Source organism: Cottoperca gobio, chromosome 10 (assembly GCF_900634415.1).
Source record: "Cottoperca gobio chromosome 10, fCotGob3.1, whole genome shotgun sequence".
NCBI lineage: Eukaryota > Metazoa > Chordata > Actinopteri > Perciformes > Bovichtidae > Cottoperca > Cottoperca gobio.
This window is the reverse complement of record NC_041364.1, coordinates 26,393,721-26,465,809: the sequence shown is the minus strand read 5'-3', so window position 1 is coordinate 26,465,809 and position 72,089 is coordinate 26,393,721. Positions and strand designations below refer to the sequence as shown.

The following is a 72,089-nucleotide window of genomic DNA, read 5'->3' as shown; positions in this document are numbered from 1 at the left end:
AATCGAGCGCTACTCGAAAACCTTATTTCTTAACCTTATTTCTTACACCGGTGTAACTTTTTAAAACCTTTTCTGTGCACAGTTTCATATGGTATTTTTCAAAACTTTGTCACCATCACTTCATCAATATGCAAACAGCATGGATAGTATATTTTATGAGACAGCGTTCAGAGTGTGTTCTTTGACATTTACAAGTACTATTGTTCTACAATAAACTATTGCAATTTCGTTTGTAACAGGTTTGCTCACCTTATCGTTTGTCAGGCCTGTAGTAAATGTCATTGAACGCACTCCTCTGGCTTCTCATCCAGTCGCCCTCGTGTCCAGAACTTTCAGATCATCACATCGGGGTCACCAGGTTTTGTTGGGTTTTGAGGCCCAAAGGGCGCTGAGATAGTCTTTCAATTGAATCCAGTAAACTTCTAGTTGATCAAGATACTTATTTATTTAAAGTGATGATGACAGCAATGTCAAAAAATACCCTCAGCCGAGGACACTTTCACACACCAAGTCCACAGTCCGAATCAATAAAGAGCCAGTTAGCTGTCTGTTGGTACAAGTGAAAGTGTTACAAAAACATCATAATCATTTTGCTATATTCTCTACAGAAGGGTGTCGTCGTCCCTCATTGGTCCATGTTGGCGCGGTTATGCCCCTTGGTGGGCCGTCTTGTAGGTGGCGAGATGGAGGTGGACCTGAAACTCTTTGAAGAGAACCTACAGTGCTTCATTCATAACTAATATAGTGCTCATTATACATTTGTGCAGAAATACATGTTGTGCAATAATACATTTAGATTGAGGTGGACGAGTGCATGTGATAATCATTAAATGTGACACAATACATAATACATTTTGATTGAGGTGTACGAGTACATGTGATAATCATTACATGTGACACAATACAATCAGGAGTTTATTTACTTCACACTACTAATTATTGATGCGTGAGAAGCATACATAGCAATCGCACAGCTTCAACGGACAGATGGAAATGGAATGCCAAGAGCACATCCCGACCGAGTATAACAATCCTATGCTTCACTCTTTTCCAGCCACTGTCCCAGGTGTGGGCTGTTCACTGGGTCCTAATAGTAATTAAGTAAAAGTGATGTCTTACACTAAAAAGTGGCCTTTTATGTGTTTTTTGGATATTCAAACCTGCTAAGTTTTGAATTTAATATTCACCTAATATTAATATGATGTATAAATGACACATAAATGGCCATTTTAATTAAATGTATCATGTGTTGTAAGATATATTAATATGTCAAAAAGGGTTTTAAACTTGGTGATCACAGCCATAGTCATGTGACAGGAGAGCACATGGCTGCAGCACAAAGACAGCTCCATGAAGGGAACTGATATATTATATATATATATATAAATATTTGGTAAATCGAAAATATATTTATTGGCTGTCATTTCCAAATAGCTCACATATCCTTTAATTGTAAAAATAATAACAAAAACAACATTTGGTATTGTCTATTTTGTGTTTATTGAATGCTAGCTCTAAAGAAGATGTTAGCATGCTAACATCATGATATTTTCTTCGACAAAACGTTTCACGTTTCATTTCCACAACAGTCATTTCCACAACAGTCATTTCCATCACTTTGATTATTGTGATGGAAAAGACAATTTGAGTGTTATGGCTTATATCAGTGAAAATAATGTATATCAAATTAAATGTCAGTGGGGTAGCTGTTAGAGTGAGGTCCAAAAATGTATCTGCAATTACTATTCACCAAAGAGAATGAATCCGGACCTTCTTTGTTTTGAGTGCAACATTTGCAACTTGCTTGTAGGTTTCAGCACTTTTCAGCAATTTTATGCCATATGATTTTATCTGCTTAAAGGTTAAAGTTTAGATGATTAAGTTTTTCCCTTAATTTTTTTTATTGTTTTTGTGTCAGGAACAATAAAACTGAACATTGTTTAAAAAAATATTTTGTGACCTGTCATTTCCAACACTTGCAGTCATTTCCATCACACAATGTCATCCCCATCACAACACATATTTTAACCAAAAAGGCATACAAATTGACATAATCACATTAAAAATGTGTAGTTTGGAAAATTGTGCAGTTATAAGTACTATTAATTTAAAAAAAAATGAAAACACAAGGTATATAAAATCTTTTTTCTTTTAAAACAACTTTTTGTGCTGTGACGGAAATGACGATTTCCTCTGAATGTTTTAATAAAATCACAAAAGTTGTATATTATTTAAAGAAATTCAGCATAGCCACTATCAGGACGTTTTAATACACAGGATGTAGAAATATAAACATATTGAAACATTTCTCTAAATATATTACATTTTTTCTAAAAAGTTCCAGACCAAAATGGGCCGTAGTTGAAGAATCACCCACAAGCGAATGCAGAGGTGCAGTCACATTGTATGCCGCCATCCAAACAGCCACTTTCCATAAATTGTTTACCTAAAGATAGATCCCCTAGATCAGTGGTCCCCAACCGTGGGTCATTTGGTACCGGGCCGCTCAGAAAGAATGAATAAAAAAATATTTTATTGATTATCAGTCTGAAATATGTTTTATTTTGAAAAATGACCGGATACATCCGTATATGCGTCTGTGTCTCTTGACATATGTCAAGACCATAGGTCAGTCATGTGATACTTTACTTAAAAAATGAAGCCCATAAGCTAGCAAAAATTTGTGGAAAACAAACGTCTGTAAAGAGCTTTTTTGGAAAAGGGAAAAGACCCAATGAGGAGACAAAAGAAGAAAAGCCTACGACTTCCAAGAAAAAGAAGGCTTCATTTAAAAGACAATATCAGGAGTCACTTCAAATACGAGTTTATTGCTACAGGTGATTCTCATGCGCCGCTCTGCATAATACACAGGCTCGCCAATGAGGCAACGAAGCCTTCAAAACTGCTTCGGCACATGAAGACCAAGCACCCTGAATTAAAAGACAAGCCCTTGGAGTTTTGTGAAAGAAAAAAACATGAACAAGAAAGACAGAAGCAATGGAGCTGGGGGAGTTGTGAGTGGCTCAACTGGGAATCAGACAGCTACACAGAATCAGGTAATCAGTGACACAATATAAGCATGGTGGTAAGCTGATTCTGGCTCTCTTGCAGTAGGCTGGGTCCTGGAAGGTCTGTTTGCCTGATTACGTCAGACCTCAGAAGCTAAGCACGACTGGGCCGTGTCAATACTGAGAATAAATTGTTTCAGACTGCCTGAAAAGTCTGAGTCTGTTTTCCAATAAACTGTTTGTTTTTCTCATCCCTCCTCTCCTTCTGTCATTTTTACCTGACTGTGGACAGGAGACCTCCACAGGGACATTCAGCTTCTAGTCTATCCTTAACACTTTGTTTAGCTGGTGGGTGATTTTAGAAGATATTTATATCACTAACTGGAGGCATATGTACAAAGTTAATTTACATATTTAATGATCATGATGGTGGTATTAGATGGTCTTGTTGTACTGTTACTCTACTTAACAATTAAATTATCATTATAATTGACTCATCCCTTCCTTTTCCTACTTGTGTGGCGCAGTGTGTACATATGGAGGAAGAACTTAGGAGTTGATTTAAGAACGGCTCGTTTATTAGCATAGTTAGCTACCGCATTACTTTTTTGAAACATAATTATTATCACCTGTGTGCAGCCAATCAGCATGTTGAACAGGATGTTTTGGGTACAGGCCAGAGAATTAGCTTATAGTATCTGAAAGAATTCATTTATTCCTTTAGAAATGCTATTACTTTGTTTTTGCTGTGATTCAAACATGACTTGTTTTTCTCAAATTGTTCTGGGTGTTTTGTCTTTATCAGCTTTATTTTGGAATTTTTCTCAACAACAGGGCATTTGCAAGTTTTAGCACACACATTGGCACTCTCAGCACAAAGCTTCATCTACTTATGACTTTGTGGAAAGATATTAGAATATTTTATTCAAGTAACAGCCAAACTAATCGGGTAATGGCAAGAAGTAGATCAATTAAATCTACTCTGAGTAAAAGTAACTTAGTTTTTAAGGGCAGCGTACATTTATGATAATAATAAATGTCCCAACTAACAACAATAACAACAATACTCTTATTTCTTTAAGACTAACTTTTGCAGCCTGTGCTGATTATCATTTACAAGTATACAACCAACTTTCTCAGTTTAGGCAATAGTGAAGATAATAAGTACACTTAAGATCTCTTGGAATCATGCCAACAACATCAATTTGCAAAGGAAATTATTTTCCAGCAGAATACTGGAACCAAAGGAGCTGATGGAGACCGAAGTGGGTTTATACAATCTTGATCAAGGAGAATAGATAAGGAACAGTACAAGCGAATACAGAGATGCAGTCACGTTGTATGCCACCATCCATTCTGGCGAGCAGCCACTTTCTCTCAACATAATAAACACGTCTCGAAATATGTTCCCGTATTAGGGTTTGAGCATATCGACATGTGTATACTAAGAACAGTTACGTAAACTGGTCCAGTTATAGGACTAGTTCCACAATTCCTTAACACTATGCAAATGGAGATAACGGTGCACATTATTACTCTTCATTAAAGTCCAGTGGCTGTTCTACTTCAGTATATGAACAGTGACTGATTCTACTTGTCATTATGTTCACATTAAAAATAATTAAGGTGTCTTATATATGTATACCATGATAGAAGATTGTATTCATATTGCCCAACCCTATATTGACAAAGTAAATGCATAAATACAATAAAAAGACGTAAAAAGACCATAGATGGTTTAATGGTTAAAAGCTGCATTAATCTATTTTTGACCAGCCAACAGATACATAGACAGCTAAATATTAGCAACTGATTAAGTTTTCTAATATTGTGTTACAGTGTTTAACTGACACTGTTTTCATTACTGATATAACTGATGGCCAGAGCTACAAACACATAGCAGGAATATTCTGCTCTGTTGTTGGAATCCTCACAATATGAAAATTAAATAAAATGTATTTATATAGCCCAATATCACAAATTATACATTTGTCTTTACAGACTGTACAGGATACACCCTCTGTCCTTAGACCCTCGCACTGCACAAGGAAAAACTCCCCAAAAAAAGAACCCCACAATTAAAGGGGGAAAATTAAAGAAACCTCAGGGAGAGACTGAGGAGGGATAATAATAATAATAATAATAATAATAATAATAATAATAATAATAATAATAATAATAATAATAATAATAATAATAATAATAATAATACATTAGATTTGTATAGCACTTTTCTAGAAACTCAAAGAGGCTTGACAGAGCTTTTAAAAAAAAAAAGGGGGGGGGAATCCCTCTCCCAGGACGGACAGACGTGCAATAGATGTCGTGTTTACAGAATAAACAACATAGTGAAAGTACAACATCCATTTGACAGAAATTATGTTGTGATCAAATGTTTAAAAAAAGGATGAATCCAGGAGGATGTAATAAAAAAGGCTTCCCGGTGTCTCCAAAAAAAATATTAACGTGGGCGTCAGGCAGGACCTGGGCAGCAGGCACATCCAGGATTCATGATCCAGACATACATCTTAACATTGGGAACATGCTGGAGATTGAGGTATTGGACTCAATTTCCCATGATCCTTTGTGTCTAGACCCTCCTTCACCTTTTTGAACGTAGGTGTGAAAACTCAGCTGATAAAACCAAAACACAGCCTCGTGTTCACTCTCGGCTGCCAAGTTATTCATTTAATTATTAATCGGATATCCTAATTCATTATTTTAGGAGACAATTTTATGAGAATACGTTAACTGGCTATAATTTTCCTCTGATTTAGACCTTCTGATGGGGGGGTGGTGTCCTCATTGAGGTGACTTGGTGTACATGAAGTAATAATATTAATAAATACATTAAATATAATAATTAATTCCTTCTGATATCCATTTGAATGCATTTTTTAGGTAATGCACCTACTTCATTGTAGTGCCAATCATTATTATAATTTTAATAATATTAATATTAATTATCATTCATATTTTTGAATAACCAGACTTGCTCATACCAGAACACCATACATAATAGTAACACTGGAGTGAGGCGTACCAGTGTTCCAACACTGTGAACAATCAATGTTCCTTTGTTGGGAAGCCACTGCAATCTTCAGTGGTGAACATGTACTTTCATGCTCCCTTTTAGAGTGTATCAGGAGAAAAGGGAGAATCAATTATCTCCCATATTGATCAGATACTTCCGTCAATTGTAAAGCTTCCGGATGTATGGTGTTGACTCTTTAATTGAAACATTTGCTGTGTGTTGAACGCAGGTCCTCTGGCAGCTGTTGTATAGGGCCTGCTTTGCATTTTCTCTCTGCTTATTGACGTCTTGTCACCCTACAGCAGCAAGTTGAATGCTAAGAGGATTAAGAAGTTGCAGTGAGGAGGAGGAGACAGAGGAAAGGAGAGGCACCTGGTGTGCTTACAGGCTGCACATCAGCTTACAGCTGTGATAGACACATCTACAGTAGAGGGCTGATTGAAGGGATGCTAAGCCAGCTCTTTGATCCTCATACAAGTCATGGAGGGAAACCTTCCTCCGAATTACGCATCTGAAGGAAATCAATAGGGCATGGTACATGGATGATTATGCTTGGCTTATCTTAAACCATCTTAATGGGTGAACCTACAGAGAACTGTCACCTGAATCTGCAGCTCCTCTTAGCTTTACAGAGCTTTATAGTGACTTTCAGTTAATTGTTTCACCTGCAAATGTACTGTTTTGGTTCACTCTCATAGTGTTGTTTTCAGAAACAAATCTGTAAAAAGTCACTTATTTAATCATAAATATACATTGCAATAGAACATTACTAAATATTTGAAATAAAGTTGTAAGTGGCCTATATTTTGCAATTAGTTCAAAACAGATTACTCATTATTTTAGTCTGCAACACTAATGTCCATCTAGTTTTACAATAGAAATTAATGATCTTGATATGAAAGGGTGAAATTATGTATTTTGTTTCTGATGCAAAACAACATTTCTGGACATGAAGCGTGTTATTGGTCGGCACATACCATACACATAATATTAGATGCCTCGCTGTGTTCCTTCGGAGGCCTGAGAGCAAACTCTTCAAAAATATGTGCATTGAAAAAGAAAATTCATAATGCAGGTGATACTTCCTGGTAATAAAGTGTGTGCAGTGGAGGTGGTAGTAACTCCTGACCCTATTAAATTAATTAAGCCCCAGCTTATCATAATGGAGGGATGGAGAGAGAGAGAGGGAGAGAGAGAGAGAGAGAGAGAGAGAGAGAAAGAGAAAAAAATGAGTCTGGTGGAGTCTGGTAGCACTCCCTCTGAAAGCCTCTCGCTGATGAGGCTGGAGGCTAGGCACACCGAACAAACGCATAACTTATTAAATTAGTGTCGGTCTCCACGGGATACACAATAATTGTCCTCCATGTCATTAAATTTAGCCTGCTTTTGGCTGCACTTCACAGGCTTCTTCAGCCAGCCATGTACAAGGGTCCACAGCTCCTGATATCTGCATGCACTGGCCTTCTGTGTCTGTGTGTGTTCAAGCATAATGTACTGTCTCAAAGCTAAGGTGAACACCAAAATAAAGGATACATCATGTGTATTACAACTTGGGAATTATACTGGTAGTTTTGTCCATCATTATTTATTTTAGTAATAACATTGTACTCACAAAGTAAATGTCTATGTTTATGCATGGTATATAATGTAAATGGATAGGTAGGTGTATCTATTTGGATGGCTGTGGCTCAGGGAGTAGCAGGGGTTGACCACTTATTGCATGGTTGGGGGGTTCAATCCCCAGCTTCTCCTGTGCAATTGTCCACTACATCTTGTTAAAAGTTGCATAGCAGCTCTGCCAACATCGAATGAAGGCGAACAGTAAAAATTATTACCCAAAATCAGGTGCACTGACTTTCATTTTTACCTCCAAAGAAAGTGGTTTCGATTACATAATTAAACTGTTGGATTGTTTACAACCTTTACAACATTTGACAGCTCATGTTTCGTGGGTTTCCAACAGTGTTAGGGAGCAACTGTGTTAATACATTTCTGGTTCTTTGATTAAAGGAAAAGCCCCTTACTCTTCCAAATCTAAGGGGTGTACTACGAAGCATATTCAACTTAACCAGGCTTTCGTTGCGTTAGCCTGCTCAACAAAACCTAAAACTCCAGTCAGAGATAACGGGTATCACAACACTGGTTATCAGCTGTCTTTGCTAACCAGGTTTTCTCCATCAGGCTCTGTGTGTGTCCATAAAAGGGGGCGTTTGGTGTCATCTGCATACTACAGTCAAGACAAACATGTTGTTATAATGGATAGCTATAAATAATATAAAAAAACTAGCAAAAAAAAACAAATAAGACAAGAGAGGAATTCTGGCAGAAAACTGCTAATCGTGTAAATTTGTAAGTGAATATATTTATTTTACCACTCACTGCCAGCTCAATGCTTACAGTTTATTTTTCACGTAACCACATCACATTCTACAGAAAGTGAAATAAAAAAGCATTACTCACATTTTGTACATCACCATCAGATTGCATTTAGTTGCCATGGCAAATAACATACAGTTTGTGCAATTGTAATAGCAAGTTTTTTTTTGTGACGTTAATAACAGATCTTTGTACTTATAACATAATTACGACAGCTGGGAATCTGTATCGCTCAAAGCAAATACCATCAGAAAAAGCCGTCAGAACTGTTCGGCCTCGAATCACTCTCTTCCTCCAAGGAGAACCAAAACTCCACATAACCTTTTCCGGCTCAGGTTAGGTGGCCAGACCTTTGATCTACACCCAAACTGCAATTTAGGTAATACAAAATTATTTGTTTTGTTCTGTAAAATGCCATCCATGGTGAATATTTTCAGAAACTCTGTTTTCAGTTTTGACATTTAGAATGGGAAAGATGATCTTTTGTCTTGTAACGTCAGAGTGAGATGGCGGACGTGGACGTGTTGCTTCTAAGCTTACTTACTCCAAATGGAATGGGCAAATTTCTGCATCCTGAGGTTGGGTGGGAGGCAATACTCACTGCAATTACGGTTGGTCAGAACTACTGGTGTACTGGGTAGACAGCAGTAAGGCTCATCCAGCCACACCATAACAAAGTTAGACCAAACACAGGTCAGATTTATGCTTTATTGTTTTCAAACCGTATGCTTTAGTTTTACAAGAGAAAAGACATCAAGATCAAAGACTAACTCATTTGATAAATGTATGTCTTGTTAACTTCCCCGCTTCCATACACTTTTCTATGGAACCATAGGCTGTCTCTCACAAAGTCCCAAACAGGCTCATCAGACACTTAAGAACACTTATATTTTTTGACCACAGCAGTTAAGAAGTTGTTCTTAAATGTAAACATTGGTTGTTATGGTGCCATCATCTGGACAATTATGTAATATCTGTTGCCTAGGCGACGGGGGTCTTGACAGTGTTGTAGTCACTTGTATGTGTGCATCAGCTCAGCTCCCTCTGTTTGCAATGCAAAGCAGACACTGTAATCAAACAACAATTTTCCTCTTTTCTTGTCATCATATCATCATCCTTGTTTGCAGTGCTATCGATAGAGCACGGCATGACAACAGCTCTCTCTGTAGAATGGCTAAATGTCAAGACAGAGAAAAACACTGGAACAACTACTCGGGTAGAGAGAGAGCAAACTATGAGATGATGAAAACGGGAATGAATGATGGCATGAAACAGAAAAGTGAGAGGATTGATAAAGAATGCCCAGTGCGAGGTGTGGCGACCTATACACAATAAAGAAGTTGGACAAGGAAGAGGGAGAAGAAGACGAGACAATTAAAGCTCCTAAGTGATGTGCAGCTTAGCGACAGGACGGTTCGATGTTTCCATCCAAATAAACAAACAAATGAGAAGAAGATGAGGAAAGTCTCAGGGAGAGTCGGGGGAGCAGATAATGAGGGCTCGCCTGTAAACAATAAAACACTTTATGAATTTGATCCGTGACATACGCATAGGGGATACAGACACATTCTGTTAATCACTATGGCTAATTAGCCGCAATGCAACAATAATTAATTTAAAAAGTGATATTTAAATTAATTATTGATTACATTAATTAAGTTAGAGGGGGTAAGGGGTGGGGTGTGTGGGGGTAATTAAGATAAATGTTAAATGTGTTGGTAATTAGGTTAGGATTGGAGCGAGGTTATGATGATAATGATGTAAAGACAGGATGCCAGCAGACTGTCATGTGGCTGTTCAATTCATCAGTGGGAGAAAGATGGATAGGTAGACATGGGAATAAAGACAATAATGCTTACAGAAGCATTATTCAGAGACTTCTTGCTGATCAGCTGTAGGCTGTGTGCAGTGTTTCTTTAGTCTTCTTACTAAATAGTGCTTATTGACTGGTTTAACCCCATCCCAGCCCCGCTTACCTCCGCTTTGATTAACGACTGAATCAGTGGTTAACACTGCTCTGCTGCTGGATGGACACAGACGAGATGCTGCTACAATGAGAGCAGACACAAGACTTTACCTTCTCTCTACATCAAGGACGGAGAAATCTGAACAGCTTGAGGCCACATTCTTGCACAATTACAGCTAGTCTGAATTAACAGCCGGGGACAACTGCCCTACCTCCCCAATACAACTTTATTGTCCCAAAGGGAATTTATTTGTCTTTGGTCCATCTGACTCACAAACCACATAACATCAAATCAAATCACAAATATTTATATAGTCCAATATCACAAATGACACATTTGTCTCAGTGGGCTTTACAGACTGTACAGGATACGACACCCTCTGTCACTGAGAGTGGGGATTCACAAAATGTTGCCAAACATGCAAAATAAGACCCGAGGAGAGTCCAACTGGCTCTGTGGCTCTCTCAGTAGTTTACTGGCCAGACTAATGAACTGGCTCTTGTGTTCACTGTTAACATGCAGTGATACTGTAGGATAGACACTTTCAATGAGAGATTTATAGATTACTACCACAAATATTTAGTCATTTGAGCAGACAAATACAACCATACTATTCTTAAAAACACAATCCTCTTTAACAGAGACACAACGTTTACGATCTAAGAATATTGTAGACAATGAAATGTGATGTCATGGGAAGTCATGTGTGACTAATAGGTTACTGTGTTGAAAGGCTCATCAGACGTCATAATAATTATTGATCTTGGAAACAGAAGTGAACAAATGACGTAACATTACCCTGCCACCTCTCACTCGTTGCTTGGGCATCCCAACGCCAATTAGCAAACGTGTAAATAAGCAGAAATGGAAATTCAGCAAAAAGGAAAATTTAAATGGAAAGGTAAACATCTCCATCTGCTGAAGAAGAAAATCTGAAATATAAGATCAAATGGAAAGCTCCAGAACAGCTACTTCTGGGATACTGTACTTGGATCCTCAACATTGCTCTCGCCACTTTTAGACTGTCACTAATACTTTTGGTAGTGCCTGAGATGTGGCAGAAAACCTTTAACAGCTGCCCAATTACAAAAATAATACACATTATATTTATTTGAACTTTCCATTAGGTGTGGTTTTGTAGGTCCATATGTTTTATATTCGTTTTTAATTGTTGTTTTTATATACATATGAATATATACACCGGTATATACGTTTACTGTATATATTGATAAATAGATAGATCAGATCCAATCAGGTGAGTCCATGAATGTGTGCTGTTGGGACAGGGAAGGAGTCTTCATTGTTGCCCTTATACGCTCAGGTTTATTAGGTATCCTCTGATGGAAATTGAAGGTTTGTCTATAAGACAGAGGCCAAGTGAAAATGAGGAGAGCAGAAGGCAGCTTCACCTCCAAATCTATTGACAAGCCAAATGATAATGTGATGGAGTGAGAGAGACAGAGTGGGTGATCAGTTCGGGTGGGAATAGGGAATAGGTATGCAAGGTAACTCAATTAAGGGAGGCAATTTCCACCCTCCCCTCTTGCCCTAAAAGAACTAGAGCAAGTGAAGCCACTTACAATGGTGTCAGAGGACAAATGGAACACAGAGGCAGAACAAAGGCTTATACATTTAAAGAGAGATGGCACAGAAATACAGCAAACCTTCTGACAAAGGAAACTAGCTTATTGAATGTCAGCGATTGGAATAGAAACAGAATCAGAAATATATATTTATCCCCATGGGAAATTGGGTTACTTTACAGTTGCTCCATTTTAAAATAAAAATACATATAAAGATAGAGAAATTATAAGAAAAATAGAAATTGAAGCTGCAAGCAGTGATGAACGGATCCTCGCATATCTTTCGTGTTGGGATTTCTAGCAGGACGCCAATTGGCATTGCAGTGTATTGCCGTGACCGTTGGAGACAGGGAACATAACATTATGTATTGCATGGAGTGCGATGTGCTGGAAATAACATACAGCGAATCTTGCAGCACTGGCTGTGTCCACGATGTGGTGCTAGAGAACGCACACTTAACAAACAGTATGTTTCTCTATATTATGTGTAGACACACAATTTAATTTGTGTGATGTTTGTCAGGTCTTTAGATGGTACTAACAAAATGTGAAGTCAATCGGATTAAATCTGTAGGAGGAGTTCGCTAAAGTACAGCACCATCAAAACGCAACAAATACCCCAAAGAAAGCACACAAAATTCAAAATGGCCGACTACCTGTTGGTTTTAGAAAACTTAAAAAAAAGTAAACTTTATTTTAGTTCTAACTGTGACACAAGTGCCTGGCAAAAAAAAATTTCATCTAGGTGAATTTATCGAGAGGGCTGCTTCTTTAAAGTTTTGTAGGGGGCGCTAATGAGTCCCTTTGCCACCCCGAAGCACATTGACCTTATCAGTTAACACATTTTGTCACTGTTAATGCATGTGGCATGTTTTTTTTTTGTTTTCAGGCATTCTTAGTCCGTAAAAAACGACTTCCTGTTTTATGGCAAATTATGCGTCGCCACGGCAAACGTGTAACATTTTAAAAAGATTTGACCATGTAGATCAGGGGTATTCAACTAAAATTCAAGAGGTCCAGTTAGAGAAAGTTTCTGCAAGCAAAGGTCCAGAGCATGATAATGTCAAACTTGTGTTATGAATTAGTGTGATATATATTGAAGTGGCCTAGTAGCTGTATCAACGTCTGCACGTCATCTACAACTGACTGTCAAATCTAATAAAGTACAATTTAAAAACATTTTGACAATATTTATTGTCACTTAACATTGAACTATACAGATATATATAATACTGTAGATATGTATAATGTTCTTCTCGGGCTGCATTTAAAAATAAAATAGAGAAAATAAATAAAATTGTGCTTCTTAAAACAAAGCGCTTAATTTTTATTTTCCCTCAAGTAAGGTTTCAGCTACTGCACTCATGCACTGCTTGACAGCCCCTGCATCAGTAAATGTTTTTTTGTGTTGACCCAAAATCCAAGCACTTCTGAAGGAACATTCACGAGCAGGTTGTTGGGCAGTGAATGCATGGGCCAGGATCCTGCTGGATTCATCATATTGGGCTCTGAAACTGCTTATTTTCTGTGACCTCAGTTCAGACTTGAGTGGGTTTAACTTGTTTGGTTAAAAACTTTGTGCTTTGTCTCATAGTGGCGTTTCACATTGCCACTGTTTTCACTGTCCACTTTTCTCTTCTTGGAAAGTGCCATGTGTAGTTATTTTTCTCTCCCTGTCTGCAGCTCACTCATCTCTCCGTCTGTGTTTCTCTCCCTGTCTGCGGCTCACTCGTCTCATCGTTTTCCGTCTGTCAGACACTCGCTCGCCTCTCATCTGTTTGTATTCAGAGTCGCAATGTTTGCCGGTTGGAATGCACAGATTTGATTCGCTGAGTAGCATCACGTGGGATGGCTTAACTCAAATGCAATTGGTCTGTGAACCGCTAAACCAGTGCCGTAAATACGAGAAAAGCTGCGCCTGTTAAAATAGAAGCGCCCCGTCAAAATTGAAAATCTCTTAATTATTTATTGATTATAGGTCCGGGTCCATATAGGTCGGCGTCTGGGTCCGGACTCGGACCAGGTCCGCCTGTTAGTGACCTATGATGTAGACCATTGATTTGAGAGAGAACTTGTTACAGTCACAGCATTATATCAGTTATTCCTCTGCCAATGAGCTCTATTACGATCTAAAGATTGTTGTGTAGGCTCAGAATAATTTGGCTTGATCGAGGAAAGGTCAGGAGACCACCAGAGGCATTAGATGTCTGTTAAAGATGTTAGGAAGCACTTGATGCATGACACACCTTTAAGAGCAGAGAGCTCTGAAGACCACAGCCAGCCGCACAGCTATAATTAAAATTGATGTTTCTAAAGTTAATATCTATGAAGTTGATATATCTGATAACTGATGTTAAATAAGACCCAAGTTGTAAAAACACGGAATTATCCTTTAATGAAGATCGTGATTCTAAATGTTTTGATGTGAAACAGACGCCTCCAGTACAGAGAGAGCAGGCAGTGCTTTCATGTGAAACACAGTGATTAAATGTGATTATGTAGCTCACTGCCGTGCATTACAGTACACTGAAGCGTATGTCTTTCTTTGTAAAATAATATGTGATTGCAGTGACGTCTGCACAGCATGGAGGTGCATTTAGACAGTTTCAAATTCCATTTGAAATTTCAGCCAGGTATATACTCCACTTAGAGCAGACAGGCATTCTGCAATAATCCTGAATGAAAGTAATGGTGTGAGTGAGTTACAGCTGGATTGGTTTGGAACATAAATAGAATGGTCTGCTGAAAGGTTCCATCTGTGAGGCAGGCCACACACATGCATTCTTATTCGCTGGCTGAGATTTAAGTTTGCTGCATCATTATTTAGAGGAGGCAACAAGGCGGGATAGATGGGGTGAGTGTGTGTGTGTGTGTTATTTTTATTGTTTGTGTGTGTGTAAAACATTTTTTTCTAAAAAAGAAAACTTCCTTTCTTGTATGTAAGATATCATGTCCATGAAATGTTATAATGTGGTTATAGATAGAAAATAGATTGTTTGTCAACGCCATAAGATGACTCATATGAAAACCCATTTTAAAACAACTAATTTGTGTGTTTTCTGAACTGTCACCTCCATCACCTTCCTTGTGATTGTGTTTACATCCTGTAGTCATAGCGGACAGGTTGAAATGCTCTCAAGAGAAAACTGAAGCAAACAAAATGACAAACCAGCCAATGCTACATACAAGGTTAACATGCATAGCTTTTGTAAACACTGTTGTGTGTAACAGGGTTAACTCTCTCAGGCTAATGGGGTACAATACACTGTATGTTTCCAATCTTTTGATTTTGTGAGCAATATGCAATGCTCCACCCTGCTCGAGTTAGGAAGCAGCACAAAACTTTTTCACAGATCGCTTTTAATGTCCTGTCGTGGTTACTGTAGTGTTTAATGACGTGTTTACTTAACTTGGTTAGTACAATTATAAAATCGAAAAAATAAGACCCTAGTTGTAATAAACCGGAATTATCCTTTAAGTTTCACATTATTGTCTTTGTTTACTCTGTCTCATCCCACATTCTTTGTGTGAGCTCAACGTATTTTTTTAATCCACATGTTTTAAAAAAAAAAAAGGGTCAAATTACAAGAAGGCTTACGCTCAGCACCGAGGCTGGGTTATCAAACGGCAGAGCAGGCATAGCTCCGGGGAACCAGAATTAATTTGAGGACAATAAAATCAATGACATGAAAAACTTTAAGGTTCGACCTTCACAAAGCAGAATAGCAAAAAAAAGCAGGTGTAAATGTAACCAAATACAGATCTCATGTTAATGACAGTTTGAAATGGGCTCTGAATGTGTGAAGTGAACTTCTCCCATCACACATTTTGTCTGAGCACCACTTTAAATTTAGTGAAGATTAAACAGTTAAAGTGTTTGATGGGAGGCAGGCTGGCTCGGCCGCTCTGATTCTGCTGTCTGACGTCCATCTGCGTCCATGTTGCTTCTTCTCCATCATTCCATGCTTCTCTCTCCATCTGTCCACTCGCCTCTGTCTGTTCTTCTCATTCCTCTCTCTCTGTCGCTGTAGGGAGGCTCATGTTGGCTTCACACCATCTGCCTCTCGCCAGCTGACTGACTGACTGAAGCTCCCACTGCTTGAGTGATGCCACCATGACAGCAGCATTCTGGACACTATGTGTGTGTATGTGTGTGTGCAGGCATGCAGGGAAGTTTTTTGCAAAGTTAGCATATATGAGACAGGAGTAGCAGATGATTCTCTGACAGAGGCTATTGTTGTTATTGAAAAGCAGCCTCTGTGTTGTTTTTATTAAAAATTGAAGCACATGGAAGCGTGCATCTTTGAGGTACCACATGCAGTCTGTGGATTGGAAGCTAAATGAGTCGAGGAAACAGGCAAAATCTGGGAAAGCAGACATGCTTGAACAACAACACATGGACTCCTCTCTGTTTTTTTTAAAGTTGTATGCTTCAAGTTATCAACAGTTATCTAGAAGTTCACACACACACATGCACACACACATACACACAGTGGCACATTAAGCAAAAACGGCTCGACTCCAGAGTGATAAAACCCAGATTGGCCAATAGAGCAAGCAGAAAATCCAAAATCAAAACCAACAAGTTCCATATCAAGCTCAAGTCCACATCCACTTCAAGTCCTAAACGTTGTGTTTCTTTAACAAGTAGTTATATCCCATCGAATGTCATGCAATCAGAAAGGTTAGGAGTACCAGTTAGTAGAGGAATTGTCCAGTAATAATGCTTTTTAAAATGAGAATGTATTACTGTCAACTACTTTAAAAGCAACATGATCATTGGTGTGTAAATGTGACAACAGCACTGGTAGTTAGAGGGTTTAAGCATGGCTAAAATGTGATTGCTCAAAAAACCTTCTGATATTCATGAAATGTATTAACTCTACAGAGCTAGACGCTAACATTAGCATGCTAAAATGCTCATGATGACAATGTTATTGAATTATATCATGTAATTTCCATTCCACACAGTGTCATCCGACCTTCTGTATTCTTCATGAAGAATTCTTAAAGAACAATCTGGACAGTGTGTTGTTGATCACAGCAGAGTCTTTACATCCATATGTTCACTTCATCTGTTGACAGCCTGCTGGTCTGCATTGACAAAAACACTTTTACCTCCTACTTGTGAAATGTGATTGGCTGCCGTGAGATTGATTGAAGTATATCCATTGTGAGGAAAATGTAGAGTTTATCTACTGGACTCTGACTCGACTTCAAGTCCAGATTTGAGTACACAACTCTGATAAAGGTAGTGTGAGGGTAGAGTCGGTGTCCCGTCATATTGTTAACATTGTTTGTCTTTGGTACAAGGAGCTGTTTAAATGCCAGATTTAAATAATAAACAAAACGGTGTGTAGGACACAGAGGAATGACAGTTTGTATATTTTCCATAGAAGACTTTGCTGTGCTTTATGTGGCCTGATGTGGTCCTCCGTAACATCTAAATGTACCTGTGTGACACCACAAGAGTGACTCCACGTGTGTGTTGATTCATAGCGTGCTTGTTAAAGCTAACAGGAGGAGAGATTAGATGCTCTCTGGTCCCTGTAGCTTTATAACACTTGATGATTTATCCTGCTCTAATTAACTTATGGGTGGGATTGCTTTGGGCACACTTTTTAGATGCTCGTCTTTCATTCTTTTTTCTGCCCGCTACAACGTGTGGGAAACCTTTGATGTGCAAAACGGGCATTATTTTTACCCACCAAATGCTAGCAGTTACTGGTTGATACAATCTATTTTCAGCCCTTAAAATGACTTGAGAATAGAATGTTATGAGCATGTAAATGAGGATAAGATGGCGGTTTACTGCTGATTCAGTGAGTGTATGTGTGAGAGTGAAGTGTGTGGGGAGCGGCGAGAAAACTTTGATCATATTTATATAGTTAAATCAGTTATTGTTCATGACTGTGAATATGGTTTCTGTGTCAGTGATTACACATGTGGAAAGCCCCCCCTCCTGACTGCTACACTGACTTGATGGAACTTAATTTAGAATATCTCTTCTTGGCTTGGAGCCAAGTCCCGTTTCTCCTCCAGTGGCCTGCTTTGTGTAGCTCTGACAGTCCTGCAGACAGTGGGGATCATGCACTTATTCCAGTGGGTTTGTGTGTTTTACTCATTGCAGCTCATGGATGTGAATCTGTGGGCATTCTGGACTCCTGCACAGCAGACAGTCCGGGTGGAGCAGTGTGTTGGTGTTGTGCTGTAGTCGTTCACTAGGGGGAGCACTTGGTCTACTGCTCTCTTCCTTCACTCCGCTGATCTCACACTAAAGGCACATATTCCCTGTTATGGCCAAGGTCACGTGTCAGTTCACAGAAATGAGACGGGAGGAGGAGATGATTGATGGAGACCAGTTTTCCTTGACAAAGAGGATTCCAAACTCTACAAGACTTTTCCAGTGAAATAATACTAATGAAATGTATAGTTGTATGCTTAGTGCTCCTTATATAATTTCATGAATTATATAACATCATCACTGTTGTTGTTAGTTTGCTGTGTGACCCAGTGCTAGTCTATGTGTTATAAATGACTAATAAAGACCTTTGTGGTCCTACGTGTGTATACTGTAGATAACACACACATCATCTTTGGTCACATTCATTGTACACTCTCTCAACATGTCCTCAGTACACATATAAATGTAATAAAGAATTTCACCTTATTTGTAGATGGATGAAGGGTGTGAGAGGAAAATTGATGAGTGGAAATCAATCTGAAGGGGTTTCGTTTTTGGACAACAATGGAGGTCTATGGCAGAGAGGGATAACCATATCACCAAGTCTTATCCTCAGAGCCATCTTCCAGCTTTCCCTCTAACTCTTGTCACTCCATCCATGGACTGGTTCACACATATAATAGGCAAAACATGATGGCTAACATCATTTTAAATGACTATGGTCCTTGATATGAATCAGACTCTGGTTTGCATTTACGCCGCTAGGGGTCGTATGAGCTCCGCATATGTGCCACTTTCCCTGCCTCCCTGTCCCCCTGTTGGCTGGAGGAGAGATAATAACGTTCCAACTTCTGGGTGTAATTATAACGCACATCCTTAAGAACAACACATGAATGGCGAATGATTCCCTGCATACACGTCACACCATTTGCATGCAATAATCCAGGTCGCCAAGCCTGTCAGGCTCACACAGGCCGTGCACCGAGTCAACACATCCTCCACTCAATGTGAGCACTTATTCATTAGCTGATGCACTTTACATTACGCACAGGTGGGAGTGGGATTAGGATTTGACAGTTGATGGGTAAAAGTAATAAATGTCCAGCCTTGTCGTACTCTGTCCCTCTTTCCTTTTGCGTCAGGTATTTTAACGAGAAGCCAGCTCGAGCTCAGAGGGAGGTAGAGCGAGTTAGAGAAGCAGTGAGGGAGACGTGGGCCGAGCCGGCGTTGACAGGCAACCCAGCCATCCAATCAGGAGAGAGCTCTCAGCGTGATTAACAGTGGCGGGGGCTGAGAGGGGGAGGTGCGATGCGGGAAAAAAAGCAAATAGTTGAGTGAACAGCGTCAGTAGAGAGTGGAGTGGAGGGGACCGCAGTGAGGGCGCAGGATCCCAAAGACACAGAGCCAGAAAGCAGGAGGACAAATCTGACTTATTTTAGGGGTAATAACAGAAAAGAAAACGTGATTCCTTTTTTTCTTATATGGATTTTGATTTTCTTTTTTCCAACTCCTTTCCAGACTGGTTTCATCACACCAGCAGCACTGCGCTTCATTGGAATGTGCACTGGAGCTTCTCCGGGACACGTCTGAATAACAAGACAACGGAGATAGAATAGAAAAAAACTCCTGCACTCATAAAAACTCCTTTAAGAAACCAATATGCCTCTTTTTTAATGGGTCACATTTCTTCGGAAGCCTTACACATTTGTTGAGACTTTTACGCATTTTGGAGACTTTGTCTCCAGACTGATATGGGCGATGAAAATGGACATGTTGTCCATTAACAGAGGGTAATACGTTTTATAATATTTTGTACCCAAGTGCATTTGTTTTTTCCGGCGATGATTGTGCTTTTGGTTGTCCTGTGCGTCACGGATGGAGTTCTCGCTCAGATACGCTACTCTGTGCCGGAGGAGGCGGACCATGGCACCTTGGTGGGGAATATTGCCGAGGACCTGGGACTGGACCTTACCAAACTGGCCTCCCGCCGCTTCCAGGTGGTGCCCAGCTCTCAGACACCGTACTTGGAGGTGAACCTAGAGAACGGCGTCCTGTTCGTTAGCGAAAAAATCGACAGGGAGCAGATCTGCAAGCAGAGCGCCAGCTGCCACCTCAACATGGAAGTGTTCTTGGAGAACCCACTGGAACTGTTTCGGGTTGAAATTGAGGTGGTGGACATTAACGACAACCCACCCAGCTTCCCGGAGACAGACATCACGGTGGAGATATCAGAAAGCGCCACTCCGGGCACCCGTTTCCCCCTGGAGAGCGCGTTCGACCCGGACGTGGGCTCTAACGCTTTACGCACGTATGATATCACCACTAACAACTACTTTTACCTGGACGTGCAGACCCAGTCGGACGGAAACAAGTTTGCCGAGCTGGTCCTGGAAAAGCCACTGGATCGGGAGCAGCAGGCAGCACACAGGTACGTGCTGACAGCGGTAGACGGCGGTCAGCCCCCCCGGACTGGCACCGCGCTGCTGGTTGTTAAAGTGCTGGACTCTAATGATAACGTGCCAGTGTTTGACCAGCCCGTCTATACGGTGAGCCTCTCGGAGAACGCAGCGGTGGGCATGCTGATCATACAGTTGAACGCCACCGACATGGATGAAGGACTAAACAGGGAGATAGTTTATTCCTTCAGTAACCATATATCCAGCCGCGTAAAGGACCTGTTCAGCATAGACCCGCGCACTGGGCGCATCGAGGTGCGTGGAGAGGTGGATTTCGAGGAGAGCAGCCTGTATCAGATCTTCGTCCAGGCCAAGGATCTGGGGCCAAATGCCGTGCCCGCGCACTGCAAAGTGCTGGTCAAAGTCACCGACTTGAACGACAATGCGCCGGAGATCACATTCAGCACGGTCACCGAGTCAGTGAGTGAAAAGGCAGCTCCCGGCACCGTAATCGCGCTGCTCAGTGTGACGGACCGGGACGCAGAGGAGAACGGACAGATCCACGTGGAGATCCTCGGTGATGTTCCGTTCAAATTAAAATCGTCCTTTAGGAATTATTTCACCATAGTGACCGACGGCCCGTTGAACAGGGAGCAGGCGGACTCGTACTCCATCACTGTGGTCGCGCGGGATAAAGGGACGCCCTCACTCACTGCCAGTAAATCCATCCGAGTCCAGGTGTCAGATGAGAACGACAACGCGCCCACATTTACGCAGCCTATATATGATGTGTATGTGACCGAGAATAACGTGCCAGGGGCGTACATACATGCTGTGACGGCCCTGGACCCGGATATCGGGCAGAATGCTCTCATCAGCTACTCCATATTAGAGTGTGACATCCAGGGCATGTCAGTCAAAACCTATGTGTCCATCAATGAGGAGACAGGTTATCTGTACGCACTCAGGTCCTTTGATTATGAGCAGCTGAAGGATTTCACATTCATGGTCCAGGCCAAAGATGCTGGCACCCCAGAGCTCTCCTCCAACGCCACAGTCAAAGTCATTATCGTGGACCAGAATGACAATGCCCCCCTGGTGCTGGCTCCCCTGGGAAAGAACGGCACAGCCAAAGAGCCTCTGCCCCGCTCAGCTGAGCCGGGCTACCTGGTCACCCGCATTGTGGCTATGGATGCGGATGACGGCGAGAATGCTCGTCTGTCCTACAGCATCCAGAGGGGGAACGAGAATGGCATGTTCAGGATGGACTGGAGGACGGGTGAGCTCCGGACGGCGAGGCGGGTGTCGGCCAAGCGAGACCCCCACCAGCTGTATGACCTGCTGATTGAAGTGAGAGACCATGGACAGCCGCCGCTGTCCTCCAGCGCCAGCGTGCTGGTAATGCTGGTGGACAGCGTGGCTGAAGGCCGTGGTGCTGGGGACAGGGGAGGAACAGCGAAGGCCAAAGACGGGACCCTGGACCTCACCCTCATCCTCATCATCGCCCTGGGCTCCGTCTCCTTTATCTTCCTCCTGGTCATGATTGTGCTGGCCGTGCGCTGCCAGAAGGACAAAAAGCTAAACATTTACACATGCCTGACCAGCGAATGCTGCCTGGGCTGCAGCTCTTGCTGCTCACGGCAGGGCCGGGCCCGCAAGAAAAAGCTCAGCAAATCGGATATCATGCTGGTACAAAGCGCTGGTAACGTCAGTGGGGCCATTACGGCTCAAGTCCCCGTGGAGGAGTCAGGGAGCTTCGGCTCTCACCATCAAAACCAGAACTATTGCTACCAGGTATGTCTGACTCCAGAGTCTGCCAAAACCGACCTCATGTTCCTAAAGCCGTGTAGTCCGTCTAGGAGCACAGACACCGATCACAACCCGTGCGGGGCCATAGTGACAGGGTACACAGACCAGCAGCCTGACATCATATCAAACGGCAGCATTTTATCAAACGAGGTAAGAGTCCCTCTCGTAACTACTGTCTAACTGTCTAACACATGAAGCCTGCCTGTTTAATACAATTTTAATACATACAGCCCTACATAATGGACAAGAAATAAGTTTCATATAGGAATCATTTACTAATTTCCCCCCTCAGTTCAGTGGCATGTCACTCATAATAATAATGATAATTGGCTGTTATTAAGTGCTAATACACACACAAAATGCCAGGACATCCTCTGACTCATTTCAGGAAAGGCCTTAAAGCAGGCACAGTAATGAGACCAGCCTGCTGACATGTTTCCTTTGGCAGTGCAGTCACTGAAACAGCAATACATGCATGTTTATGTAGCGCTCCTGAGTCAGAATAAGAGATGTGTGTAAGGATGATGTATAGTGGCTGCTGTGTTCCACCCCCACTCTCACCAGATCTGAGTGACATGTGTAATGGTTGAACGCAGCTCAGGCTCATTTCACAACTACCATCAACACTGAACTGTGTGGGTTGCATCACTTCTGGTTTGGCGGTGGTGATGCTAATCATGTTACACAAGGTGCTCGAGCGACACACACTGAAACTCGCCCCTTTTCTTTCAGACCAAACACCAGCGAGCTGAACTCAGCTACCTGGTTGACAGGCCGAGACGTGTCAACAGGTAAATATGGAAAGAGATTCTCACTGCAGCCTTTCTGCTGCTCACCTGAAATAAAGCTTAATTCATTTATAACTCATTACTGTGATGATGTTCTCATGATGAGATGGGTTTAGAAAGCCAGGGCTGCAATAACCATAACTGCTGAACATGAACATGCTAAGTGACGCTTTGATTTAATGTTCTCCTTGGTTTCAGTTCTGCCTTCCAGGAGGCAGACATGGTCAGCTCCAAAGACAGCGGCCACGGAGACAGCGAGCAGGGCGACAGTGACCACGACGCCACCAACCGAGGCCATTCCTCCGGTAAGAACTGGCTTTGCTGTGAGTGTGTGACCTGCCTCTTTTTTCACTATGGGTTTGCTTGATTGAAGCTGCATGTTCAAAGGGTAAATTGATGGCTCTCTGGCTTCTAAAGGACTGGAGTAGACTTTGCTTATTAGCATACGTGCTGTGGCTCCAGGAGCAGGTTGCTGCCTGTCTCTCCACGCCTGAATTCTGGACTCTTCTTGCTCAGGAGCAGCGTATTGTGTTAGATGGACAAAAGACTCATTTTAATTATGTCTAGCATAACACACGGCTGGAGTCAGCATCATCTGAGGTGTTTCACTGTGTCCGACAATCAGCTTTAATGCTGATGGTGTGGTACTTTGAGACATTCTGATTTGTCTCTTGTGACACTGTAGCTTGTGGTTTCCTGTTAAAGAAGAAATAAAAGCTTAGGAAGGCTCGGAACACAATCTGATCCTGTCCCTGTGAGCTGCGTGCGAGTGCTCGCCCTTCATGGGAACATGTCTCTTAATATTTGTATCAATCTTTCCTGACACGTGATGATTTAATAAAAGCTGTTGTTGGTAAATATGTGACGGTGTTAATGAGGAGCCAGCTCCTTGTGAGCTCGGTCACTTTGTGCTGGAGACCACTCCACGGAACGTGACAGGCTGTTTAATGAGGCTGCGCTCGCTCTGGAGTGCTGGGAAGCGGACCAAATAGGTTGCGGCCGTAGCAAACAAAACAGACAATTCATTTGTTCATTAAATTAATTAATGCAATCGTTCATGCAGCTCCTCTCCAACTGCACTCCCTCTGCACTTCTCTTTATCCTCCCTGACCACATTCTTCCAAACCCATCCTTTTTTTCTATTTTAATCTTCCTGAGCTCATACAATAGGGCTCCACTGAGTTCCATGACTTCATTCAGTGGCAGGCTCTCCGCGGTGCGGGCCCTCTGTGGACGGAGCCTGTCATCATGTCTGCTCGGCCGCAGCAGGGGCCCTCTCCGTGCCAAATGGAGCTTGCCTGCCTCGTCCACTGTCACTCCAGAAGCTTGGAAGGGTTACAGACCCCAGCAGTGGCGGGCCGTGCATTTCACACCTACCTGAATTATTCCACCTCTTAATACCATCATTATGACGCCATGGCTCTATAATAATAATAATAATAATGATAATAATAATAATAATAATAATAATAATAATAATAATAATAAATTGTATTTATAAAGCGCCTTTCAAAGCTAAAAGCAATCTCAAGGCGCTAAAACTAGAAACTATAACTATAGAAACTATACATTTAGACAGAAACGCAGTATAACTGGGCGTTGCATCACCTTAACAACAGAGTTATATTAATATTTACGAAACATTTAATTGTAAATAGCAGGCATTCCCAGCAGTACAATGTGAAGTTCCTCTCGGAGGCTGTGAGCCAGGGGTACCGCTCGTAGTTAGTGATTTGAAAGTGGCGGACAAACCCTTTTCCCAGCTGTGATAGGCTCACTAGCGTCGGGGTTGGCGTCGATGTCTATTTTTTCTTGAAAAGTTTGTCTTGAAACTGGCGTTGTAATTATATCTGCGACCAAATCGATCTCTTCTCCTCCTTCAGCCATTGTGGGTTGAAAAAAAACAGCTTGTAGAAATCTACACAAATTCGCTCGTTCAAAGTTTGCTAGCTCTGCATAGCTCTGCCTCTCAATAGTGTGTATGCAATCAAAAGACGTGGACATGCTGACGTTATCGTATGCCTGCTAGCTGGCCCCAGTATCCCCAACTCGAAATCTGATTGGTTAACGCCACAGTTTTGTCTCCGTTCACTTTAAGCGACAGGCGCCCGCACTGTTGATTCTGAAGGCCTAAGGGCAGATTTTGTGGACCCTGGCAACACATTATGGCTGAAATATGATTGGATAAAAGCTCTAACATAAAGGCCAGCCCTCCAAATCTCGATCTGATGCTGGAAGCAGCGCAACCAAGAGGAAAGCTATGAAATGAAGAGAATAGACTATGGGGAATAATTTAATACATATTTGTGGAAAAAATATATAACATTTAAATGTATATTCTGATGATGTTTAGGCCAGCACAGAAGGCCTTGCTGGCCCTGACGGTCCACCACTGGACCCCAGTAAACAGAAACCACCACAGCCTGTTTTAGCTCCAACATGCTCAGAGTTAGACCCTCACAACTGCTTCAGGGTTTTCTTTCTCACAACTGCAGAAGATGTTCAGTCCTAATCGGGACAGAGCCAGCCAGCTGCTTTATGTGGATGGAGTTGTCCTATTTTGAGTGCATTAGCATTTCATGTGAACGCTGCCAGCCAGAGTTCATATTCTGTTATGAATAGTCCCTCTCTGTTATACAAGTAGGGCTGAGTAATTTATACATGAAATTTGGTATTAATACCAAAAGCACACTATTTTTGATGCCTTACTTTAAGGAATAAAAAAACCTCTTTATTATTTAACTAAATAAGCCAACAATTCCAAATGTTAGATGTTGTCTAAACACTAGCAGCTGTACAAGAACTTTGCCTGAATAAAATGTATGTGATAAAATAAAACAAAAATAGAACCATGAATCAAAGCAGACATTTGATACCAACGTCCAACGTCAGTTAAGTCTCTTTGCACAGCCAGCTGTATGAGGAAAACATTCTGTTTAACAAAAGAAGCAAAGTTGTCAATCTTTAGATGTTGTCCAAACATGTTGTCCAAAGTCTAGTTATTAGTGGATTTAATGTACATGTATTCAAAACTATGTACCATGTGAGAACTAATATATTTGAGGTATTATAAATGATTTCATAACACAGGGCCCTTCTGTAGGAGAGGGTGGTAATATTAGCTAATAATGCTGGTGTTGCCTTATAACCTTTTCATCTTATTAATATTTAAGGTTATATTAATCAATTAATCAAATTAGCTCATATTCATTCTTATCATGTGTCAAAAAAATACCAGAAGCTAGTATTTAATGTCTGATCAGATTCATAACCGTGTTAAAATATTCTTTTGTCAGACAGTTTATGATTTAAATGGAATTTAAATTGAAAATAATAATAAGTCCACAGCGGTGAACAAGAAACACTTGAAATACACTTGTGAATATGGTTAGGTGTTGAACTGCAAGGCTGTTTGGTAACAACTGAGTGTATCTAAAAGTGTCCCGTATGGAGAGCTGTGACAAGATTACATGCTGTTGAAACAAAGGAATAAACTTTAAAGTGTGAACACGGGAACTGTTGGATTTCAATAAGGAAGGATCTGATCAAAGATGACTGAAGTTTGAATCTCAGCACACGTCTAACGCCAGCGCTAAGCACAGTTTCATAAGTTTGGTGCAAAGGACACATTTCAGTTGGTACCACAGAAGAGTTGAGGTTTAGCATCAGTTTACCACTGTGGGACATTTCCCTTCCTACCGGGGCCCGAGCCAGCTGCTTTATGTGTTAGCATTGTATCTTCAGCCTTCTGTTCATACTCTCATACAGCAATGTTGTATGTCCAGTCGTGATGCAGCGGCACAGCACCACTTCTCTGCTGACTTTGAGTACCCTTGGTGTGGCAGATAGGATACAGTTACTTTGTTGCAGAGTTATCAGCCGGCTTAGTGCCTTTAAACAGATTATTTGCTGTGCATTAAGTCTTTGTTTGATTAGGATAATTGATAGCATGGCTTAGCGTCCCACAATTCTGCTCCCACAATGTTGACAAAAAGAACAGCAGCTTTACTCTCTGTGTGCTAATTTAGTTTGTCAGCAGTGAGGGTACACTCGAGCCGTGTCACTGTTTCATAAATGCTAATGTTAAATAAACACGTGTCCAGGGCGAGGAATACAATCGCATCTTTTTATTTTCCCAGAGACGTTTTTGTCCATGTAATCACATTTATAGGAGCATATTGTTTTGTTTTTTATCTTGGGCTAAATTTGCTGTACTATGAATTAAAGCATGAACATTACACATTAGTTTGATTAGTTTGACTGTGTTGAACATGAGGAGGCCTCACAGAGGAGGATGATGCTGTTTATCTTCACTGCCCCAAAATAAGTCTTTGTCTTTTTTCCATTTTTATCGTAGTGGTTGTATTTTTGACAACACCACTACGAGATTGTTTACACACTGATTTCGGTCCTTTTTGCCTGCTGCTGGCTGCGTTGTAAACCGCTCTGCTCTTCCTTGTCAAGGACGTACTTAAAGAGTCAGCTGTAACAGACATATGTCTACACATATATAACGGATCATGTTGTACCTCTGCTCTTATTTCACAGCAATCTTACAAAAAATATTTAATTTTATTGTTTTTTAATTCTGACCTGTTTTAATCTTTACTTAGATTATTTCCAAGGCATATCCATCTGTGTGACAGAGAGTGTGTGAGAGGGAGAGGAGGATTCAAACGAACAAGTACTGCACATTATCTTTCATTACACAGAACCGCGTGCACACACTGATGATGTGATGGCCCCATAATTCCATTGTCATGTTTTAGTTTGGTAAAAGGCATGATAAATACATGCTGCTATCCTTTCTAAAACCTACCACTAACACTTCTACTACTACTATTTAACATATTGTTGTAAAATATTCATATTGTGCTACCTAAGAAAATGTCAAAATCTTCCCTTTTGCTTGTAAATCTAACAGTGTATGCTGAACTGTAGAACACAATGTGAAAACATGTCAGACGAGCTGAAACATTCATTGCCACGGCTCAAAGTAATAACGTCAAATAGCACAATATCTGATTGTGTCTGACCAACAGTCAAAAGCCACAAAGGGATTGTGTTTATGATGAATAACAGTGGCGCAAAAACTCAGAATATTAAGTAAGAATAGAAGTATCACATTAGAAAAACAATACTCCACTACAAGTACAATTCCTTCCTTCAAAATGTTGCTCATTAGGCAGAGTGGCAGTGCACGCCGTCATTTATTCAGGGCGCCTTACATACATTAACTCTTTCACATATGAATAAATGATTACTCTACCATTCTCCTTCTCACAGACACACTCATTTAATATTAAAAAGAATATATAGATGGAAATGTATGTATGTATGTATGAATACATGGATTCAAATAAAAGTATGTATTGTACCCTCGCATGTATTTGTTTCCCCTCTCATTACCTTACATTTTCACTCTTACAGATTTTTCACTCGTAGAATTTGTATAACAATTTACGCTCCATATCAAATATAGCAGTTTTATGCACGTGTGTCTCTTTCTATATGTGCTTTAAGTGAGAGAATAATGAGTGTACATGTGTGAGGGGAGTGGAAACACGTTGGATTATCACTGACAAATAACATATAGGCAGAATTTAATATATTTTATGTTGTAGCTGGGGAACTCATTTTAATGTAACCGTGTACTCTATAAAAAATAATATTTTATAAAACCATCATATGTTTCATACAGTAAATCTTAGTATTCAACATAACTAGTAACAATAACTGTTAAATAACTGTAGTGAAGTAAACATACAACTACAATGAGATATTGGAGTAAAGTAGCAGTAGTGCAGAAATATTCACATAGCAGAAACTGCCCAATTTTACTAAATTATTTAAATTATTAATTAGTTGTGAAAGTGTCACATGTTTGTGATTATCAAGAAATCAGCTCATTTCCACCCAAAATATTGTGATCTTTATATAATCACCTTCTGTCCCAGAAGCCCTGGTGGGTCGACCTTCCAGTGTGAAACCTTCCTCCACTTACTATCATGGCATGTTCAACTGGAGGATTTAGTTAGTTAGTGTGTTGTTTAGTTTAAGGTCGTTCTATACATTCTGTAATGGCCACATTTTCTTTAGGAATTAAAGTGCTTCTCGTTTGCTGCTAGACCCTCCACATCCACTTCTGCGGCCCCAGGAGTTACCTCAGGGACCCTATTCCAGTCCTGCTACATGTGTAAAGTACATATTATCAATATAGCCAATGAGTTGAGTTGAGTTGAGGTGCTTATCCACTTTTCTATCCCCTGCCTTCACCCGCCACCCTCACTCCGCTCCCATCTCTCCCCGCTGCCGTGATGAATTCCTCCTTAGGCCTGTGGTTCATGTTATCACTGTGGTAACAGCTCGCTGATCAGTAATTCATTTTTGAGACCTCTGCATACCAATTACCAAATGAAGGTTATTATCGAGACTTTGCGTTTGCCCTGCGCGAGCGCCGTGCAGAATGCTAAAATGAGATGAGGCATTAGAAGTAACGAGGGTCAGCGCGCTTCAAGATTACCCTCCCCTCCCTCTGTCTCCTCGCTGGTCTCTCTGCTTGTTTTTAGCTGAGTGCGGGACATGTTGACACACTTCTTTTTCATCCCGTGTTGAAGTGGACGACAGATACTGTACTCTGCAGCCAGACTGAAGCCGCATAACTCACACCGACTGTTTGCTCGGAGATAATTGTTGGAGAACTACGTAGTGGAGAGATAAGGACATTACCCACAACCTTTATTCTCAATTTAAGCACGACTCATGCTCTGTGTGTGTGTGTGTGTGGTGTTCAATTTTACAGCTGAAATGTTGTTATCCTGCTGATACGACAGACTGTGTAATGTGCTAGGGGAACGTCTCATTTAGCCAAACAAATAAAAATAAAAATGTCTTAATCTGGATTTGTGGCTAAAATTACCCTCCCTGTGTGTGTGTGTGTGTGTGTGTGTGTGTGTGTGTGTGTGTGAGAGTTTGTGAGTTTGTGTGTGTGTGTGTGTGTGAGTGAGAGTTTGTGTGTGTGTGTGTGTGTGTGAGTCTGTGTGTGTGTGAGTCTGTGTGTGTGTGTGAGAGAGAGAGTCTGTGTGTGTGTGTGTGTGTGTGTGAGTCTGTGTGTGCGTGAGTCTGTGTGTGTGTATGTATGTGTGTGTGTGTGTGTGAGTCTGTCTGTCTGTGTGTGTGTGTGTGTGTGTGTGAGTGTGTGTGTGTGCGTGTGTGAGTGTGTGAGCCTTATCTCTTTGACAGAGTATAAATGCCACATTCCTCGTTCCCATTTTGAGAATTAACACAGCATCCATTTTGTAGTGGAAGTAGATCTCTGTGTCCTGTTCCACTCTTTTTATTTTGCTGCCAACAATGCATCACACCCTGCATGTCCAGGTGCACTGATACATTATGTCAGCACCCAGCGTGCGTTCTGGTCGCTCCCCCATCAAGCTGTACAGTGAGTCGTTTCCTCCCTGTTAGAGGCCGTATTAAAACGTAATGTGAGGGTGTATTTATGGCATGTTGGTTAATATTTAATAAGAAACCCTCTCGTTAGGATACTGGGCACTTTTCCAAGCTGTTAGTAACGGCAAGTCAAATTAATCCGCTTTGTAACAAAGCAAATTCCCCCTTTGCTGACCGCTACCGATACACACACACACATACACACACACACACACACACACACACACACACACACACACACACACACACACACACACACACTGTGCTTACTGGGACGGCAGCAGACTTGAGTCTAATCAGTCTGTATTCAGAGGGATTAGTATCAGATAGCTGGACAGTTCAGATTGTAGCCCAAACAGCGACTCAGACACACATACACAACAAGCGGATTTAGCTTTCAAAATACATGCAAACACAGGACCTAGGTCCTACTGCAGAAAACATATGGGGCAATGAAAACACAATTTGGCTTAAGGCTTACACTCGGCCTAAATAGCTGTTTACTGTTAACTATGTTCCCCTTTGCTCTCTGACACAAGGTGATTTTGGCACGGAAAATTCCAGCCATTTATAAAGCCTCACAATTAATTTCTCCACATGAAAGCAAAAAGCAAACTAGTTTTCAGCCGTACCTGCAATAGCCCTTTCATGGAGGACAATAGGTTCGTTAAAGGTCTGAGGACGGAGGGCCCGGAACAGGGACAGGCTGGGTAATTCAACACTATTAAGTTGTGCTTTGGTTCATCTAATGCCCAGGCTAAAGGGAGCACGGGCAGCAGACTGGCAAGGGCTTTGAAGACTGCCGCACGCACGCACACACATGCTCCCCCTTTGTAGTATACATTCCGCCCACCTAAACCAGGGGTCTCTTTCTGCAGCTGCATGTTGGTGCATGTGAACGCCTGCAGCTCACACACCAACATCCAATGACATGTGACGCTCTGCATCGGACTGAAGATATCCTGGAGGCCATCTGTCCGGTGATCCAAACACTCAAGAAGCATTCAGAATTCAGTTTGTTTGTCTAGTATTTATTTTAAGGAATTTTAGCAGCCTGGGGGTTTCAAATCAAATGTATTTAAATACATTTATTTATATAGCCCAAATGTATTTATATACCCAAATATCACAAATTACACATTTGTCTCAGTGTGCTTTACAGACTGTACAGCTGTAGTTACATTCTACAATTAAAATACTTATGAATAGCTTATCTGACAGCTTCAGTTACTAGTTACTTTACAAATCAAGAGTTGTGCTCACAAAACATATGAAAATGTACAAGTACAGCTAACTACTTAACTACTTTAATAATAATGTTGTCATTTTTCATGCAGAAACATTTAATTTGCCTTTTCTTTTCATTCTTTTCATTCTTCTAATATATTTTAAATAATTTGTTATATTGGTCGGACAAAAAAAAGGTTTGATCAATCAGCAGATTTTTCCATAATAAAAATAATCATCATTCATAACCAACTGCAACATTACAATCCTGCTTTTACTTTAATACAGCAACATAAATAATCTAATGATGTATAATAGTATAACAGTCACAGCCTGGGACTCGATGACTACTCTTACTTTTAATACTTTAAATGTTCCTGATTGCATTGTATTACTGAAGTAATGCAGGACGTTTACTTATAACAAAGTATCTTCACAGTGTAGTATTTGTACTTTTACTGCAGTAAAGGATCTGAGTATGTATTGTAATTGTACTTATCTTGTTTCTGTCTGTGTTCTCTTTCTTCCTGTTGTTCTTTGTGAGCTTTCTTACTTTTCCCAGTTCAAGGTTTTTGGGAGTTCTTCCTGAGCGGAGGGTCTCAGGGGTCTCAGGGTGGACAGTGTTGTTATGCTCCACACACCTGAAGCACTTTGAGGCACATTTGTGAAATAGTTTCTCAAGGCAATGAGCAATAAATCTTTCTCATTTACTCCATTATTTAACAAAACAATGTCAGTTTCTTCAAATATGTCAAATCAAATCAAATCAAATTTATTTGTATAGCCCAATATCACAAATTATACATTTGTCTCAGTGTGCTTTACAGACTGTACAGGTTACGACATCCTCTGTCCTTAGACCCTCGCATCGCACAAGGAAACACTTCCTAAAAGAAACAAATCAGCCTGTTTTTAATGCTAATTAAATACATGTTCTTTATTCTAGAGCAACAATCTTATTTGCTTTGTTCTTTTTAAGGTGCTGTCAATAACTACTCTCAGCTCCTGGCTGAAAAACTTCTCCTTTGCAATAGAATCTTGAATGCTTAATGAATCTAATGACGGATGTTATTTTGCACTGAAGCTGTTTTACAAGCATTTCTTCCGATATTAGTACCATGCAGCGCTACACATTTACACGTTGTATTTTTACTGCTTTGAACAGTTTAAAACTTATGAAAAAGGAAAAAGAGCTGCACTTTAGCTCTGCCTGATGGGGAAGAAGAGATGGTGCATCCCAAATGACAGTGTTGTAATAATAGTGCTGCATAATAATACATGACTGAAATGCAGGGTTCGTATTTTGTATGTAACATCTTAGTCTGCAAAGTAATTAATGAGTTTAACTCATAGTAGGGTTAGATGTACACTGTAGCATCAAATAGAAATAGCGTGTGTGTGTGTGTGTGTGTGTGTGTGTGTGTGTGTGTGTGTGTGTGTATGTGTGTGTGTGTGTTAGCAGAGCTGCTGTTCTCCTCATTGTGTGAGCATCTTTGATCTTGTTTGACGTTGAAACAGAAATCACTGCCATGAGGAATCAAAGAGCAGGTTGCATAAATACATATTGTGAAAGTCTTGCAGAAATATAGTATGTCAGATGGTGTCATGTGATGTGTGTGTGTGTGTGTTTGCAGGTATCATGTTTTGTCTTTGTCTTGCTTCTTTAAGAAATACTAAAGACTTAAACTCCTTCATCATGTTTTTCTCCTCCCCTCTTTCCTTCCCTCCCCTCATCAGGCGCCGACCTCTTCTCTAACTGCACGGAGGAGTGTAAGGCCCTGGGCCACTCCGATCGTTGCTGGATGCCGAGTTTCGTGCCCTCTGACGGGCGCCAGGGCCCAGACTACCGTAGCAACCTCCACGTGCCCGGCATGGACTCAGTCCCGGACACAGAGGTATTTGAAAGCCCCGAGCAAACGGCTGATAAATCATTCTCCACCTTTGGCAAAGAGACGCCTCTCAGTCACCAACACCTCCACCACAACCATCTTCTCAAAAACCATCACCTCAGCCACCACCAGGGCTCCCTAGAGAGGAAAGAGTTGGAAGCATTTCTGCCTAGCTCCAGAGCACCTTATAACCCAGCTTATTTAAGTGAGTATTGTGTTTTGCTCGTGCCTAAGCGCCCGCCCCGCTCTCTGATCTGGTGATCGAATCAGGTGAAAAAGAAAAGATTCCAAATTCAATTTTCTCCCTGGATTGGCTGGAGGAAGGAAGTGTGAAATTAATGTCAGGTCTGACCCGTGTTTTCCCAACCTCCTGTCAGAGTGTTTAAATAACTCTTCCCTCTTTCTCAGGCATCTCCATTATCTCCCACTGATCATCTTCCCTCACCTACCATTTAAATTCACTCCACACACACACACACACACACACACACACACACACACACACACACACACACACACACATACACACACACACACACACACACATACACACACACACACACACACACACACACACACGCACACACACGCACACACACGCACACACACACACACACACACACACACACACACACACAAACCTCCACGGATCTGCTCTGTGAGCCCCTCCAAATTAAACATGCCAAAATCAGTTATGATCTATAAGGTTGCTTTGATGTTAGCATTAAGGATGCTCTGTCTCATTATGGAAGAATGGCTGCTGTAATATAAGCGACCCTGGCCCTCTCATGAAGCCTGGCAATGAAAGTGGCTGTTTTCAATCAGTCAAGAGGAAGAGCGGCAGGCAGTGAGCTTAACATCTCTGGTCATTCGGATGACGCCATTGCGTAGGAGCTGAGGATCGAAAAACAGTTTTAGCTATTTGAAGAGAGAAGTGAAAGAAGGGGAATTCTTTTCCCAAGGAATTACTGTTTCTAAACTCTCATTCAAAGCCCACAAAAAATACATCCTCAATCACTGCACTTTGGTAATAATGCTTAATTATAATTTTGTCAAGCAGCGCCTGAAGAGGCCCCCTCTCTCATCATCCGACACAGCTAGCTGGAATTATCACACTGTCAGAGCGCCGTCATTTAAAACCACAGCATGATGTGAGGAACAGCAGGACAATTATTTTTTCCCCCTTTAATTAATGTTTAATTCATTTGCTATGCTTTTTAGTTTTTGTTTCATCCTGGATCAAAAAGTTATGTCAAGCAAGCTACCAATTTTTGTCATTACAATTTCTTACTCTTTGCAAAAGGCTGTGTTGTAGCACTGTGTGCTGGCAGCGCTGCAGAGGAGGATCATCAGGGTAACGCTAATTAATATAAGATCACGATTATGATGAGGAATGAAGAATAAAGAACAAGCAACGCATGGAAAACTAACTCATATAATTATTATTCAAATATATAAGTGTTTTTAGAGTTATATAATAATAACGTTATTGTGATACCTGAAATTAATTATATTCCAAGTAGGTTATCATAACAGTAGAACATTATGGTAAAGTTTAGTACAGCAGCAATTTAATGCAGCAGTATATATTAAGGTAATACAAAATATGGAATCAATTATTATATCTGTAGAAATGTAAATCAACCAGGTCTAACAGTTGTATTAATATGTTGAGCAATGACTAGAATATATGTACACCAGCTAGTGCAGGGGTGGCCACACTTTTTTTGCTTGTGAGCTACTTTTAAAATGACCAGTTCCGAGTGATCTACCCGTATTAAAAAATGCTGCGACCGGGGGCTGCTGTCTGAGGTTTGTGCGACGGGGGACGGACGGACGTGGGGGTGCTGATGCGTAGTTCTCTCCTCTGCTGTCTCTGACTGTAGGTGTGTGCGCTCGTGTGTGTGTGGGAGCGAAACAGAGGGGAGGAGGGAATGAATTTCACGGGCCGCGGGATTCCGTTGGGGGAATATATATATTTTTTAAACGGTGAGCGATCTACCAGCACTACACATTCCCCTTTTGGGCACCCCTGATCTAGTGGAATACAAGAATAACAGCACATACTAAATGCACTAATGATACAATTATAAGAACATTGCTGCCATGACGATGAAAGGCCTTACCTATATAAAAGGCAAGAAAAGTTAATGTGAAGATGTGCGCAGCATTGGAGACACAGCAGAAAGCATGCAGGCTGTAATATTATCGCCATTAGACATGATGTCGGAACTTGCAACCAAACATCAAGCGACAACCATTACAGGAGTTTCTCCCCTCATGCTTTTCAACCTTCAATGTAATGCACATTGTGTTTGTTGTGTGCTGTTCTACTTCTAATAGTTTCCATGGATGTGCTTATTATGTGCTTATGATGCAGCACTCTGAGTGAAGGGCTTCCAATATCACTGTGTTTCCCACGAACACCGCCACTCATTCCTCTCTCAAAGTAGATCACTGTGGCCCTTATGCTAATGAGTGTGGGGGTGGCAGTGGGGGGGTGGATACTAGCAAAGAGAGAACAACAGTCATTGAGAGGGCTGGGTTGGGAAGAGGAGTGGAGGAAGGGATAGAATGATGATGCCAAGAGGCTGAAGCTCCCTAATCTGATCAAGTCAGCCAGTGATACACAGAGGCTCTTTTGTCCTGAAGGGCCAGGCCTGGGGTCAGGTCAGGGTGGGGTGCAGAGGGGAGGAAAGAGAGGGTGGACGATAGCCAGAGCCCACTGATTACCATCATCAGACTCAGACAACATGGAGGTGGGGGGCAGAGAAGAGGAGGGGGCCTGGGTGAGAGGTTAGCCTGGAGCCTGTCGAAGCTGAGCCTCCCTCTTTTGTTGTTGTCCTAAATAAATTGCCCATGCAATATTCACCAGCTCACCCCCCTACTTCACATACGTAGTCACACACACATTATCCATGAGCCATTTCACAGGAGTGAATTAAACGGCCCCGCTGAGGGATGTGAGACTTCCTACTTGTTCTTCATGTGTGAACCCCCCAATTCTGTGTGAATGAGGTCATTTAAGTGCTGTTTCTCTTTCTGTTTTCTGTCATCGCTCTCAGACAAACTTGAATACCTCCCTACACACACACACACACACACACACACACACACACACACACACACACACACACACACACACACACACACACACACACAGACACACACAGCTAACAAGGCTTTGTGTTTTTCTCTGCTTCTTGCAGAGAGGAAAAGGGTTTGCTAGCTCCTTTCGAGTGGACATACCGGAGACTGCGTGATTTTGCACAATCACCCCAGACGACCAAGGCTATAAAAAACCATCAAGCGTTTAGTTCATTTTGCCCTCCTTGCCCTCATCCTTCCTCACCGAGCAAACATTTTTAAATAAAATCACACTCGACTACACATAAAATGAGGAACGACCCTCTTTCTGGAATTCCGAGGAGCACTGCCGGGCTTTGGAGGCACCACACTCCAGGGTTCAGGAGACGGTCGGACATGGGGGGGTATGGGTGCAGGTAGATGGATAGCCTTACCGGGAGGAGCCCATCGTCTCAGCAGGACTGAGAAACTCACAGAGGAGGAAGGATAGTGATGGCGGAGAGAGAAAACGGACACTGATCTCTCCATCTTTTCCAATCTGCGTGTGCCTGTTTACAGCACTGATGTATACATCTTTGAGGGAAGTAAAACCACATGAAGACTACATATGTATACTGACAGACAAATCAAAACCAGAGCCGCCCAGAAAAACCGCCACTGAGCCCTTTAGGCGTTTGTACTCGCAGAGAGACGCCAAATTGTACATGAGAATCTTTGTGTATTTCAAAGTGCAATACCACTGTTTTAGATTTTTCTATTCTGTTCGTGTGGTCAGGTATCTCTATTCCGATCTACTTCAAACTTTGTAAGAAAAGATTGTGGGCAGGATATGTTTTTATTTGTGATTTATTTTATGAGTTCTTTTCACTTTTTGTTCTTTTTTGCTTTGGGTTTGGTTTGTTCTTTACATCGTAGGCTTGGACAATGTTTGACCTACACATTTCTGATTCTGAGACGTCAAATAGTTTCTATCATGTGTGAGAAGTGTTTACTGTACTCTTTTAAAGTTTCAAGCTGAATATAAAACTCTATATATAAATTTATCTATATCTTCTTGTTCTGAAGGCGTGATATCCGTTTGCTGGGTTCCACATTCTGATTCAGAGGTTTGACTTGTCTAAGTGCCCATGAAGAAAGCTTTTTGTTTTTCCCAGCGGGAAATAAGGAGAGACAGAACAGCCTTAGCAGATGTAAAACTCAAGTTCTCATTATTTGACATTATTTCATTATTGGTTTGAATTTTTCGATATTGATAAAGATCATGTCTATAAATAAAAATGACGTAATGATTTAGATTGAAATCCATGGTAATTCTGTGTCATTGTAACCACAACTTTAAGGGTCCATTTATAAAGAAATAGAACAAAAATACGGCCAAATGCAAAAGGTATTGTACACAACGCAGTGGAATCGAGTATACACACATTTATTCTCACAAACACAAACACACCAATATGCCAACAATAAACTGAAAAATGGTGAAAAGAAAGGTCTAATGTGCTTTTATTTTGATGGTCGTACAAGAGAAAGTGACCTGTTTGTAGGAATTCTGCTTCCTTCCCTTGTCTCTGTCTCCACAGTTCATGCTCCGAGCAGCTTCACGGCGTCACAACTGTCTTTAGTGAATTGATTATTTGCCAATTCCTCAGGGAGATTTAATTACGATATTAACTAAGACAAGTCCTGCATTATACATATAATACAATATTACTTGCAGTGGAAGTAAGTATTTAGTTTCTATTTTTAGCTTTTTTCTTTTTATCCTACTTTGTACTTTTTACATCTGCCAGCTAGAATCCAGATACGAAGCACATGAGCTCATAAAGTATAATGCATGTGTCGTAGTGGTGGAAGAGGTACATGTTCAAGTAAATATTCTTCATTCAATATTTTACAAAAATATTATGAGAAGTATTATAAGTAATGTGTTAACATGCATGCAGCATTTTAATGTATTATTCATTTAATACTTTGGCTGGTCAAGAGCAGCTAGTTTATATGTTATGCTTTTGTCCATCCATGTGAATTCATCTCTATTCTGTTAAATAAGCTTGATGACATTTATATGCAATACTTATTTTTAACTCTCGGCATCTCAGTATAATGACATGGCATAATGAAAAAAAATATTTTCTCAACCCATGAGGTCATGCATCTGTATTCATGCTCACTCTCATTACCTCTCGATAACAAATGAATTTGTGCAGGAATGTGTTCAGTTGGGAGATATGAGACAGATTATGCGCATGACAAATCACTGTTGGTGCCGGGTGATATTGCTCTGCAGCCTTCAGCTCTCCACAGTCACACACATGGCAGACTTTTATTACAGTCCCAGACTTCTCCTTTGGGTTAGGGCAGAGCTTTCAACACTGTAAACCTTTTACAAATTGATATTTTATTTGTAACCTTCTAGTCAAGCAGCAGGTTTAAGAGCTTTTTGGTTTTCCGCACAACGTAGCAAATAAAAACACTTACTTGTCTCCATCAGTGGCACCATCAGTGGCACCAGATTGAGCTGAGTTTTTAAAGCCTTTCCGCAGACTAATCTGAGCATGAAATGAACACTTGTGATTACTTCCCCAAAACATGACCTCAATATGTTCAGTGTTGAATTACAAATCAAGAAAAAGTAAATCTTTATTGTCGTTCAGTGTCTCCTCTGGCCAGTCCACACATTGTATAATCCACTCACTCCTTTTTACAACAGCTAGATTTAGAGATGTTGTTGTGTTTTTATCAGTCTGTAATCCAAGGTAGATTATGGTATCTGCAGATGGTGATGAACCAATAACGTGGTGGAGTTCAGACACACATACCAAATCATCTGTAGTCCTGCCTAATCCTCCAGTACACGCTGAATATTCATCAATGTGTTCATCTGATAAAAACAAAAGCAGCCTTTGTCTTTTTGTCTTCAGAATCCCATTCTGATGTTGAATATAGGAGGACAAATAGTGAGGAGTGGCAGTGTGAACTATCGGCCCTTTCCCTGCTGCTTAATGAGGGCACAGCTATCGCAGCGGCAGCGTCTAGATTGAGGACAAAAGTTGAGCAGAGAGTACTTGCAGTATAATCATATCTATTTTCTTGTTAAATGGAAGCTATTATGTTTGACCTCCACTCGACTCTAATCTCTGTCACAAACCAAAAAGTTTTAATTTCCATGTGCGTTTATGCATACCAGGCTGGCTTCAAATGAGAAAAACCAATAGAATATAATGAATGATAATTTAAGAACAAAAAAAGAGACTTAAAATTCCCCAAACAAACGGGAGGATTTGTAGAGAGACGGACGGTGAAATAGAGAGAGCGACTTCTCTCTTTCTATTTCCAGTGAGCTGGTGGAAGGAGAGTGGGGGGGTAATAGCGAGTTTCAAAGTCACTCACTTGACAAAGGCAAAGCGGATTATAGGAGGTTGAACTTTTTCATGTCAGAGCTCTCCTTTTCTGCAGATGCCACCAGACACACAAAGAGTCATCACGGTGAATCGGTGCTTGAATTCCCCACTGGCCAGTGTGGATGGAAGTAAAGCCGTAGGCGGGTCTGGATGGTCTGCGTAAAGGTTGATTATGGGCTCTTCAGTTGTCGAGTGAATGGGAGGTGGACTTTCAACAAAGCTCAGAAAGAAAAACAGGACAGAAAACTTATAGAGCAGCAAACTGTGTTATGCTGCCATTTTGGCTTTCTGAATAATAATAGGACTTTAGAAAACACACACACAGACACACACACACACACACACACACACACACACACACACACACACACACAGAAGATCAAAACTACAATGACCCACCATAGTTATACTATGTTAATTTAGCTCAGGAATAAGCTGAGTGTAATGTACAACATGGCCCTCAGCCTTCATGTAAATGTTGGAGCAGCCTTTAACAGAACAATCATTTTGGAGCAGCCTCTATATCCACTCCACTGTGTGTGTGTGTGTGTGTGTGTGTGTGTGTGTGTGTGTGTGTGAGTGTATGTGTGTGAATTGATAAACAGATGAGCCTAAAATGAAAGCAGAATAAAATAGATGTTAAGGCCCTGTCACACATATCCGTATGACAGAAACTTATGCCAGCGCATACGAAATATCGGCAATAGGTTGATATAAATTAAGGGTAAGTTACACCAAACACGCCAGACATACACAGTTCCGTATGGCAGAAACATATGCCGGTGTATATGAAAATTAGCTCAAAATGTGTCAGAGTCCAAATACGTCCAACTTTTCCACAGCGGTGTTGTAGCTGACGCATACATAACTAATTATTATACGCATGTCAAACATTGATATCGTATCACTTACTTATTTAAAAAGTATCAGAGCGTCTGGCCAACGGAGCTGGAAAAGTGCCATCTGGTTCACGTCATGCTGATGCTGGAGAACGGCTAAAAGGCTGAACGCCAGCTGTACTGTAGAAACACGTTTAATAAATTACTCCGTCATCAGGCATAATGTTAACATAGGGTAGGAATAGGTTATCCACTCGTTATCAATAAATTGGCTGTAGGGTTCACCGTCATCTAACGTTGCCGATATCTAACGTACCTCTAGGTATTCACGTAGGTATTTACGAACTATATTTATGTAGGTAAGTATTCACATACTGTATTTACGTAGGTAAACACTGCATATCTTATGAAGCACATGTCGGTTACGTCCGGTAATTTTGAACATGCTCAAAACATCAGCGTTCAACAACGCACCCCAGCGTAACACAGTGAGCTATTAACGAATACTACTTGTACCTTACCTTATATCTACGTAAACCAGTGTGTTGCTGATATTTTGTATACGCCATATTTTTGTATATCTTATGCATTCGTTGGGTATTCGTCTGATACATTTTGTATTAGGGAGTGTTGGGTTTTGAGGCCCAAAGGGCGCTGAGATAGTCTTTCAATTGAATCCAGTAAACTTCTAGTTGATCAAGATACTTATTTATTTAAAGTGATGATGACAGCAATGTCAAAAAATACCCTCAGCCGAGGACACTTTCACACACCAAGTCCACAGTCCGAATCAATAAAGAGCCAGTTAGCTGTCTGTTGGTACAAGTGAAAAGTGGTACAAAAACATCATAAACATTTTGCTATATTCTCTACAGAAGGGTGTCGTCGTCCCTCATTGGTCCATGTTGGCGCGGTTATGCCCCTTGGTGGGCCGTCTTGTATGTGGCGAGATGGAGGTGGACCTGAAACTCTTTGAAGAGAACCTACAGTGCTTCATATTCATAACTAAATAGTGCTCATTATACATTTGTGCAGAAATACATGTTGTGCAATAATACATTTTGATTGAGGTGGACGAGTACATGTGATAATCATTAAATGTGACACAATACAATCAGGAGTTTATTTACTTCTCAGAAGTGATGCGCTAGACATGCGTATCTGTATATGTTCACTTTTCCGATCCGATGAAAAGTTGGACGTATTTGGACTCTGACAAATCTTCGTATGCGCCGGCATAAGTTTCTGTCATACGGATATGTGTGACAGGGCCTTTACAGCTTGAATGTGAAGCCAGAATGAAAACTGTGTTTCTTCTTTTTTTACATTCTCGAGGTTTTTAATGATGCAGCAGAAACATTTTAGGGCTTGGTCGGTCATGTCATTGAAAGCAGCTGGTGTGTTATTTCAGATATAGAATATGTCACATTGCTGGCTTCAGCTCTCTGCTACAGTATTGGTGACTGGTGTCTTTTATGTTGATGTTCCTCATGGCTTCATTCAGACATGACAGGACATATTTAGAAAGAAGCACCTGGTGCAGAGACAGAACATCGCTGGGGTAAAGATGTTCACAGCGAGGAAGACAAGTGTTTTCACTTTTCTCACAGGCTGCTGATGGATTTCAAAAGGTTATTTGCTGTTGAAGACTTAATGAATGAGCACCATGAGGGTGGGGGACGCTGGCCCCTGCCACTCATACATTTTTACATAATTTAATGTTATTCCAGATTCTGCTGCCCGTCTTTAATATCACACTGTGCACAAACATTAAATGGACAACATGTTAAACTGGAACTTTCGCTTAGTTTTATTTTCATTCACAGGACTAATATGATTCGTGATGGGACTGTCTTGTTATGTTCTCCTGCAAATTGTGTGTTCACAGACTTAGAAAGCAAACGAGCCAAGAACCTTCAACACGGTGGTCAGTGTGTAGAAGCTGCTGAAAGAACTGCTGGAGACATGGAGGTAGGTGGAGGTAGTTGGAGGTAGGTGGAGGTAGGTGGAGGTAAGTGGAGGTAGGTGGAGGAGGATAAGGATCTAACGCTGAGCTAGTGTGTTGGCAACATCTGCAACTGTGGCAATAACACCTTTACTAATTAATTTACTAATAAATGATGCCCATTTATGACTGAAGTCTTTTGTATGTAATCTATATTGTTCCACTAGAAGAAATAAATGATTAACCACAATCACAAACAATCATAATTAAAATATATGACTTTATAGTGTTTTGCTGTCTTTGAATAGAGGCTGTTCTGTGCCACAGCAATAATGAGTTGGTTAATCATTATTACATTAAAAACACTTTATACTAATAACAATTAAAACAAATTGTTTTTCAGTTTTGAAGTGATGGATAAATGAATTCATTTTGAAATGGATTTTGGATTATATTTCATTTTATAAATGCTTTTAAATTATAATATTGGATATGATATCAGTACTCATGTATTGTATTGCACAAACTATTTAAGTTACTTAAATAAAATAGGAATATAATGATTTAACGTATCAACTAATGAATTGACAATATTAATATAACACGAGACTAACACAACATTGTTTCCCAATATGAATACATAATCACATATAAACACTGTGGAGAAAATTATTCATTTTTTAAACTTTAAAAATTCTTAGTTCTTAGTTTTTAATTGCAGTTTTCTTAAAATTACTAATACATTACTGAAATTAACGTCTGAAAAGTCTACAATTATACATGGGGCATATGTTTGACTCCATACAAAAAGGAATACATTATATATATATATATATATATATATATATATATATATATATATATATATATATATATATATATATATATTATAGACCAACTCCAACTGCCATCTGAAAATCCCGTTTTAAGGAGCTGCAAAGGAGCTCTGTGAAACTAGTAGTTGCAGCCCACAGTGCTGATAACATCTGTGGATCATTCCCACCCCTTCTCCCCATTCCCCAACCTAAAAGAAATCACACACACACACTCTCGGCTGACACCGTGTGTTCCTTGCTGGCCCGTCTGCACTGGCTCCAGCCTGCGTACCCTCAGGGGGGAGTGTGTGAGGGCAGGGGATCGGGGGAGCAGAGCCACCCAGCATGGAGGCTGCTTAGTGTCACAGTGATTACACCAACACACACATTCATACACAAACATCAGGGATAAGTACGACTTGAAATTGTAGTTCAGTTTCAATTGAGTTTATTTCCGTTTTAGGGCGGTTTATATTTGTGTTGAGTTTTATTCAGATAAGAGTTTTTAGATGGTGTGTATATACAGAGGATCTACAGTGAGCCTCGACAAGACAAAACAAGTTATTCCAAAAATAATTTAGATTTTCTGTCTTTGGCAATACTGTGGCTTTCCTTCTTTCCACTTTCACTATGACCTCATCCTTATTTGGAAGCTCATTTTTAAAAATTCTTAAAGATTCTCATTTTGGCTTTTCACCTCAGTTTAGAACAGATGTATTCAGGTAAGACGTTGACGTGTTCAGCTTGACTCCATTGCTACATTTTAAGCCTGTCTCTCAACAACACACGGGATCAGCCTGAGCTGCCTACATCCACAGAGATCTTTGCAGAAGTACGGTTGGAGCATCTCTCAAACTAAGAAAACCAATCTTGATGATTGGATTTGGATTTTTTTAAATGATCCAATGAGGATTTGAAACGTTGAATGTTCGGCTTTTAAAAGATAATTTAAATTATAAACCGTAAAGCTTGGATATACTACATATTTCTTTGGAGAGTGTTATGTTTAGGTTTATTTTTATATGTTCACAAATACATTCAGGATGACCACAACAAAAAAGTTTTTGCCAAGAAATGTGCTCTGGCTGTGTAAAGTCTCATATCACCTTCACACACAACCTGTGTTTGGCAGCACATAACACACACACGTACACACACTGCAGTGTCAGGTTCAGGCTGCTCCACACTGTGCACACAGCTGGACTTCCAGAGCCCCACCGCCTTACAATTTATTATTGAATTAATAATAAATACAATTGAGTGGCTTGATTAAATTAAGAAAATAAACATTATAAAAAGTACATTAAAAAGATGTTTCAACTACTGTAAGGGTTGAAAATGAAAATACATTAGATTGTAACTCTGTTTTAACTCATTATTGCTCACATTCTGTATGTGAAATATCTTGCTACATTCATACTGCACAGTTGGAATGAGTGAGAATTGAACATTTTGCTGATTTTAGTGTTTTTCTGAAGGCTTTTCTTCATCCACGCTCCACAGCATGAGGGAATAAATCTGATGAAAACACAATTATTTGCATTGATCTGACATGAATCTCTCTAACAACTTTTTTGTTGGCTCATGAACAGTTAGTCATGACTTATTTAACTGAGTTCATATTGAGAAGTTTTACACAAAAATCTTATATCAAGATCTGATTAAAACATTTTCCCAGTGGTGTTCATGATGCTCCATGGACTTGGTTGTGATATGTTTTATGTATTGGTGGGTGTGGGCCGAAGCCGACATGTATTTGATAACCATGACTCCTAAAAATAACAATCCAACCTCCATCTCCACCCTCATGTGTGGTCAGGAGGTGGAGCTGAATCCCAACGTGAGCCTGCTGTGAGCAAAAACTGTAAAGCACTTTTTCTTTTTGTCAAACTAGCTGATGGCAGAATTCTGATCTGACATGTTGCAACAATGTTACAGTTCTGACCGTCATCACAATGACCTGAGTGCTTATTCAAACTCGAGAACAACATGTAAAAGTGCCTTCACAAACTGTGAAGTGCAATAATCCAGATATTTGCATAGCAGAGTGTTATTATTATTATTATTATTATATAAGTCGCAGAATGAAACAGAAATCTCTTAGCAACCATTCACAGGTTATTCGTTCACATGCAAGGTGTCCCTCAGTTCAGGACGCTCTGTCCTCTCTACCTTTAGCTCCATCTCATTCCCATCTCTGTCTTTCTTCATTTCAGACCATAGAGCCTGGACCCATCAAATACCCATCAGCCGTTACTCCCTCGCCTGGTTCTTTCTCTGATAACAGAAGATCTGATGAGTTGTCATCGGTCACAGCATGCTGTCCCTTCAGCTCAACACAAACACTGACTCTCTGGGAAGAAACAGGATGCAATTGTTAAAAAGTAAGTCACTGGGCCTTTGCAAACAAACAATTTTCACATGCGCGCAGACACACACATTCACAGTCCTTCCTCAGGACTGACCACCATATGTTTCAACAGTTGGGGAAGCCTTTGGCCAGAGTTAAAGGTGTGTGGGGGAGGACAGGTGGGGTGTTGCTGCTGCAGGAAGAAATGGGGTGGAAATAAGCAGCAGAAAACACTCAACCTTACATCGTAGAGAGGAACACAGTGATTGGGTTTTTATGGAGCCTGGATGTTAACAAGATCTATTTAATGTTACTGCAAATTAGGCATCTCTCAACCTGTTGTTCTGTGGTACTGTCGGCTTTTCACTGAATTCTCCTTTGTTCAGTTCAGTCCACCGCGGGGGAAAAAGTAATCTCTGTAACTTTGTATTTCTTATTGAAAGGATGGTTAATGTAGCAGACACATTGTAAAGTTGATGAACGGTGAGGTGTATACAGTACAGTTACATTTTTGCAGAAGTATCTGACAAATATTATTTGACCATAGAACATTTTCACATTCACAAACAATGTCAGGCATCTTGTTCCTCGATGAATGCAAACTCAACACTTCCTTCATGTTTGCCTGTTGTCCTGATAAATTCACTATATGGTACATTTCCATAGCACAGAGTCCATCCGTACAACAGTCCCGTCATACTCAGCACTCTGCTAAAAACAAAGAATGCTATTTACTTATATTGTGTCTTTTTATCTTTTTAGCTGTATTAAATATCATTTTTAAGACTCTGTAAATTAATGATTCCCGGAGATTTATATATTTAATAATACATCCCTATCGATGTAGAATTTTAATACTTACTTGCGTTTACAGTTTATTAGGTGCAACAGTCTAAATGTAGTAAGTCCTCCTTTCGTGGACGTTATAATGTTTTGTTTCAGTTGTGTTGATTCAACTTTATGGTCAATGTTGAGGCTTTAGTTTGTGCTGCTGTGTTAAAATTGACATTTTATCAATTTCATACGGGCACACTTTGAATAACACACTCACAAATTAAAAATAAAATACTTATTGAGGACCTTAATCTAAGTAGAATGGCAGAAGACACAAGTTTTGGGAATAAGAAGGTTGCCTTTGTGTTTAAGGGTCTTAAATAACACTATGAGTCATTTTAAAAGACAGAGTACCCTGTTTAATACGATAATTACTGGGTAACAAGGCAGAACAAATGGACAGTGTTGATGCTGGAATACACTATTTATGGATTGTTTTATCATTCTCAATAGATGAAGAAGATATGGAGTACTCATTATTAATATAGTACATTATGGCTGTTGCTGGGGAGCAACATGTTAGGATAGGCCTGGGAAGAAGGATGTGCCTTTGTCGCTGTAGCTTCAACATATTTATGTAACATTTATTACACCATTATATCATTTTTTACACAATATATTGTGTAAAGTATAATGGGCTATCGATAATACAACAAATTAGATGTCAATTCCTGTTTTTTAAAGCATGCTTCAGGAATCCGAGCACACACACACACACACACACACACACACACACACACACACACACACACACACACACAAAGAGAGTCTACAACTGTGGAAGTGATCATAAACAAAGAAACCTGAGGCCTGCACTACGAAGCAGGATTTGTAGTTGTCTAGGTAACTTCACATTTAACCCTGCTGGGTTTCAGTCCTACGATGGTGTTTCTTACCACTGTAGATCACCATGGTAACTTACACTGTACACCTAACCTGCTCCGGAGCAGGTTCTGTTCTAGTCAGAAAATAATATTACAGAAATGTGAAAAAGCTATAGGCTACATAAAGTCATTATCCAACTAAAAGCTACAGTTTAAACTGACAAATGCAGAAGAAGAGCAAACAAACTCCGACTAGGTGAATGTGTAAATGAACAAGTTTATGATATCACGTCCCCACACAGGGCATGTATCTGAATTACATGTGTGTATTCTGTTAAATTATTGTGTTGCTTAGGTAAATCTTTATGGCGTTTGTGACAATATTTTATTCTTATTTTTCAGCTACAACCCCGGTGGTGTGAAACGGCAAATAAAAAATAAAAATAAGAATCTGTAAATTTTACATTAATATCTAATAAACACCCACAGCATATATAAAGGTACCCAGATCAAAGTAACGCAAGGCAATGTATAACATCATATATATTCACTTCTTTGTATTTGGTTAATATTGCAGTTTGCTCTTTATTTGTGAAATATAACGGTCTGCTGACCGAACACGTGTCCCTGTTAGCGTTTGGTTATTTGGCGAATTGTCCCAGTCATTGTTGTACAGGCTCTACTAACGTTCCTGGGCCTGGAGCAAATTCTCACCTGATAACTGTCCAAGTGAATAGAGTAAAGGAATAGTTAGCTGGTTCTCTCCTGGGTGAACACTGAGGCCTGATCCTGAATGACCCCTACCTCATTTACAACTCCACCCACTGATCCTGTGAGAGAAGCTAGGCTCTTCATTTCCCAAAATATAAAACTAATCCTTTCAATATTGCATTCTGGAATAGAACAAGCTACATTGAGCTGTTAAATGAAGAGCTGCTGTTGACAGGCTTAACTTTGGTTTAGGAAAAAGCTCTCATTGTGATAATGCCACCTTGCTCAGCTGTCCATTCACAAATGGTGGTTCATGACTGCCTTGAAAAACAATACAGGCTGTCCCACGTCTGGTTGGTGGATTTCTTGGACACAGCCTGCAGACAGCACGCAGGGAGGAGGGAAAAAGACACTCCAACAAATATTTAGAAACGTTCATTTATACCAGGGGTATTCAACTAAAATTCTAAGAGGTCCAGTTAGGACTCTTGTTTTACTGGGCAGCTCCCACTCTGAATATGTTTAATTTTTTTAGAATACAGCCTAAGTCATAAGAATCATAATCAGCTTTTCTGGCCGAGTATGTGTATAGACACAAGGACTTTTTTTGTTGCTATCAAAATACTTATAAACAAATACACAAATAGCTAAAAAATAAGGTCAAAACAAACTGTTTTCTCATATGAACAATGTCCTTTTGGTTTAGGCAAGGGGTGGCCTGGGTGCAGCTACAGGAGGCAGAAACGACACAATACAGTGTTTGCAACAAATTAAAGGAGCCACGACTCATCCTCAAGTATTTCAGAGTATCCACAATATCAACAAAAGAGTGAAAAGCAATATACAGGCAAACAGAAGAGTACAAAGCAGCTACACTCTGTCAACAAAGGTCCAAGCGAAGAAAAAAAGTTGTAGGGTTTTGGATCTATGTCCAGCAGCAGCGTGGAAGACCTCATGGTGAGAGCTCGTCTTTTCTCACATCTTCTATATCTTCTTCACCCTCTGATTCTTTTATTCTTGCACTTTGGCGGCAGTTGATAAGATAAGATAACATGATCCTTTATTAGTTCCACAACAGGGACATTTACAGTGTTACAGCAGCAAAAGGAAAGTTCAACAACAAGACGAAGAACAGAAAAGCAAGATATAATAAATAAGTAAACAGCAAAAAAACAAGTAAACAGTAAATCATCTTTCTAAATAGCTAGCAAGCTTCCTTGCCACCGTCAAAGCAGACAATTCTGCAATACCGGTTTAATAAGTCAAACTGAACACTTGGTTTAGTTCAGAGAAAGATCATGGTTGCGTTTAATAAAAAGGCATACTGTACATTCATGCTCTGTAATGGGAGAGGAACTTTGGTCTCCTGCAGGAAAGTCTGTGTCACCAAGCTAGCTTCAACTATTTCACTAGCACATGTTACTGTTACAGTGCACATTTCTGATGCAACCAGGCTCAAAAAACTAATTATACATTTTGTACATGTCATCTGCTGATGTCTGTGAGGGTCTGTCTGCCTGTCTCCCACAATTAATGACTGCAAGTACTGTACATGCCTTCAAGCCTGCAGTCTGCACGTGTATGGAATACGTCTATACACACAGAGACACAAGTGTCTTCAAACTCACAGTTTATTCTATGTAAAGACAGTATGGATCCATATTCATGTTCTCAGAAGACTTCAACAAACAGGCATATGACGTGTAGCATGGGGCAGGACGTCTGCCGCCCCCACCGTGCCATGAATCTATCAGGCCAAACTGGCACAGGATGCTGGCCAGCTCTGGCCAGACTTAACAGTGACAGTAAATTAAGGATCGGTGACAGAGAGGGAGAACGATTTATGGTCACTTGAGCACTGCTATAACTTAAACTGCATTCTTTCACCACAGACAGGGACTGCCAACAAACATTCACCTTCAAGACCATACAACTGGGAACTGATTAACATTTGCATACAATGTGTATGTTAATCAGGTAAATGTGTGAGTAAAAGGGAAATTAACTCAACAGGAACGACACCGTCACCTCTCCATCGATGGGACCAACGTGTGTATAGTTTGCCTATACCATACCATACCATAAGGTTTTAAAAGGTGGTAAACATAATAATGTGTCTCATGTGTGTTTGTTGTCATTGAATAGCTGAAACCACTCAGGTTTCAAATATAGGAGAAGTGAAATAGTCAAAATTTATCAGATCAATTTTAAAGAGAGAAAAGTTAATCAGAGGAATAGTGCGGCTACAGAAGAGGGGGGCCAGGAGCGCATCAGTTTGGCCATTCTGGAGACAGAGGAATCCAGAACCCTCGCTTCTCTTCTCTTACTGTATTCTCTTATGATCTTATCATCTAATCTTTCTGCACTCTCTCTTTTGCCTTTTTCTTGTCCCTGTTTTAACCTCTACGTCCAACACGGCCTCAGCCAAACTTCTCTGGATTTTTACCTTCTCTCTTGAGTTTTTCCTTTTTTGTTAAGCTCAATCGGATCCACTGAGCTCTAGTGCTGAAGAACTGGCCCAAGACTTTGCAACTGCTCCAGCCTGTTCTATTTCTGTGTTCCGAAAACCGGGCACTACGGAAAACAGTTCTCAGCATCTCCATTATTTGTGCTCTGAAACCATTTCGGAGCCGACAGCCGCCAATCCCTGCACAGTGTGAGTCCATCAGCATCCCAGAGATCCAACTTCTCCACGTCTCCAAGGCCTCCTCTGCACTGCTGCCACACGGCCTTCCATCGAGTAGGTCCAACTTTGCGTTTCTTTGTTCTGGGTTTAACGCTCTATCAGATATTGATGATAGGGGAAGTTTGCAGTAGGGTCTACCAACTAATAATGTCCTGTAGTCTTTCCGCTGGTCCATTTTCAGGACTTTGCCAACTACCTCATTTACTGTACATTGTTAATTGTGTAAACTGCAATCTATACATTCAGTATTCATTTAACGTAATTTATTTTACACTTGTTATACTTTGTATGCTTATTCAGTATTCTGTATATCTTTATTAGTCAATAAATTCTTAATTTATAAAGAACCCGGTGGCGTGCTTTTTGTTTAAATAATGAAAAGTTGAAATAACAACAGTATGTGAACAACTTTCCGTGGGGAGCTAAATGACTTTGGAAATATATGGTTTGGAAATATCTTTAGCATCTTTTAACTGAATAAAATAAAATATTTGACAACTCCTCAAACTTGGTTGTCGAAGTTAAAATGTTGTTGAAAGGTGACCAAAATCAAAGATAAAGATTTATCAGACGGCCACCTTGTGCTTGGTGTTAAGACAAGTTTTTTATGTAGAAAGATGACAAGGTTGTTGGTTTATTGCAACTCCACAAGTGAATTCACTGACACAGGAGGAAAACCTGCAGACCAGATGCAAAGTGATAGCAGTAAAGATGATACCAAGACAACAATTAACATAATTTATATGTATCTTAAATATTCATATATTTTTAATATGCAATACCTCTGACTCCATCCGTCCTTGTAACTGGAACAAATGGGGCACTGTGACACACATTATATCCTGCTGGAAAAGCTCATGATGAAGATGTTGAATGTCATGTGTTCATTACTTTCAAAGTACTTGTACTTCATGGAAACATGCAGTAACACTACACTCTCGAGACATCTCACACACACATGCACACAAAGGGAGTAGATGAAACATTGGTAGTGGTTGTGAGCTCACAGAACACTGGGAGAGCAGCTGAGGACGACTTTGATGTTAATTTGCTTGATAATTACTGAGCTCATCTTCACTTGTACAAATCAAAGCCCTAAATCTTTAGATTCATATCTTGACACAACTCATATTCTGCTTTTTTTCAGCCCAATAAAAGCACACCAGCCATTATCAGGGAGCCTGGTGGACTTAAACGGTGTAATAGTAGGCATGTGGGTATATGAGGGAGTTACAGTGTGATGGGGCTCATCTGCTGTTCTTATACCAGCAACTTGTCTCCTCCCACACAACACTCTTCTCCCTTTGCCTGATGATTTATCAAAGCACATATAACTATGTGGATACCTTTCTTCCAACAACATTCTGGCGAATAATGTATGCTTTAAACTGATTTATGTTTCAATTATGAATGAACTGTAAGATTGTTTACAATGTATGTTGAAATATTTTCATTCCTGAGGTTGATTTGTGCAGGAATGCACACAAATGTTTAATTGCACTGTAAAATACCAACTTAAATACAATAAATGAATAATAATTACAAGTTGTTAGGACTGTTGAAATAATTGGAGTTGTACCAAACCAAAGAGAGTGACTCGTGATAATTGACGAGTCCTTAGAGATTCATTACATTGTGCAACACTTCTGATAACTAATTATATTAAATTAACTCATCCTTTAGAATCTCAATGTAGTTAGATCGGTTTATCGATTTCAAGTCAGGTTGTGTTGTTATTAACATTGATAGTTTATTAGCATATTTTCCAGCAGGCATTGTATTTAACCTCTTAAGGGGTGGGGGAATTTACCCGAAAATACAGGGCTGCGCTTTATCACCAATCCTGTTCGTGACAGGATATCGAGGCATAGTCGTGGAGGAGAGGGGTTGCAGTTCGGTGGCCTGAGGATCTCATCGCTGCTCTTTGCAGATGATGTTGTCCTTATGGAATCATCGGTCTGTGACCTTCAACAGTCACTGGATCGGTTCGCAGCCGAGTGTGCAGCGGTTGGGATGAGGATCAGCACCTCAAAATCTGAGTCCATGGCTGTCAGCAGGAAACCGGTGGATTGCCTACTCCGAGTAGGGAATGAGCCCTTACCTCAAGTAACCTCGGGGTCTTGTTCGCGAGTCGAGGGGACGATGGAGCAAGAGATTTTCCGGAGAATCGGAGCAGTGGGGGCAGTACTGCAGTTGCTTTACCGCACCGTTGCGACGAAAAGAGAGCTGAACCAGAAGGCAAAGCTCTTAATCTACCGGTCGATTTTCGTTCCTACACTCACCTATGGTCATGAAGGCGAAATATATTTTCTCAGACGGGTGGCTGGCGTCTCCCTTAGAGATAGGGTGAGAAGCTCAGCCATCCGTGAGAGACTCGGAGTAGAGCCGCTGCTCCTTTACGTTGAAAGGAGCGAGTTAAGGTGGTTCGGGCATCTAGTAAGGATGCCACCTGGGTGCCTCCCTAGGGAGGTGGTCCAGGCACGTCCAGCTGGGAGGAGACCCCGGGGAACACCCAGGACTCGGTGGAGAAATTATATCTCCTCACTGGCCTGGGAACGACTCGGGATCCCCCAGTCGGAGCTGGAAGATGTGGCCAGGAGAAGGGAAGATTGGGGTTCCTCACTGGAGCTGCTGCCCCCGCGACCCGACCCCGCTGAGGCTGTACAAGAAGGTAGAGTCGAGAAAGACTCAACTTTATGCAAAAGTCCTTTCATAAAGTGTATACTGCTCCACTACACTAGTGGAATGGGGATTAGCTTGATTTGATTTTGACCATTCTTATTTAAATTCTAGTCATGTGAGTCATCTCCCAACTTCATGGAGGTGCAATAGTAAATCACTGCAGTAATTATTTAACTTGCCAGATGTGATATTATCTATTGCCCTGATTGTTTCACATATAATTCAGTAAAACAATTTACCAACGTGTACTGGGCTGGAAACATCCAGTGCCACATGACTGACAGAAATAGATGACACCTGCTGTCTTTATTACATATTAAGTCTAGTATCAGCTGATATCAGCCCCCTGTTCCTCTACACTTACATTGTATATGTACACTCTCTCACACAAAGGTCTCCTCGCAAAACTTAGATTGATTCACTTTAGAGGAAACTATTATGGAAAGAACAATTGACGTGTCAGTCCCTAGGAATGTTTCATTCATCACTGTCCAATGGCCTTATTAGTACTTTACTACAAAGGAAATCCTAATTCACCCCAGGGGTAAAGAGGCGGCCGCTAACTGCTTTGTCTCATATAGAAACTTCTAACGATACTTTCCTTATTCACTCGCTCACTCATGCAGGACACAAACACAGGAAGTGCTCCCACACACACACACACACACACACACACACACACACACACACCACACACACACACACACCTGAGTAGAGACAATTGCAAGCCATCTGCAAGCGTTCTGCAAACTGGTGGGAAAAAAGGTAATCAACAGCTTGTTCGACTGCTCATTACTTCTTCATTATGGAGCGGAAACAAACACTAAACACCTGAGCTTGAGGCAGGCCTTCTCATCGACACACACACACACACACAGTCAGTCAGTCAGTCTCTTACTGTCATTCAAATGAAGAGGGGCTGATAGACACGGCTCAGTCCCTCTCTGAAAAAGGCAGCAAACAACATGCTCCTGTTAATAAAGAGCCTACGAAATGAGACACATGAAATTCTACTGATGATAGTAAATGCTATTTGTGGTGCAAAATAATGTGTTATTAATGACACTATGCCCGCAGTATTTAATAAATCACGATTTATTATGTCGACCACCGATGTTGACATCGCCGCTACCGAAAATAGTCGACGCCATTTTCTGACGTCACAAGTAGAACATGAGTCCACCAGTTGAATACACAGACAACACGGCAGACGTGGCGATGTCGGACTCTGGCTCGGATATTTCGACAGAATCGAGTGACAGTGACTCGTCAATAGACTCGTTGCACTTTCAAGAAGAGGAGTTTATTGAAGAGGATGCCGGTGTCATGAAATCAGATCATGCGGGCGAGTTTAACGTGGTGGAAACAGAGCAGCTCGAGCCACAGAATTCAAGATGGAGACACAGACGGGAGCGAACATGCAGATGATGGTGACGGTGATCCTGTGCGGCAACAGAATACAGACAGGTATATACATTTGATTATAATTCATAGAACTTCTCAATAAATAGTAAATACATCATAATAAAACGTAACATTATCCTCGATCGTAAATAGATCGCAAGCTATCCTATATCAAGTCGATGGTTTCCTTGAATTGTTATGGAACCCGACTAGTTGTCCGCAAATTGCTCGATAGCTAAATATTCAATTCTATCTCAACTTAGACACATCGACGTTTGTAAAGCTTGATAACGTGATAACTTGATTCTTTCTCGAAGTTTCTGCGGTTGAGGTTCTATTGTTGTGTCTGATGTCAAACGTCATATATTATGAGCTGTATATAAAGCATTAGCTATTAGCTAACAAACAGACCGGAAGGACAGCGCTGTTTTATAAAGTAGAATCTGCCTACTGACGAGTGTCTTACAGTTGCCTATAGTAGCCGTCAAACTTTTTCAGATTTTCATGGAAGTTACGATGTCGTAACTTTACGAGAATTACGTGAAACTTGCTGAAAAGTTGCTACTAGGTAGACATCCGTACGACCACGTCTCGGTCAAGAGTTAAGTAACATACTCTGCAAAAAAGATGTTTTATAATCAAGAATTATATATATATATATATATATATATACATCTATATATTATATATTTTATATATATATATATATATATATATATATATATATATATAAAATATATAATATGTGTGTATATATGTATGTATATGTGTGTGTGTATGTTTATCTGTATTTGTATCTTACGTATCAATGTTTAAATATTATGGTGCTGACCTTTGGAACAACCAACATGGATTGGAACTTGCAGTCCAGCTGACCTGACACGTGGTCGCACCTGCATGGACTTGTGGTGTATCTGTAGAGGGGGATCCATCTGCACAGCAATTTCATTCTGACATGTTTGAAATGTACAAAACACAACTTTACAAATAAATCTTTCACATCAGCTTATACATGTCTGCATAAAGAAAATATCTAATAAGTAAATATATATATTAATATATATATATATTAAATATATTAAATATATGAATTATGTACATACATGTGGTGATGCTATACATTGTATTTTTAACACGTCATGTGCAGGTCTACTGGTACTACAACTGTAATGTACAGATGACATACACTCTCTATACTTACTGGTGTACACACAGCTTCCTCCCCAGTGTGGATGTCCAATAGATGGTCGCTGATCATACAGGTATCCTCAGTTCTGTCAGTGGCTTCATTCACCAATGTTTCCAATACCTATGTAATAATAGGGTGATAGTTAAAAGTTAAATAGACTCAAGCTTTTACTCAAACCATAGAATAAAATTCGGTAAGCCTGTTATAAACATTGAATCTATAGTTAATTAAGTGTAATTAGCTAAAGTTATAAATTTTACAAACAATAACACACAGATATCGGCTAGGGCCGGCGCAGCGACCGATTGTTGTTAGCGGACGTCTTTTTTATGCTGTTATGATCGTGATTTATTAAGAATACATCAATAATAAAAAAAAATATGTCACATTTCACAATAGAAATGCAACCTCTATCATATACCAAGCCCAATAACACTGACAAAATATAATTTTGTAGGCTCTTTAAGTATGCTCACAGCGCCACAGCACCAACAGCATCAGCGCCATGCTCCAGACCCACCTCCTACTGCAGCAGTCTTTACCCACCTGGAGGCACAGGATGTCCTCTCAGCATACTGGAAACAGAGCAGGAAAGATTCTGCAGTCAAGTATTTCCTCTGGAGTTTTAGCCTGACACTGAACACATCCCTCAGGGCTACACTCAGTTTAAACCACCTGATATATAAAGACAGCCCAACACGTCACCACATGCAAGTGTGTGCACACAGTGTGGCTTTGGTTGCTTACACTCAAATACTCTAGTAATCTAGAAAAGCCAGATTTAGATATCTGTGTTCACTGTGGCACTGGGGGCTGTACGGTCCTTGTAATGTTATGTTTTAATAGTTTGTATGTTGGTTTGGGTCCGGGCAGCAGAGACGAGGGTACAAATCCGTCTCGGATACAGCCGGCGTACTGTATATCCCAGCATCTGGAGTGACAGCTGGCTGATGGAGCGCTGGGTCTAACCTGTGTAACGGCAGAGACAGAAAGTTTGATGATCCGGTGTGGAGTCGGCTGAATCAATGCTGTCTGCTCACTGATTACGGAAGATCTGTCTGTCTCTCTCTCACACTTTTGTCCCAAAGAAGCATTCTCCTGATGACGGTGAGAACGAGGTGAGGCTGCGAGTCGTTTTCTTGTTTCTGCCACTTTGTATTTAATTAAAACAAACTATGAAAGTGTGCAGAGATCATGATGTGATGTTGACCCTGAGTCTGCTGAGTCAGGCAGGCTCTGTTCTTCTCCCTCTGTACTGAGGCAGACTGCAGCTACAGTGACTCACTATCACCTCTAGAGGAACAAGTGGTATTACAGACTGGACGGAGCGCAGCTAGCTGTTAGCATGCTAACTTCAGTAGATATCTCTGCAACACAACACACAGACGTCTTTGACATAACGTCAACACTGTTACCTCTTCACACTCTGTTGATAATGTTAGTTTTAACGTTCTAAATTTAAATTCTGGCAGATATTACAGACTGAACCTATACAAATATCTGTGTACAACTAAATAATAACAACAATTTAGCATTGAATTTGAGCTATAGATTAGCATGATGCAAGCGTAAAATTGCAGATGACATTTCACTGTGCTCTGTTGTGTACATTCTAATCACCCATTTCCATTCAAATCCATTTGCATTCATTTGCATTGTGTCACTCTGAATGGGATTTTAGTCTGTTTGTGCATTGGGCATTAGAAACAGCTCACAAATATTTTTTTGATCATTATTGTAATAAAACTTTCAGTGATTTCCTAAAACAGCTGGACGTTACTCAAACAGGAAGAAGAAAAAGTAGATTTGTTAGGGACTATTTTCAGCGGTGGATTAATCCACATTTTGTTCTCTCGCAAGTATTTGGAGCAGCAGGACTGTGAATGTGGGATTGAATTAAAATAAACTGTGTGTGTTCATCTAACTAAAATGGAAGGAGTCTCTGTCTGTATGTCCTTCTAATTTTCTTGACAAGCGTTTAATTGAACGACTTCACACTACAACAATGGAGTTCTAAGGCACATAGGAAGAATATATATTAGGCTTGGATACACACAACACTTGTTTGTCAGAAATATTTAAGTTTGGTTTGGCTCTGCACATTTGTTGGATAAGAAACTAATTAAATATTGTCCAACACTATAGACTCATTAAAACCTTTCACCAGACTTTGAACATACTTTGAACAATGCCAATGTCTTCAAATCCTTTTGAAGTATATATTTTTACACTAAAACACTGATGTGAGTGTTAGTTGTCATTTGCAAGAGACACAATTGTTATAAACATGTAATTTTTACTGTGAACATTGGATCAGAAATTGGCCAGCTATGGAGCCATACAGACAATCTGTCTTTCATTTGCTGATGTTGTTTAGTTCGTATTTTGAACACAAATCTGACCTTTTCATGTAAACAAAAATGTTCTATTTTTATAGATTATAATTTATTGTTCCAGTAAAAACATCTGATATACAGGTGACTATACATTTGAAAGATTCCATGTAAATAGCACTTCACATACTTCATAATAGGAACCGTCTGTCTAGATGTAATTTATACTGCAAACAAAAGATAATAACTATCTATAATCCATTTAATCTTTAGGGCTCTCAGTAAATGTGAGTCTGACAATGCTTTGCTTTGATGCAGATTGTACACCAGCAATTACATTCCCATTTCAGTAAAACCTCTGAAAGCAGAGGCCCTCCTACTCCAGCAGTGTTTTAGTGTTCTTGCAGCCCTGCGTGAGGTGGACGCTCAGAGGCGCTTCGAGTTAACACACGCTGTCTTAGCCATACCTAATTACAGCCTAGACAGCATATGAGTCAAGGGATGGAAATGAGAATCAATTATTCCCTGTCTTCTCTGTTTAACCCTGGTTTACTTTAACCACGTTAGTGATCAATAGGAAGCGTGAACATAATCCACTTGGCTGTATTTGTTTACCTCCTTCGCATCAGTCCTAATAAATATGTGATCATTCTGAGATGCTGGAGAGCACAAATCTGAATTACTCCCTTTTCCTTTTAATGGAAAATATGTGTGTCTGTGTGTGTGTTACTAAAGTCAGAAGACATCTTGTTCCATGTTGTAGCAAAATACTCCAGCACGGCTAACTATTACTCCTTATAAAAGATTAATTGTGCTGATCGTTAATTCAACCTCAAGGCTAAAGCTCCTCTGCTGTGAGAACCCCTTTCTGGATTTATGAAATAGACATACACCACTGAGTTAGTTTGTGTGCGTGTGTGTGTGTGTGTGTGTGTGTGTGTCTGTGTGTGTGTGTGCGTGTGTGTGTGTGTGTGTGTGTGTGTTTAAGAGTTAGATGGATTTAGGCACTGTAAAAAAATATTAAGGACGTGAGTTATTGTCAAAGAAGGGATAGTTTTCTTTTTCTTCTTGGTGAAGGAAGGGTAGTGTAATTATTTGGTTGAGCTGAGCTTCTCTCTGCATCAGAACTTTATTTTCCTCATGAACAATCCGCAAGGAGTTATTTAGTTACTGTGGCCCTTTGCTGCATGTTGTTCCCTCTCTCTCCCCCAGTGTATACCTCTGTCTATCTAATAAAGGCCAAAAAATAAGATTAAATCAGCGAGTAGTTAAGATCTATATCTTACATTTTTACCAGTTTCCAGCAAATACAGGTAAAATGCAATTTACCCAAAACACATTTTTCCTCGGATATGTACACGTAAGAAATGTTGTCAAACAGCACCTGACTCATTTTTTCATTACTAAAATGTTCATCTTCCAAAAAGGCAATATTAGTCCTCCTGTATAGTTTAGTCTCGCCCTCCATGGAGGCAATTAAGCAATCATAGGAAAAGACTTGGATGAAACAACTTCTGAAGACACCTGGTACAACTCTACGGATACTTATACTGCACACAGGTCAGTTAACTGCTGGAGCATTCTCAGAACTTTAGACCTATGCCTGGCTCTCGGGATGGCAACATCAGTCCAGTGCTGTCTATTGGTCCAGACTGAAATACCTTAAAGAATATTGGATGCCATGATACTTTACAGACATGCATAGTTCTCATAAACCCTGACATCAAGAACCATCATGAGGTTGACATTTTTAATTTTAGGTGAAATGTCTTGAAAACTAGCAGACATATTCTCATAAAATATGTAAGCAAAGCATGTTTTTACCAGCTCAAAAAGAGAAAAATGGCATTTTATATAATGAAAAACATTCAGCACCCCTCTTCACCTCAGTAATTTCCACATTTTAACACAGCCCCTTAGGTTGGATAGAGACCTCAGCCACATCCACATGATGTTTTATGAACACGTCTCTGGAAATAGAATTCATTTAAATATTTCTTCTTTCATCGAGTAAGCAGTAACACAATAGCATTCTGCCCATGTGTCTGTAAACGCCAACAAGTTAATGAATGTTTAATTAGAAAAGTTTCTCCGCTCTGTGCTAGTGGGTTAATTTAGATGGCTGATTTTTCTCTGCAAAGTGCAATTATTCCCTATCTGTTTTCCAAGAAAAGAAAAAAGATCCATCTGTGAGGGCTGATTCTGGGTCTGGAAAGCTGGGTTTTGTGCAGATCAGTGGTACTCGGGTGAAATTATTTTAGTAGCTGGAACAGAATTGTATTGTCTGAGTGAACCAGAGAGAAGTTGTACACACACTGCACCCCTCCCACTATCAGCACACACAAACAAACACAAACACACTTTGTATTGCTTTTCTCTTCGCTCTGTTCGCCAACTGATACAATAAAATAGTTATTCAACCAACAGACCAACCGTCTCTCTTCTCTAGCTTCTATATGTTTAAAAAATATTTGTGCACTGACAGACATCTGTGTAACTGCAAACTGCTTTCAGAGAGGGATGTCGTAGATGAAATATGTTGTGTCCCACAATTCAACTAACTAAATAAGAACAAAGTCTGGATACGAACAAAAATAAGAGGACATTTGTTCTTATATCGCTTTCTGCATGAGGCCCAAAGTCTGATGAGTATTCTTACTTTACTGACATTGTTTCAACATCTTATTATGTGTCAATGACGCATTTATGAACCTAATTATTCTATTGAGCTTAAAAACTACATTAGTGACATGGTTTGTTAGCTGTTTAATCCACACGGCTTTATGTTAAAAGCAAACAGATTATGTTGTTTATGTTTACAAATGTTTTATTACATCTTAGATTTACCTTTTGAGAATAATTTTAATTTTGCTAGCAGTCAAATAATATACTTTATTAGGACCTATGTATTATTATTGTCTGGTGTAGCTTTGAAATGTACATTTCTGTAATACAAAAGATAGTAAAAATAATATTAATATTTGAAATTAAATGTATATGATATGTAAATTGGAAACAATCTGAGTGAGTTTCCATAAAAATCCGAACAAAAATGTACCGTTGACAGTTTATGGCATTTTGATGAAGTATGTCTTTGTGTACAGGATGTGAATATCTGTCTTCAGAAGACTAAAGAAAGATAGAAGGAGCATCTCGTCTGTGCTCCCCGTAAAGAGCATTCCTCCCTGTCTCCTCCCCCGGTCCTGTCTGTTCTGGATGATAAAGTATCCCGGCAGGAGGTCTGTCAGCGTTGCCCAAGCACCTCTCCTGGGGCACAGTGTTGGGGGCAGGGAGCCCCGGCTGGAGGTCTGATGACGGGCGAGAAGTAAAGAAGCCTCTCCATCTTCACCCATACATTCCACCCCCCTCTGAGCTCACCTCTCCTGCTACCTCCATCACTTGGTGAAGTCTCACTCTGCACTCGTGTTGTCACTGCATCCTTTACTTCCTCCACATCTGTCTTCCTGTTTTGTTTTTTTTATCCTCATTTTTAGCTTCCTCTTTTCCCTCATCGCTCTTTCTCTCCTTCTTTTTCCCCCTCCGCCCTGCTTTATGTGTATGTGTTATCACAAAAAACAGAAACCCACAGACACAGACACACAGACACACACACACACACACACACACTTAGAGACTGAAAACACCACGCGTCATTACCTTGCTGAAAAAGCACTGCCAGCCTGTGTCATCTATCTGTTCGCATTCTCCAGATGAATTAGACACTTTCTTCCTGTTCTTCCCTCTGAATCCTCAACCTCCTGTTGGCTGTCTGAGAGGTCATGGGTTGTCGCTACAAGAGCTGTATTGACAGGGTGCTGAAAGACCAAGCTCAAAAGGTCTCCTCCTTTTGTATCCCATCAACTGCAGCCTGAGGGCTCCACACATCTGGGAATGGTGGATTCTGTAGGAAATGCTGTTTTTCTTCAATGGAGGCACTACTTTCGCCTCATTTATAGCTGACAAGGGGAATATATTTAGAATTTGGTGTTTTAGATTCCATTCCATGCTCCTCTTGCTGCATAATCCGTTTTGATGGTCTTCCTGCTTCACCAAGTGAGCCAGTTGCCTCAGGCTGGAGCATCAGCGTCCCCACAACACTGCTACTTCTGTGTATGCGCTGGTTCAGTGCTAAAAGCCTTAGGGTGCCAATTTACAAGACCTATCCATCTCTGAAGAGAGGTACTGAAGTCAAGAACTGGATGGCTCTCTCTTCATTTCCTTGAAAGCAAAGCGCTGCACTCCAGTTAAGATCTGAGAACTACAAATGCTATATATGGGTCTCTTAAATTCAAAGGGCATAGAGCATCACAGTGTGCATTAGAAATGAGCAAGGCCTGCTGCATTTTAAGTGAAGATGCTGGCGGGATGGCTCCTTTCATTAAAGGTGTTACCGACTTTAGGATTTTAAGCTTTTTGGTGAAATATTCCAAGATTGTGTCAAAACAGAATGCAGAGTGCAAAGCAGGATTGATTTGTTCATCTTGAATTACCTTGCTGGTCAGGAAATATTGACTGGCGAGTCAAGGGGACTTGTCTGCAAAATTCAATAGGTGAAATGGGTCATCTGCCTTCAAGGTCTGCTGGAGATAAAAGTATTGCGTTAGTCTTGATTTAAAGAAAGATGTTTGGTGTCCCATAAATGATTCTTCAAAGGTTTTTGCACCAGAGGTGTTCAGTACGACCGATCCTAAACATTGAATCCTCAAGCTGACCTCACTATGACTGAATCAGTAATGTAGCACTGGTGACTGACAGTCAGCTACAGTATGTTACTTCCTTGTTACATGTTTACTGAAACACCACAACATCCAAATAAACAACCATGATTTGATAATGAGCTCTTAACCCAATGTGTTTGTAGATTACATTAGAGGTCATTTATCAGACGCTCTTATCCAGAGCGATTTACAGTGAACTAACTACAGGGACAGTCTCCATGGAGCAGCTCAGGGTTAAGTACCTTGCTCAGGAGCACAATGGTGGCAGCTCTTGTATTGAACTCACAAGCATCTGGTGTTCTGTTTGTTACCCTAACCACTAGACCACTAGACCATCACCAGTAGAAGCCTAGTTTTGTTCTTCATAGTGGTTTACATGTTTACAAGTCTGAACAACTAAACTAAGGTAATTTATAATTTGTTTATCTTGATACAATACATAATAATACAATTTTAACCTTGGCACGTGATTTATGCAATTTCTACTTTCTACTTCTGCTCTTTTTTTCTCAGTCACAAGTATGTTTAATCAGACCTCACCAACAGCATACACAAAACTCCTGAAACAAGTAATAGTGGTTCCTCCTCTGATGTTATCCCTCTTACTATGCCCACATGAAATTCACTGACTCTATGGCAACATTGCACTTCCTCTTTATATCAGTTGGATAGCAATATATAATTAGAAGAAGAATGGGCATATTGCAGCTAAAGCCATCCTCCCACACTTCCTTTCAATGTAGGCCTCTTGCCTGCACTGTACTGACACATCAAAGCACACACAAAATGGAATCCCAAATCCTCCCAGATTCCCCAGCTGAATTCACAAAGCATTGTTCAGTTTTCCCTGGTGAGCCATGCCTGCATCACTGTCTGCATCCATCTATCCATCCATCCCCATCCACCCAGACAGAAATTGAGGTGGCAGCAGCAGTAGAAGTGGCCTCCACCTCACCTGTCACATGCATCATGATGGAAGCGGCGCACTGCTGCTGAAATGCCAGCGAACCCAATCATGCAGGAAAACACTAAAACACAAAGTAATTATGTTCCTGTGCTTCTGCTGGAGGTAATTAAACAGCACATCTCTCTGCAATAGACACACAGTCTGTAGCCCGAGCAGCTGTGAGTCACATGCACACACACACACACACACACACACACACACACACACACACACACACACAGGTTTGTTTGTTCATTAGCTGATATTACATTCAATCACCATAATGATTTTTTTAAACAATGCTGTAACAGTGCAAGCAGCAGTGAACATGAACATTATTAATGATTAAACCATAATATCTGGATGAACATATACATTTTAAAATTATTTATTTAAATTATTCATATATTGTCACCGTCTGGTAAAAAAAACAAGCAGATCAAGTTTTGTCTTGTGATTGCTCAAGTCAGTTTTTTTAAATTAAAGTTAAATAGACTAGCCAACGGCAGCATCAAATCTTACCAGCAAATGTCAACATTTGTAATCTTAGATTCTTAAAATTCTTCATGCACACGTGTTGGTTGGGACCATTGGGATCATGACTTTCTCAAAACCCTTGGGCTAATATTATTCTCCTGGCATGCATGAAAACAAGGCAAATGTTTGCAGTATCTGCAGATGTCAAAAATGTTACTACATTACTACATAATGCAAATACACACATGTACATGCAATTACACACACAATTAAAAACAACTGTATATCATTTCTGATAATTTTCCTATTTTCTGTTGAGTGCCTGATTCCCATCATTACTGTAGCAGCCAGCTGTTGGCTACAATCACAACATTTCCTCATAGATGGAGGTTTGAGTGTTCATGCATGTAGTGTTGATGTCAGGCTCACACACGCCACACTTCATCTGTTTCTATGAGATATGTGGTATGAGCGTCTCTCTCACACCTTTCAACTCTCCCCCTTCCCTTTATGATAGAAGGACAGATTTAGTACATAAAGGGAGACACTCTCCTCTATGCACAAACACACACAACTCTCTCCTGCACTCCTCCTCGCCTTCATTATGACCATGATGTAAGCTTTGGCAAGGCAGCTCGCAGTCCTGATAACACCACACATAAATACTGCTTCTCTTCCTTCTCTCTCTCACTTTTGCCTCCTCCCCTCACCCAACACACACCAGCTGCCCCCCTTCCCTTACACAACTACCTTTCTAAAAATCCCTGAAGATGTGCATCAAAAGGCCAACAAGTCCTCTTTGGCATCCTAGAGCAAGTTGGCATCAGCAATCACAAAAACACACAAGGGGGGGGGGGGGTTCATGTGATGTGGATCAGGGATGCCATCATCCCTTGAGGTGAGGTTACCCGTAACTGAATGCCACACCTAGTACTCCTGGCTGCTGGCACTGCCTGCCTTATTTGTTCACTGTATTGTAGTGTTTGAGCCCGGGTTGTCTGGGAGGGGTTCAGATGGGGCCAGGATTATATGGAATCTGCTTTACCTCTCAGTGGGAGGATATATTACTGGGAATAACTCAACTATACCTGGTGAGTGTGTAATCGATGTATAAATGATAACGTGATTTATATTTCACAAACATCCATTTGTTCATATTTTGTTGTAATAATACTTTGTATAATTTGTATATTTATTTCGAGGAGTATTTTTTTGTTAAATATGCTTTTATTTTGATATTCCTGAAACCGGCACTTTCTGGGGGTTCGCTCACTTACTTTTCTGGAGACTGTTGGAAGGATCCACTGAAGAGAGGTGTGCATGTCCAAAAACCCTGACTTTGATGTTACCGTATAATGAGGACTTTAATGTGTTTCTTCTGTTTCAACAGTAATTTATGGACAAATTAAGGAGAAAACCAACGGTTAGAGACAATAAATGCTGGTTGAAAAGGCAGAAGTTCTCCATCGTTATTTCCTGGTTCCACACAACACAACGCAGAGTCGATCGTGGTGTCAGCTACAGACCGGCTACAAGTGCTACTGAATAAAGTTTAAGTGACATGAGAATTTATTGTAATCATTCCGCCTGTTAAATGTGAAGAAATAATGAAACGTGGCCACCTTTGTATGATAACATAGTACTAAACCAAGCAGTTGCTGGAATCTCAGAAAACTGCGACACCGCTAAAAAGAGTTCCAGCAGGGCAAGTAACATGATCAGACAGGCTGTTTATCTGGATAAGCTCAACTTTATTAGGTAAAACCAAAAGTGAGCACACCTGCAGATTTCACAAAACTGTGAGGACATGTTCGGTTATTTAACATCTAACCAGGAAGTCCTGTTGTCAGCTGTAATGGATGTTTACAATTAACAGAACTTTTATTTTCCTTCCAAATCAATAGACCAATTTTTAGTGCTGAGATCTCAGCGAACACTTTGGTGATTACAGTGTCTTTATAACCAATAAAACCATAGACCACAGCTGAGAAAATAAAAGACAAGTTAGAATAAACTGTAGTTTTAACGAAAAATTCTTATTTGAAAAAAACACAACATTATCATTATATTTAGTGAAAACCACTGGTCTGACAACTGACCTGCATATATTATCTAAATGATTATGTTGGCTGCTGAGCTAATGTTACATTAGCATATCATAGGCTAACAGGAAGCTGCTGCTCATCTCCAGAGGTCCTGATTAAAATGATCTCAAATATTAATGTGATGTGCTTAACATGAATGATTCTGACGTAACTAGCAACTAGCTTTAGCTGTTGGTCAGTCCTGGACTCATGTCTGGCTAGACTGTCTCATTAAGTATCAAAGTGAGTTTCTTTCTGTGACAATCCCTCTTTGGCTGACCAAACAGATACCAACTTGCAAACCACATTTACTAAATAACAGTCAACATTTCACTTTGTAGTTTGCTACAGCTGATCAGGCAGCAGTGATACAACATTTTGTGTTGTCAGTTTTCAGCAAAGAAGTGCTCTGTATGAAACCCTGTTATTTATTTCATTTAGAACCTTTACATATCCTGTGCACTCTTCATGAGCTCATACAGCTTGAGATTGTCGGCCTTGACTTGTAATTTCAGCATAATACATGAATGAATCCCTCTGGGTTTCACAGAAGGACTTTTCACATGAAGAGGCATCCTTCAAACTAACTCATATAATTCTCTATGGAAGCCTACACATCTCCAAACAATAAAGTGCTGCACACTCTAACACTGAGAATTCCCAAAAGTACCTTCCTTGATCATCTGCTCTCCCAGGAAAGTTCCAGAAGTTAATATTTACAGCCACTGAGAAGCAGCAGCTTACAAACAGCCTCTGGAAATTGGATTACATCGTGCCCTTTAAACACAAAACTAATGGGAATCAGTTTGATAATTTTTCCAAAGATCTAGGAATGTATTACTTCTTATTGTCGAATAAAATGCTGTGGACTTTGACTGTAGAGATACAGAGGTACAAAGATATAAAGTTGCCTGGGTCACAGAGTCGGGACACAGGTCAGAGAGACTGAGGAGGATGGAAAGGCAGAGATTATTGAAAAGGGAATCGCCTGAGAACAGTGGTACTTATATCTCTTTAAATTTGACCCTATATATATATGAGCTTTTCCACAATATAACATTCCTACACGATAGAGACAATGTTTTCCCAGACCAAATTCCAAGTTCAGTAAACCTAATTATCAGGTTTTTCAGCAGTATGAATTTTTATCAAACATGAACTTTGTTAAGCTATAACAAGGTGGAGGGTTAGGGTAGGGTCAATAAGTGTATTTAAAACGAGGATCACACACAATAATGCTCAGTAATGTCTGGCCTGGACTGGAAATAAGCTTCGGGGGACAATTTGTCGTTTTATTTTCTGCATAGTATGTTTCAGTGGAAGATCACAGATTCTGATGTAAAGACTAGTATACCCGAAGGTTTTTCCTTTACTACCCTCACAAAGATATTGGTAAAATGGGCTCAGTCATTTCCTAAAACAGCTGGACACTGAAGTTTATAACGTCATTTACTACAAGAAGAAACAGTGCATTTGTTGGGCACTATTTTCCATGGCGGATTATTCCACATGTGGTGCTCTAATGAGTATTTCTAACAGCAGGCTGGTGAGTGGTATTGAATCAAAAATAGCTACAGTGGGTTCATGGTAATGAAGAAACATGTCAACAGTGCAACAGCAGGGCTCATTGATGAGTTTTTAGCAACAATGGAAGAAGATATATCAGGCCTTGATACACACATAGTACTTGTTAGTAGACACGTTCAGTGTTGGTTTGGGTCGGCACATGGGATTTGATGACAGTAAGAAAAATTGAAAATAATGCCAACTGATCCGAGAATACATACAGACTAAAATTGCTCAATTTTTGTGTCTGGTTGATAAAAACTGTTGTCCCATATAGAAGCTACTCACGGCTGGAAGAGGGTGAAAATACAAAAAAGGAGACACACGCCATATATCACCAACTTTAAACGACTTTTATAATGCAACTATCCTGTTCCAGTGGCTTACTCTTGTGTTACATAATACATTGAATGTGCATATGTTGCCATAGTAGTCTTTTCTTAGAGTAACAGCTTAGAGCTATTGAGCTGGAGTCTGTCTTCTCTTTACATTTGTGTTCTTGGTCTGTAAATAATTTCCCATCATAACACCTGTGTTAAAGAAGATATGTGTACAGTTGTGAATATTACATTTTTTTATTGGTCAAGATATTTATCTTTTTTTCCCATAAAATTAACATTTGACATGATGATATTATATTGCCATCTGGGGGAGGGTTGTTCTTTTGAGTTTATATTCAAGTTTTCTCCTTTTTAGTTTGCCTCAGAGTCCTATTCAACCTGCCAAGCCGTCCTCCGTGACATCAGCTGGTTATGGGGTGCACATCACAAAGTATTGCAACACAGAAGGGTCCTGAAAGACTGAGGCTTTGTTTGCTTTGTGAGCATATTCAGTGCAGTATCAACTGGTGGCTGCATTGATTCGTATTTACAATGTGTGTGATGTTATGGGAGCAGATTACACATCATCTGTCACCACGAATCAGAATACGACCGGAAGTAATTGCATTAAATCGCTGGAGTATAAACTCAAGAAACTACTCCAGATACATTATGGATACATGGAGACATACATATAAATACAGCCAGCATTCCGTTGACAACCTGAGTCAAAAAACAATTAGCTCATCAGTGGAGAAGGCGGTCAGGGCTGCAGGAGCGCTGCTGACAAAAGCCAACAACACGGCACTCATTAAACCTACGCATTAAACAAAGTCACGGCAGCCAGGCTGCTTAGCTGCACTCATGTAAAGAACACACTCTTTGGCTTGAGTTGGTGAGACGCTTGCACACACACAGCAGGTGTGTGTCTAAATGCTGGAAGGTGATGTAAATGTGTGTGTACTCTGAAGGATATGCTACTAAACCCGATTGATTATGTGCTGCTCAGTGGGCGCTTTGCTCAACATATAGCACACCTGGCAGCTAGTGGGACATCTGTTGCACTCAATTACATCACTTAGTGCATAGTGAGAGAGAGAGCGAGAGAGACAGAAAGAGAGGGAGAGAGAGACTTTTTTTAGATTTTTCAAAAAACACTTTATTTACATATTTTTCACATTACTTTAAAATAAAGTGCTTAAAACAAAGAATACAAATATATACATTTAACCCTTGACTATCACAATTCAAAAATCCTAAACAATAATTTTTGTATCACTACCCTTCTAAGGCACAACATGGGTAAAAAATGACCCGCATCGACCCACAAAGCCACCCCGTGTGAGTATCTCCCCGCCACACCCCCGGAAATCAACTAATTCCATGATTCAATATTCCAATCATTCATCAAATATCCCGTTCTAGATCACCACAAATCATCAACCCCCTTCACCCCCCTCAATCCACGGACCAAAAACAGTTCCTGCACCCCCACATCAGGTCCACTCGCCACCCCAAAGATCCCAAACATCAAATGCATCGCATTCCAAAGGAAGTTTAGGAGCTCTCACTTTTCTTTGTTATCTTTTTTGTAGGCAGCTCCCATGACAAAGACACAATCAGTAAAAATAACATAGAAGAGACTAAAAACCAATGTGAAAAGAGAGAAGAAATCCATGAGTTTCTCAGTGAAAACGTCTCACGTAGATTACAAAATGGACAATTATTTAAAACAGCAGGATTAATAACATAGATAAAAGCATTTGAGGCGATAGCACCATGTAAAATCCTCCACTGAAGGTCGGCAGTCCACTTTTTGAGGGGAGGTTTGTATAAAAACCTCCACTGTGGGCTTGGTCCGCTTTCTCCACCTAGCCTATTGCTCCACACATTAGAGGGTCTGCTGCACAGGCCTTTTCTGTTGATCCTTTTTACACAGTTCGCATAGAAAATAGTTGCGTCCGCTCTGTGCTGCGACAGTTTTGCCGGGTTAGTGTCCTTGAGCAGGTGGCCGGTCAGTTCCCCCAGCTAAGGTAGAATTCTGGAAACGGGTCTGCTGGGAAACAGTCTTTCCCTGATGGTATTTGATGAGGAGGCTCCTTTCCCTGCAGGATCCTCTAAGCCACCCGAATACAGTTCAGACCCAGCAGAGAGCCCAGGGCCCGGGCATCGTTCAGCGCCGGTCCCACTGCATCCACCAGCTGTTGTAAGCACAGGGTCCTCGACCTGCACAGCGCCACCATCAGGCCGGGTGTGTTGCTGCTGCTGATGTCAAGCCTGGCCCTGTGAAATAGAGGCTCCATCAACAACCAGTGCAGAGAGTCAGACGTTGGACACCTTTTATGGTTAAAAAGGGCCCAAGACTTAAAAACACCCTGATACAATGGAGGGCTCACTTACCCTTACAAAATTTGAATCAGTTAAAAACAGAGCAGTATCCAGCCCCAGGTTACTCATGCGTCTGAGGATACAGCTGGTCACGTCTCTCTACACCAAATCAGCCGGACCGGTAAGATATTTCTGTAAAAACTGGAGTCTAAAAGTAGCTTTTCGGCTGGCCAGGTGGACTAGGCCCTGTCCCCCCTCCTCTCTGGATAAATACAGCACACCTTGTGGCACCCAGTGTAGACCATCCCATTTTCTTCTGTATTTTAGCTAAAAGGCCTGAGGGAGGGTCTACACAGGTCAGACAAAGCCACAGTTGGGACGCCACAAGGTTGTTTAAAACCAAAACCCTGCCTTTAAAAGACATCTGAGGGAGCAGCCATTTCCATTTGGAAATCCTTCCGTCAATCATTTCAGTGACGTTCTCCCAGTTCTTCTGGACTATATTTTCCCCAAAAACACACCTAGATATTCTATTCCATCTCTTCTCCATGTGAGGCTCTGGGGAAGAACTGGGAGACTGCCACGGCACTCAACCAGAGCGAGGGCTTCACTTTTCTTCCAATTCACCCTCGCTGCCGATGGCGTGCTAAAATATTTTGCAATATTGGTTAAAATATCAGCGTCCATCTAGCTTCCAATGACAGCGATGACATATTCTGCATAAGCTGATAAAACAATGCTGCTACTAAAACCAGGTAAAAACAGACCCTGTAGGTTGCAGCGTATTTTCCTGAGGAGAGGCTCAAGGGAGAGCTCATAGAGCATTCCTTACAGAGCAAA

General features: G+C 40.5%; 1 protein-coding gene across 3 annotated transcripts; it reads left to right on the top strand.

Moving 5' to 3' along the window:
- Positions 1-19,518: 19,518 nt before the first annotated feature.
- On the top strand, positions 19,519-38,272 carry pcdh10b (protocadherin 10b). Of its 3 annotated transcripts, XM_029442053.1 has the most exons (6): positions 19,519-22,507; positions 23,090-23,148; positions 23,344-23,450; positions 33,559-33,716; positions 35,597-35,699; positions 36,920-38,272. In XM_029442053.1, exons 1-6 carry the CDS (start codon positions 19,994-19,996, stop codon positions 36,937-36,939), a joined length of 2,961 nt encoding a protein of 986 aa, XP_029297913.1. In that variant the 5' UTR covers positions 19,519-19,993; the 3' UTR covers positions 36,940-38,272. The 3 variants fall into 3 exon arrangements, with proteins under 3 accessions (XP_029297913.1, XP_029297914.1, XP_029297915.1); XM_029442054.1 differs by lacking the exon at positions 35,597-35,699; XM_029442055.1 differs by lacking the exons at positions 35,597-35,699; positions 36,920-38,272 and adding an exon at positions 33,833-34,151 and having other exon boundaries at positions 33,559-33,775.
- Positions 38,273-72,089: the final 33,817 nt, after the last annotated feature.

Coding starts and splice junctions, on each gene's coding strand:
- pcdh10b (XM_029442055.1), top strand. CDS start 19,994: ATGATTGTGCTTTTGGTTGTCCTGTGCGTCACGGATGGAGTTCTCGCT. Junction 22,508..23,089: donor GCAGCATTTTATCAAACGAG/GTAAGAGTCCCT, acceptor CTTTTCTTTCAG/ACCAAACACCAGCGAGCTGA. Junction 33,776..33,832: donor TCCACCTTTGGCAAAGAGAC/GCCTCTCAGTCA, acceptor CCATCACCTCAG/CCACCACCAGGGCTCCCTAG.